This window comes from Anastrepha ludens, chromosome 3, assembly GCF_028408465.1.
Source record: "Anastrepha ludens isolate Willacy chromosome 3, idAnaLude1.1, whole genome shotgun sequence".
Lineage (NCBI taxonomy): Eukaryota > Metazoa > Arthropoda > Insecta > Diptera > Tephritidae > Anastrepha > Anastrepha ludens.
In genome coordinates this window covers 36,348,765-36,420,853 of record NC_071499.1, presented here as the reverse complement: position 1 = coordinate 36,420,853, position 72,089 = coordinate 36,348,765, and positions in this window count along the sequence as shown.

Here is a 72,089-nt window from a genome sequence, read left to right as displayed (position 1 = left end):
TTTCCGTCAACAAAGGCGTTAAAATTAAAATCAAACATTGCAAAGGGAGATGGTGATAAATGTTAACATGTGTAGGTGTGTTAACGTACACACACACATACATCACTATGCGAAAACACAAGTATAGATACACACACACATACATACATACATACATATGTCCAGGTACAACTACGTATTTGCGCTGAACGTGCACAATGAATGAGTGAAGAAATTCGCAAGTGTTGTAAGTGTTTTGTAATTTAAAAAAAAATGCAGCTAAAATTTAAGCAAACACATCAATGAACCAGCCAATTGTTTCGCTGAGGGTCAGTTGTCATTTGACAAAGAATTCTCTGGGAAAAAGAGGTTACTCAAAATGCATAAAAAGGTTAAGAATGACAGGAATTGAGCCACAACTGAAATTTTGTAATTTGGATAGACATTTTATGCGCGCAGACAAAAGTATTTTCGCTGTATTTTTGGACGATAACATCAACCCGAAACTACTAAAAGCTGACCCCAAGATAAGCGCTCGGATCCTTCTGCCATTATCGAAAAACATCTGGAGCTCTGAAATAATACCATCTGAGTTAAAAGAGGGGTTATGACCCTTCTCCCGAAGAAAGACAACCTGCATATCTGAGTGCAAAACTTGGCGAGGAATCACGTTGCTAAGCATGGTGAAGCACACGTGACTCACAAAAGTCTGTCCAGCTCATTGAACCAGGGACTACGCAAAGAACAAGCAGGCTTTCGTCCCCACTGCTCTTGCGTCGATCATGTGAGAGTTATCGTGGAGCAGTCGGTTGAGTGCCGCTCGCCTCTTTACCTCTGCTTCATCGACTTCGAGAGAGCGTTCGACACTCTCAACCATGAAGCAATCTGGAACGCTCTTGAACGCAAAGGAGTGCCTGAGAAAATTGTCACCATCATAAAAGAATTGTACTCACGTGCTTCATGCCGTATCAATAAATACGAAAATACTCTAAATGGTAGTAACGAAGTTCAAACCGGTGTTAGGCAAGGATGTGTATTATCTCCACTCTTGTTCAACCTAGTCCTAGACCCAGCAATGCGGCAAACGTGTGCGGTCAGCAGAGGCATTTCCTGGGATTTATGCGGCCATCTTGAAGACCTAAACTATGCGGACGACATTTGTTTACTATCGCAAAAATACTCAGATGCATCAGCTAAACTACAAGCGGCATGCCATGCAGTAGCACAAGCAGGTCTAAAAATTAATATAGCAAAGACTAAACTAATGCGGATTAACACCAACGAAACGCAAGCGCTTTAAATAGCCGACACGCCGCTTAAAGATGTAGATGAATTTTGCCACCTTGGGAGCATAATCTCAAAAAAAGGCGGATCAACCGAATATCTAAGGGACGCGTTGCATTTGGCATGCTAGAACATTGAACTTAACAACAAGCATATCACAATCGTTGCAATCCTTCCCAAACCGTGGACTACGAAAGATAATGCGAATATTCTGATCTGATTTTACAAGCAACGATGTTCTTTGGGCGGCTACCAAGCAAACACCAGTACACATAGAAATTATGCATCGCAAGTGGAAATGGATCGGGCACACATTGCGCAAACCACGGGATGACATCGCAAGGACAGCGCTGGAATCCCCAAGGAAGCCGTAGGTGCGGGAGACCCGCCAACACATGGAGGCGACAAGTAGCAGCAGAGGCGAACTGAGCAGCCTGTGTTTCATCTAGAAACTATGGGAAAATATATATGTATATACGAGTATATATATATTTGGACGTAGATTTGCAGTAGCAATTCCTCCAATTGATTCAGAAGCACCATCATCATCATCATCATAGCAATTACCCCACGGGGCGAGCCAGTCCTTCCTTCCTTCACTATCGCGCTCCATAGGACTCAGTTCATTGCCTCACTTCTCCTAGCATTTGCAAGGCTTATATATGCATCACCTCTATCGGTCCATCTACTCGACGGTGTTCCTCGCTTTTTACTGTCCATAATAAAAGAGTTGAAGGTATTTTTTGTAATTCTGCTGTAGTCCACCCTGAGTAGTTGTACAAACCATCTCAGCCGTTGAGCTTTATGATGTTTTGACCTGATATCAGCAGTTCAATCTCATCATGGTACCTTATTCTATAGGGTTCATTATTAGTGATAGCTCAGCGTGGAGAAACAATGAAATATTCCCAAAACAGGGCGCACAGGCGTGGTTTACTGATGGATCCAAAATGGAAAACGGTACTGCCGGGGCTAGAATTGTTGGACTATATTTCAAAAAAGCAATTGCAATGGGAAAAACCACTTCCATATTCCAGGCGGAGGTCCACGCCTTAGAGCTGTGTGCCAGAAAATGTCTACGGAGAGGCACACGTGGTGCCAATATTAACATTCTCTCTGACATTCAAGCAGCTCTAAAATCGCTGGATAGCTTCTCATTCCAATCAAGGTTGGTCGGGGAATTTTTAAAATCCTCAACACTCTAGCATCAAGAAACTTTGTTACCATGATGTGGGTTCCGGGACATGAGGGGGAATGAAGTTGCGGACACTTTAGCGAAAAAGGGTGCAAACACTCCCTTCATAGGTCCTGCGGAGTAAATAACAGATTCAAAAGTGCCTTTCTATGTGAGCAGGAACAACGAGGCCTAAGCGATTGCTGGAAAGCCCAATCGGGCATGCGGCAATCTAAAAGACTCATAGATCCAGAACGGATAAAGGCAGAAGCAATCCTCAACCTAAGCAGAAAGGGCATACAACTTTACAGTGAACTATCTACTAACAGGGCACTGTAAACTTAATTACCACATGAAAAAGATAGGAGCGATAGAAAACGATTGCTGTAGACTCTGCAAAGAGGCACAAGAAACAGTAAAACACTGCCAGCAGTGCTGCCTAGCAGTGGCACGACGCAGACTAAATTACCTGGGAAATAGGGCTATAAACCCAAACCTCCTGGTAGAAATTAAGCCTACAGCAGTTTTATGATTTATTAATAGCCTAAAACTGTTTGAGTAAGCTACATGGCTGCACAATATTCTATTCAGGTGACGGTGCACAAAACGCCAATCAATAATAAAAGGATTCATCAGCTTCCTTGACTGGTCCAAATATCCTTCTAAGGGTTTTACGCTCAAAGCGGCAAAGGTAGTTCTTTGTGTTAGATGTTAGTACCCAGGCTTCGCAGTCATATGTTACTATATACTTGTCTTATCACGTCCTGTAGATTTGTAGCTTACACGACCTCGATTTATTTTTAAGAAGTTTCAGGTGAGCAAAATCACTTGTATTAGCAGCTTGTAGTCAATCATTCACGGCGATTAGGGTGTACCCCTGGCACCGGATTCAGAAGCACAATTTCGCCAACTGTCAATTGATTTGACTTAATTTTATAGACAAGACCTTTTTAATGGAATGCTAAAAAAACTATCAACAAACTTCAATTCAAAGCTTCAATACTTAGTGTAGCATTTTTTATACCGAAGCTTTTACTACTTTTGTTCGATATTTCGTATTTAAGGGGACAGATACCTGTAAACGGCCATATTATCCCTGATTTTCATTAAAATTATTTAAAATGAAGAAGTCAATATATTTTTTTCAAAATTGGCATACAGTTTATTTATACATTAAAACAATACTTTTTTCTTTTAATCATTTAAAATGGCGGATGTACACTCAATTCTTCCAGGAAGGTCGCAGCGGGACTTCTCAATCGGCGGGCATTGTAGTATCGTACCTGAATACAAAAAACCAAAAATTTTTCTGTTTATTAATGTCATAATTTCTTTATGAATTAACAATAAATGGAAAAAAAATTCGCGGAATAAAATGCCTAAAATAAAACCAATTTTGGGGCGCATTTTCCTACTATTTCTGCTTCGAAAAAATTATTTTTTCGAAAAATTTTCGAAGACTTGTAAATTCTCATAGAAATTAATATCATGAAAAAGATTTCAGGTAGATTGGTCAATAACTTTTCGAGTTATCGTCTACGCCAATTCGAAAAATATAAAGGGTGATTTTTTAGCTATTATCTTTTTAAACAGTTGGTTTAAACAGCTGACTCACGTTTCGTGTTTTGTTTCACTGTCAAGCATCTTCAGTTTGGTCTATAATTTAACCATGAATCGTCTTACAGACGAACAACGCTTGCAAATCATTGAATTTTATTATAAAAATGCGTGTTATGTTAAGAAAGTTTAAAGTTGAAAAATTGTGTTCAGCGACGAAGCTCATTTTTGGATCAATGGGTACGTAAACAAGCAGAATTGCCGATTTTGGAGTGAAGATCAGCCAGAAGAATTGCAAGAGCTACCAATGTATCCAGAAAAGGTCACAGTTTGGTGCGGTTTATGGGCTGGAGGTATCATTGGACCGTACTTCTTCAAAGATGCTGCGAATCGTAACGTAACTGTGAATGGTGAGCGCTACCGTGAAATGATAAACAACTTTTTTTTGCCCAAAATGCAAGAGCTTAACTTGCATGACATGTGGTTTCAGCAAGACGGTGCCACATTCCACACAGCACGCGTAACAATGGACTTGTTAAGAGGCGAGTTCGGTGAACATTTTATTTCACGTTCGGGACCTGTCAATTGGCCACCCAGATCGTGCGATATAACGCCTTTAGAATATTTTTGGTGGGGCTATGTCAAAGCTCATGTCTATTCAGACAAACCTGCTTCAATTAACGCATTGGAAGACAACATTGAAGCATTTATATGTGAGATGTCGGCCGAAACATTGGAAAGAGTATGCGAAAATTTGCACTAAGCGGATGGACCATTTAAAGCGCAGTCGCGGTCAACATTTGCATGAAATAATCATCAAACATTAAATTATATGGACTGTCCTATCGATTTAAATAAAAATTTCATGAATTTTTCTGAATTTTACGTGTGATTTTTTGAAAAACTTTCCTATAGCTCTTAAAAAATCACCCTTTAGTTTTGAGAAAAACGCGTCTAAAGTTTGAATACAACGAAACTTTACCGCTCCCAGCGCTCGAACTCAAAGAATAAAGTCGTCACGGTGGACGATCTGTATTATAAGAAGTACTTAAATTTACATTCTAAAAATTCTTTGTCATATTCTTAAAGGATTATATTAACATTTTATCAAACAAAAAATTTTTTTTCTCGAAAATTTTACAGGTATCTGTCCCCATAAGTAGGTTAGTTTGAAGCAAAATATATTCCATTTTATTTTCTTTTAGAAAACTTTAAGGTTGGGAATTGTTTTGCTGTAACTGTGAATGGTGAGCGCTACCGTGAAATGATATCCAACTTTTTTTTGCCCAAAATGCATGAGCTTAACTTGCATGACATGTGGTTTCAGCAAGACGGTGCCACATGTCACACAGCACGCGTAACAATGGACTTGTTAAGAGGCGAGTTCGGTGAACATTTTATTTCACGTTCGGGACCTGTCAATTGGCCACCCAGATTGTGCGATATAACGCCTTTTGATTATTTTTTGTGTGGCTATGTTAAAGCGCATGTCTATTCAGACAAGCCTGCTTCAATTAATGCAGTGGAAGGCAACATTAAATCATTTATATGTGAGATGCCGGCCGAAACATTGGAAAGAGTATGCGAAAATTTGCACTAAGCGGATGGACCATTTAAAGCGCAGTCGCGGTCAACATTTGCATGAAATAATCTTCAAACATTAAATTATATGGACTATCCTATCGATTTAAATAAAAATTTCATGAATTTTTCTGAATTTTACGTGTGATTTTTTGAAAAACTTTCCTATAGCTCTTAAAAAATCACCCTTTAGTTTTGAGAAAAACGCGTCTAAAATTTGAATACAACGAAACTTTACCGCTCCCAGCGCTCGAACTCAAAGAATAAAGTCGTCACGGTGGACGATCTGTAATATAAGAAGTACTTAAATTTACATTCTAAAAATTCTTTGTCATATTCTTAAAGGATTATATTAACATTTTATCAAACAAAAAAATTTTTTTTTCGAAAATTTTACAGGTATCTGTCCCCATAAGTAGGTTAGTTTGAAGCAAAATATGTTCCCTTTTATTTTATTTTATATTTTTTTTTTTTTAGAAACTTTTAGTTTGGGAATTGTTTTGCACCAGGACAGTGAAAAATTCTGAAAATTGTATGTTATCGTACAAGTCGTAAACAAATGAAATACTAAATGGACAAATGCACAAAGGAAAGCACTACAGCATGAGTGAAGACTAAACGTTTCATATACATACATATGTATGGGAATATGTAGAGATATGGATATATTGTATAACATTCCGTTTACTCATCCAGAGCAAATAATATTACATTAAAAGAACTTTAAGCACCAAAACACAACTGTATGGAAAATAAATATATTTAGAAATTAAAACTTACAAATACGCTTTTTCTTTCATATTTTGTCAAAATTCATTTATTTGAAAGCGACTAAGTGCCCACATACACATACATACATATGCACTTATACATTGTCATATATTATGTGATTTTGTGATCAACAGAAATCATTTGTGTACACTTTTAATTTGCGACAAATGAACTGTACGGATGTGCGTAAAGATGTGTGATTGTTATTGAATGAGCCCTCTAGGGAAAACTAATGTAAACTAGTGAAACAAATTTCTAGCACACTTTGTGCCATCTTTCCTCAATCTTTGATGGGGGAACAAAAGTAGATAAATAACCCTGCTTCTCGCACATTAGGGTCATGACATTGAGTGTCTACGATGACCTCTGTTGCATTAAGACACACGTCCGACTGCAATATTTGAAGGAGATTTAACTTATGACTTGAGGAAATTCTCCAGCCTAGATCCCTTTTCTCTTCTGCACTACGTCACTGGATGGTTGTAGAAGGTTTTCTCTTCCCAAAATTTCACAGGTAGTGGTCCACATTGTGGTATCAAAACGGCACGTAAGTGCTACTTGAAGTGTGCCTGGGGTACTCCTGCCATCTTACCTACCAACGTACCTACCAAACACAAACACACATAAGTCGATGTATTGCGTAAAAATGTAACTAAACAAACGCAGTTGCTCTCTACGGGGAAGTTTTGCTCAATTTTGTGTTCTCTACGGGCTGCGGTAAGAGGCTATGATACGTCGGTCAGTGTGCCCACTATAAGTATCTTTTGACAAAAAAAAATATTTTCATGGCGTCAATATAGTCACCTTTCTCAACGGGTATTCATTTTTCTGCATTTGTTCAACTGTTTCCCATACTTTAAAACTAGTTTTTATATACGGTTCCGTGAAAAAAAGCGAATGCAGTGAAAGGCCATATGGTCTGGGCTCTCTATTGAATGGGGGTAACTGGGGCAGTAAGGGCTGGAAGCGATGCAGATATTCCATATATTCTGGCTTTAACTGCTGATTAATTGGGTGAGCTAATAGTCAATTTCGGTGTGTCTTCTATTCACCCACTTCCCTAGGTTCGAGATAAATATGTACGTCCAACAGCCTTTGGTAGACTTTTCCCATATTTGTTTACTCCTTGATCGTGGATCGTGCTGGTTTCGTAGCTTTTTCTGCTGCCGTTGATTGTACACCGTATAAGCGATTTAGCGCTGTCGCGTGGATATCTACTGGTATCCTATACCTCTTTCCGGCAATAACTTATATTGCGTCGTCCGGAACCGTTCTATATGTTATGTGCATGCAATTCGTAATGCGCTGCGCCTGTGTGTCTGAAATACCTCACGCATATGACTATTTTTAGTTTCGGCCAGTATCGGCGCTGCGAATTAGATTATTGAAGCAGCTACAGTTGACAATAATCGCCTTCTTTCGCATTGTGGATCACCTACGTTGAAAGAATTCTTGCCAGTGCTCCTTTGTCCAGCGCTGCTTTGCAATTGACTGTTGGCAGGTGTTGTTTGCAGTTTAGTCTTGTGTCAATCATTACTCCCAAATTGATTGGTTGGTTAAAGTGCGGATTTATCCGGAATCCAACTAGCGCTTTCCCACAAACTTACCAACTTATTTACCCGTTATTTCCTGCATGACTACATCCAGTCTGTGCGGTTTAAAAACCTTATTAGGTTGTCTAAGCCAGACAGTTGTTCGAGGCCCTCGATGAGCGGTTTGCCCAGGGTTAACATTCTGTCCTTCCATAGGGCAGGGTATTCGCAGAAAGAATGGAAGATTGTTTCCTTTTTCTCCGGTTGTTTACAACTGTGGCAGTATGTGTTGTGAGGGGTGCCGATTTGGGCTGTTTGTTCTTTGACAGGCCAAAAGCCAGTTATGGCTGCCGTTAGTCTCCAGACGTTTCATGTTTATCAATGTCGACGGGTGCTTGAGATTGTAGGTGGGTCGTAACGTTCTGCTAATTTTGCATTTCGTCTGGTCTCTCTATCTACAATCCGAAACTCGGAGGTATTTTAGGGAAATTATGTTTTGACTGCACCTAACAGCTTCTACATCTAAAATTTATCATTTGCCAGGTATGCGAACTAGTCATGACTCCAATTTCGTTAGTAGTGTACCAGTTCATTACTACTGCATTTCTCTACAGAGCACTCTTTTCTACTTTCGATCCCCCCTCACGACATGTAGTCTCCGGTCGACCACTAATTTGGTGCTAATTAAGATTTTTTCGACAGCTACTAACAGTTGAAGCGGTTTGGCTAATTCACACATTTGTTGAATGTTGCAATTATTTATTATTGTTTTCACGTTGATTAGATTTAAGTTGGTATTTTTTAAAATGAGGTTAATTTGAATGGCGCAAAATTTTCAATTTGTTCAGGTTACATATTTTTGGATTTTAATTAACATAATGGACCCTTTAATTATATCTGCTATTACTTCGAAGTTTTTTAATTTAACTGATAAAATTAACTAAACAAATAATATTTAATATACTCAGGTGTTTCTATTGGAAATAAAAAAGCGGATAAAGTGGATAAAGGCTCTGTTTCAAATAAAATAAATATGATAAAAATGATAAAAAATCGCCTCAAGATCTTGGTAATATAAGTTCTTGAGATCTTAGAGCCAGATGTTTCCACCTCATTTTCCAGACATGCCCCTGGCATGGATACCTAACGTGGGATGTCCGGCTAACATGCCCAGTAAATTGAAAGTTGTTAGTCTTAGCAGGTTTTTTGAACTTGCTAAGCCAATACGAAGCCAGTCTTTTGAGACCAGACCTCTCCATTCATGAGAAAATTACCACATAGCTCTCTAATCTGACTAGCTTTAATTAGATGCCCATATGAGAATGATATCATAGTTTTCGGGTGCGACCGGCTCGACATTTGCCTATTAGTTTCGAGCACCTCCTCAGCGGAATAACTCTCTACTCCATTGACAGTGACTACTCAAGCCAAAACAATAGCCAAGCAGCCGCTTCCTAGCAACCAACTACTTGCGCTTTAAAGTTACGTGAAGTAAAGTGGTTGTCTTACGACACACCTAGGCCAAATAGAGGCCCCTGTGATACCACCGGAACTATCCTATCCTTACTCCACTAGATCATCGTTAAACCACCCTGTGGGCTTTATAAAAATAGTTAATGTACCTAATTGTATATATGCAACATCTGCGACAACATTGTATATATGCAAAACCGATTCCGAGGAAATTCAACCTTCTTCTACACCGCATAGAAGGTATTGAACTGTCTCTTCTCTGTCTTCTGTATCCTGACAGCCTCTGCAAAAGGTGTCCCAATTCTACTCGCATGCTTTCCGTGCCAGATAGTGCTCCTAATATTTTTCTTAAGACTTTCCTATTAAATTTAAGTAGACTCTTACTGCGATCCATATTCCATTGTGGCCATGTCTGCCTACTAAGGCTACAGGTGTATCTAGCGTAGTGCCCAGTCTAGCTAACTCATCCGCCTTATAGTTACCCTCAATGTTACTGTGGCTAGGCGCCCAAAGTAGAGTAATAAGGAAAAATTGTGCGAGTACTCTTAATTGTTCATAACAACCTACCTACTTGAATGATGGAAACATGATTGAATCAATTTGGGAACTGCCTGACTATTGAAATATATATAAATATTTCTGACTGTAATTGCGTCTTTATTTAACACTAAAAGGTATTCTTTAATCGCCAAAATTAGAGCTTGGAATACACTGCAATGGTCTGGTAAGCGGAAAGGTATCTATAGTATCTGAATAGACACCACCTCCCTCTCCATCGTTTAATTTGGAACCATCGACTGACTATTGGCGGCCCCCGTAGCCGAATGGGTTGGTGCGTGATTACCATTCGGAATTTACAGAGAGAACGTTGGTTCGAGTCTCGGTGAAACGCCAAAATGAAGAAAAACATTTTTCTAATAGCGGTCGCCTCTCGACAGGCAATGGCAAACCTCCGAGTGTATTTCTGCCATGAAAAAGCTCCTCATAAAAATATCTGCCGTTCGGAGTCGGCTTGAAACTGTAGGTCCCTCCATTTGTGGAACAACATCAAGACGCACACCACAAATAGGAGGAGGAGCTCGGCCAAATACCCAAAAAGGGTGTACGCGCCAATTATATATACTCGTATGTATAGACTGACTATATACTAGAACTGGCGTATACTGACTCCATTTTCATAAAATACTAAACCATTTTCCCAGTCCTCTTTAGATGGAAATTTGATCGCCAAGATGCAAATACACCAAGCTTCCACCTTCGCTCTAAACACGTAATAGTGTTCCGGTTGCCCCAACTTGAGCTTGATAAAGTGCTCCATATAAAAGACTCTTTCATCAACCTTACCATCCAATCTGGAGCTAGTCATAAACAGGCTCGTCTGTTTGGAAATGATGTACCCCTGGAATGGAGAAAGTTTCGCTGAAATTATTATAGAAAAGAGAATACTTAAAAGTGTTTTCTCAAAAATAAATAATATTTTCTGGGAATAAAAAAGTTGATTTAAAAATGATTTACCCACTAAATTATAAATGTAGGTTAGGCTAGGTTGAAGCGATTGTCTTGTGAAACACATCAGGCGTAGTATCCATTGTGATGCCGCGTGGGGAACTTAGCCTTATCTCTCATAAAACTGGTGCGTGCTTTTCAAAAGTCTTAGAATATAACTGATTTCTGCAGAACTGCGATCTTCCGATCCACTAAAACATTGTCTACCTAAAAAAGTCAGCCTACAGTTAGAGCAGGTCTATGGCACGGAATGTGCGACGTCGCCTCTTCCTCTTCATCACCTAGACAGCTTCTGCAGAAGGCATATGTTTGCACACCCAGCCTTTGGGCGTGCCTTTCTATTAGCCAATGCTTTGTTATAACAGAAATCATTGTGCTAAGGCTGTGCTTATTTTGCCTTTGCAAAGATTCTTTGCGTTTAACATTGAGCGTTGGCCACAGATGACAGGCGATTTTGCAGGTGCTTTCATTATGCGACCCTTCATTCGCTGCTCTTACGATTTCCTCAAAGATACTTAACTTACATGTCTATAAAAGTATGCTTAAGTCATTGTCTGGGTACTCATCAGTCAAATTGGTGCCGAGTCTTGCTAGTTCATCAGCTCTGCAGTTACCTTCAATGTCGCAATGGCCAGGAACGCATGTTACTTTTATGCGAAACGACTCAGCCATCTCTTTAAGAGTTATGCGACATTTCATGACTATCTTGGAGGTTATCGAATTCTTTTTGTGTGGAATTTTACGGCAACCTGGTTACCAGTGAAAATGTAGGTAACACATCACACTGTACCAGTGTCACAGTTTTCATTATTGCCATCAGTTCAGTCTGAAAGGCACTACAGTAGTCAGGTAGCCGCAAACTGAATGAGATCTCCTTATGCCCGGAATATACACCTCTGCCCACTCTGTCCTCGATCTTTGAGCCATATATGTAAACATGGAAGGACTTATCCTGTCTTATATTGTCCCACTCTTAAGGGTAGGAGTGTCGTGAACGTTGTAATGGCAAGGAGTGGGAGAGAGTGTATAGTCCACCAGTCCGGGAAGCTCCGAAATGACAGCCAGAAAGAATTGTGGTCTGCTCAATAAAAGCTTTAGCTATTATGCTGTGCTGCAAAACTCTCTTTTAACCTACCTATGATAAAGAAGGCCGCGGCCGCCGTAGCCGAATGGGTTGGTGCGTGATTACCATTCGGAATTCACAGAGAGGTCGTTGGTTCGAATCTCGGTGAAAGCAAAATTAATAAAAACATTTTTCTAATAGCGGTCGCCCCTCGGCAGGCAATGGCAAACCTCCGAGTGTATTTCTGCCATGAAAAAGCTTCTCATAAAAATACCTGCCGTTCGGAGTCGGCTTGAAACTGTAGGTCCCTCCATTTGTGGAACAACATCAAGACGCACACCACAAATAGGAGGAGGAGCTCGGCCAAACACCTAACAGAAGTGTATGCGCCAATTATTTATTTTTTTTATGATAAAGAAGGTAAGGAGGCGTGAAAATACATTTTCATTTTAAACACAACTGCGGCAGAGGCTAACAATAATAGCAGCTCCTTTTGTTAAACTTAAATTAGTCGTCTCATAATGGTACAATATACCCATCTTCTGCAGGCTTCCTAATAATAGCTAAAAGTCAATTATTTTCATAAATTGAACAACAAGACTTAAAGGAAGCCTCTTAAAAATGCTTGACTTTTGCTGCAAAACCAATCAATTCGAAAACGAAGTGCTCATTTGTCATCAAATCATAATAAGGAGTTGATATTTAATCTTTTTTCACTTGACTTAGCAACAAGTGGCCATTCGTGGCAGTGCGTTATGGACGACCAGCCATTAGACGTATTAAATTCATGCACCAGCGGACTTCAGGCTGCTTCGTATTTCACGTATATGTATTTGTGTCAATATGTCGCTCGCCCACGAGGCAACTGAAGAACATAAACCCGACTGCGTTCAGTGTCATTGGAGGCAACAAATATGCGTACATAATTATACTTATATATCGGGTCTTTTTTAAGAACTTCAGAACTTAAAATGATAACCCAAAACAAAAATGTTATAAATACAGAATGATTTTTTTTAATTATAATTTGATTATAATCTGGCGGATAATTTCATGGCATTTAGTTTTTGAATATATTATTCGTCAGGCATATGTCAGCGGTTACGAGTTGAATGATCCATTCGATCACTCAAATTTTTGACTACTTTTTCCAATAAATCTGAATAATAAAGCTAAATGAGCCCAGCCAGCAACAGTGCGACGCCAACGATGGTTATTTTTCTTCAATTCTTGCTGTATTTTATAGGCTTGATCCTCACGTAAAACTTTCCAGGTAGTCATAGGAGAATGGCGAACACATTGAGAACGACGCTCGAATCGACATTTCGGCGTCTTCTTCTACACTTCGCTCTATAAACTTCGCTAACAGATTTATATATAATTTGTAAGTATTTACAGTTTTTTTTTTCAAACTAAATTTCCACAATTAGAAGCGTTGTTCTGACGTTAAACGATTCTGAGCCATACTGAAGAAATGCCAACACACCAACACCAAAGTTATGTATATCAATAATTCTCATACAGCTAATAAAAAAACACCCGATACAAGTATGTATGAAAATGATTGTCTATGTGAGTTCATTGATTTTCCATTCCATTGAATATTATATTAGTTGGGAGTAGAGAAATGACTCAATTATTCTGACTCCTTAGCAAAAAGAAAATGAGCATTAAATTTTATTGTGTCTATCCATGAGCAAATATTTCAATTACACCAAAGGCACAACATTGAGTTCTTCTGGGAAAAAGCTTATATCGGGGTTGAAGGCATCGAAGTAGCTGACCAATATGCTAAGGAAGCTGTGCTCTCTTCTGCCAATGCTGCGTATTCTGAGTCCCCTCCCCAATCTGTGCGATGCACCAAATTCACTTAGGGGCAGTTGTAACTTGAAAGCGGGAGTATGACGATGCAATGGCTGGGTCAACAACAAAAACTTTATTTCAATCTCCAGAAGAAGCAAGCGTATATTCGCAAAATTTTGGTATCTCATTTGAGATAACTGAAATTCTTTCTGGTCATTGCTTACATGTCTTATATGTAAATGTATAAAAAGTCTAAAAAATTTATGAATTAATATTCTCGCCTGTATCCAATTGCGGGCAGTATTATTTTATTCGACCTAAATTAATTTTATCTAACTACAATTTTTATAATCCTTTTTTTTTACATGCCACTCAAAACGCGATAAGCGTTTAGGAAAAACGAAGGAAAACAAACTTGAGATACTGCAGCCCTGAAAATTGGTTTATTTGTAGACTTAAAACATTTTGGGAAAGAGTTTCTTCAAAAAAAATACTTCGAAATAAGAACCGACATATTTAACATTTTCATACATTTTTTACATTTTTTAAGATCAAGGTTTATTTGTTAAATTTCTTTATTATATTATTAAAGAGTACTTATTATATTTAAACAAAAAAATGTATGTACCAAAAAAAAATTTTATCAAAAATAATATGTAACAAAACGAAATTTCTCAAAAATGTTAAGCAAAAAAAATTTGTTCCCCAAATAAATTTCACAAAAAAAGTTGACAATTTTATATTTTTTAGGGAAAACATTTTTTGACGTGATAACGTCTTATAATTCGATTTAACAGGCTGCACGCACGAAAAAATGTGTCGTTACCTTGCTCATTAGTGTTACCTTGCTCATATGTCGTTACCTTGCTCATTAGTGTTACCTTGCTCATTGCCGTTACCTTGAATGAACTGCAAGCGAAAGCGCGGAACGAACGACAAAGCAAACAAAGCAAACGAACGGCAACGTTCGACATCTTGTTCTCTCCTACTTAAGTGAGCGTATATATGTATGTATATGCGCAAATGTACATATATAAATTCACGTATTTGTATTTGCATATGCCTTCTTATTGATTATTATTAATTTGATTTACTTGAAGAATTTAAAATAAAACCAAGTTTGTTAATAATACCTGTTGTCTTGATGTTATTGTTATTAATTTTTTCATTATATACGAAGGAAAAAATGTATGGTAATATTTACCACATACCTTATAAGATATGTTGTATACTAATATATGTATATAAACTTGCATATACATACACAATTTCGCGCAATTTTCAAAAAGAACAAATCTATATGTAAAGATGCATACAAATCATATGGACATATCAAATATACGAATCTATTCCGTACGCAAGCAAATGTAAGCTAATGTGCTTGAACTGCAAGCGAGAGCGCGGAACGAACGACAAAGAGCACAATCGGTCCCCGCGTTCGGCAACGTTCGACATCTGGCTCTGTCCTACTTGAGTGAGCATATATATGTATGTATATGCGCATATGTAGGTATATAAATTCACATACTTGTATTTGCATATGCCTTCTTCCTATGTGCATGGTAATGAACCAATTCTCTGTTGAGAATAAACGATGATAGGAAAAATAGGAAATGAAAGGGAGTGTTTCAAGTGTAATGTGTCTTGAGAAAGTCAAATCGATGATGATGCCTCTAAGTGTTGTTGACTTATTAACGTCTGATGCACAATCGAAATTGAAGATATCTTTCATGAGTTTGATAAATGTTTCGTCATTTTTCACGTTTGAGTAAATGTAACTTGACCTATTCCATTGCAATTCCATTTACCTCCTCCTCTATATCCATACAAAATATCTATCAAACAAATAAAATTAAAATTTTGTTTTGAAAATTGCAACCATTCCATCAATATTTTCTTATGACGTTGTCACGTTAAACTATCGTCAGTAAACCGACTTTACAGACAACCTCTTTTTTGTGAAATTTAGATATTTGGGAAAAAATTTGTTTGCTCAAAATTTTTAAGAATTTTGTTTTCTTGTTACATAAAAAAAAATTTTTCCCAAATAAATTCGACAAAAAAAATGTTTTCCCAAAAAAATTAAATTCTGAGATTTTATTGGGAAATTAATTTGGGAAACAAAATTTTTTTGCAAACATTTTTGAGAATGTTTTTTTGTTACGTAAAAAAAATTTTTTCCTCAAAATTTTTGGGAAACATTTTTTTTGTTTTTGTTACATATTATTTTTGAGAATTTTTTTTTAGTACATACATTTTTTTTCACAACTTAATTTTTTTTTTTTGTTAAATTTATTAGGGAAAAAATTTGTTTGTTAAAAATTTTTGAGAAATTTTGTATTTTCGTTTCCCAAAAAAATTTCACAATTTTATTTTTTTTTGGGAAACAAATTTTTTTGTGAAATTTATTAGGAAAACAAATTTGTTTTCCTCAAAATTTTTGAGACTTTTGTTTATTACATATTATTTTGCCACACAAAAAACAAATACAAATTTTTCCAAAAAACATCACTTCTTAAATATAATATTTTACTAAAAATTACACAAATAAAAAGGAAAAGAAAATTAAAAAACATTGCTTTAAATTTAAAAAGAGCCGAAGATATTTCACATTTAAAAAACTGCATATTAAAATGTTCAACAATATATATACATATATATATATATATTTATATTTTCAATTTTTCCAATTTACTTGTTACCATACTTAAGGCTTCAAATAAAGAAATTTTTACAAAAATACTTGGCTTACTTGACATGCAATCGCGCTATAGGAATTTTCGGGCAGCGATATTGGCTACCAGTGGCCTTTCACTGCAAACGTTTCAGTGAAGAACGAGCAATGCTGGCGAAGGCATGCGAACACCCACCATTCCACACAAGATATGTCCAGAATATGCGCTCGATCATCACTAAATGGGACGCCACAAAAACGTTCGTGGCTACAGTCGTGACGAGGCTCAACCGGATTGACTGGGAGAGGAAAGCCCAGAAACGACAGCAGCAGTTGCAACTGCAGCAACAACAGACGCTTGATCCAAACACTTACAACAGTTCCAAACAGAAGAAAAGGCAATAGATTGTAAGTATCGGGCTATTGCACATTTTCCGATGTTTCACTTCCTTCCTGAATACTATCGTTGACGCAGGAACCTATTGTGTCAATTGGCATAAACGCGCCTTCTCCTTGAAGATATGCTAACGCGGTCCCAAGGTGGAAATCAGCCGACAAGGAGGAATGTTATAGTGTTAGTGGGAGCATGCCCCAAATACCATTGGTGTGACGGCATCTTTGATGATGTTTCTGACATTTTGATTTACACCTCCTGGTTTCCGCGTGATCTGCTCTACTTCCTTCTATTATTTTTTGTCCTGGTATCCAGTTTATAGTGACCTGCCCGCTTCGGCAGAGTTCATCCGTTTTGGATCTGCACTGTTGACCACATTCTGTGCGAGTTAGTTCAAGGAGCCATTATTGCTTTAAAAGCCGCCTGGCGATCAATGAAAAAAGGCAGCAGCTCACATTTTTTTCGCGGTTTTGGACGCATCTCTAAATAAATTGTATGAATTGTATGAGGATTCTAGACCTTTCTGCCATCCATTTTGCTCCATAATGGCGTTAGGCCTTTTGCCGCATTTCAATATTTCTAAAAACTTGGCGAAATGTTTACCTCCAAAAATTCTTTAATATTTCATTGCTCAATTCGTATTTCGAGAATTTTTGTAATATTCCTTTGGTTTTCGTAATAGGTTTGTGCTTTCTTTTTGGCTCTGATGATGTCAATATTCGTGCTTAAATGCAATGATTTAAATATTTTCCTTACTCATGCGGCTTAATGGGGCACATGTCACCCTCCGTAGTGAAGCACATAGTTGCAAGCTGGCACCGATGTGTGCACATATATTCTCACTTACACATATACACGTACATATATTCACATAGATTTATACATGGCCATGTAAAAAATTAGCAACGCTTGCACATAAACGAGTAAACGTGGTTGCTTACATAAATGCACGTGTTTACTGATACCTTGGGGACTTGCGAACAGGGCGAAAAAACCTGATAAAGACCAAGCGAAAAGAGCGTGAAATACGAAAAAGAGTAAACAAATTATTTATGTTAATTTGGACGAACTTTGTGGACATTTCGTCATCAAATACCCAAACATTTTCATTCGGACCATTTCATTAACTTTCATACACACAATTTTAGGCAGATGTAGGTATGTATGCCTATGAACTGTTCTACAGAAATATGCATGCTTTCCAAAAAATGTATCGCACTTCATATCATTTCCGACTATATCAATTTCCACATTCATACATACATATAAGCAGTTGTATTTAATTGCATTAATATCCAATGCTTTAGCTATAGTACGTGAGTGGTGATGCTGTTTATGCGTTTTAGTTGACTTCGGTCACTTCACAAATGTTGGCCTCACTTACTTGAAATAAGCATTTTATCTTATTTTTATTTAATCAGTTAAGTTGCCTGAACTAGACGAATGAGAGCAATTCATTTTTCCACAAAAAATATCTTCATTATATGCATTCCATACGTAACTTCATACTAATGTATTGACTGTGTGTATGTGTATATATTTGTAAGGTTAAATGCAGGGGACTTAAAATATGATTGATTGTTTTTGTGTTGGTGTTTTGTGTGTGGTGAAACCAATTTTTAAACTTTTGTACAGTCGAAGATTCTTTTAAAGAATATTAAATTGAATTTTATAAATAAATGAAGGTCAATCAAGAGTTTTTTTATTTATTTATTTGTCTTTGAATGGATACATTCTTACAGACTATGTTAAGCTAATGTACAATGGTTTAGTAGTTACTAAGAAAAAACGATTTAAGATGGTTGACTGAAATACCATACGGCCATGTAAAATCAGCACCAGAAGAATAAAAAACATATTTAAATCTGCACGTGCCCTAGGAATCGGAGCATTCACCCCATAGTTGGTTCTCGAGAAGCCAATTTTAAAGGTTTCATACTGTCGGAGCCTCATATTGGGAATATTAAATTGAATTTTACTTAAAAGGGAAGGGCAGTCAATGGATCCAGAAATTATTCGATAATAATAAATGAGCACGACAGAATAGATCGTCTGCTAGTAAGCGGTTTTAAGTCAATCAATTAACATCGAGAGCGGTACGATGGTACAGATTCAGAAAAGTTTAAAGATCGGAGCGCAAAACGAAGAAAAACTCTCTCAATCCGATTAGACAGACCTATTTGGTACGGTCTCCAAATAATAGCGGCATACACTAATTTTGATCTAACAAAAGCGCAATACAATATTTTGAGAGTGTGTGGGTTGGTAAATGCAGAACAATTTCGGCATACGAATGGTAGTATCGCATATGATCGTCTTATGACGTAGTTAACATGGCTAGTGAAATTCAGCTTAGAGTCGCAAATAACGCCTAAGTCTTTGATTTCTTCAACGGATTGCCAAGGTAAGCCAGCAATATTGCAAATTATTGTTTGATTTAGCATATTTTATGTGAAAGCATTTGCTTATGTTTAGTGGCAAACGGTTTAAATAGCACCTGTTCCGGACATTGTGCAAGTCGGTTTGCAACTTTTCAGAGTAACTAACACTGTTAATCACCGCAAATATTTTAACATCATCAGCATACAACAAGCGTTCAGCAAGAAAAAAGCATGCACCAATATCGTTAATAAAAAGAATAAAGAGAAGGGGTCCTAGAATACCTCCCTGGGGGACACCAGAGGACGCAATAAATGCACGCGATGTCGTATTATCAATGGCTACAACGCAGTGTCTGTAGGACAAATATTATTTGATCCACGACAAAAACGTGGAATGTATACCCATCGACGCAAGCTTCGTCAAGAGTATTCGGTGCGATACTTGGCAAAAACTTTAAAGAAGTCTGTATAAATTGTATCAACTTGAGATCTATTCTGGAAGACTGAAATGCAGTAATCATTGAAAACAGACAAACTAGTGACAGGGGAGCGACTTGCAACGAAACCATACTGGTTGGTAGATATTAGGCCAATGACAGCAAAATATAACTTTTCATTCACAGTTATCTCAAAAAGTTTTGAGACAGACGAAAGCTTCGAAATCGGTAAGTAATTGTTAACATCATTTTCATTTCCACTCTTAAATATAGGCGTAACGGAAGAAAATTTCCAGTCGTGAACAAAGATACCAGAGAACAACGATTTATTAAATATAGTTGTAAGAGGCTCAGCGAGATACAAGCAGTTCTTCAGCAAGATGGCCGAGAGGCCATTCGAGTCAATTTTCGATGTAGGCTTGAGCTTCATAACAAACTATTAGAGGGCAAACTAGAATCGAAGTCTAAGTCGGGTTCAAAATTAGAGCAAAAAAAGTCGGCAAATAAATTGGCAGATTCTATGGCAGAACTTGCATATTTACCATTATAAAAAACATTGTTTGGCACCATTGAGCAAGACTTTTTTAATTTGATGAATTGCCAAAAGGCCTTCGAATCCGAAATAATATTGTTTTCGAAATTCATGATGTAATTTCTATAAAAGAACTTATTCAAACAGTTAAATTCCTTTAAATGGCACTGAAATTTTGAAACATGCATTAGAACCAATGCAGACCTTTTGTACAGTTTTGAAAATTTGTTTTTTATATTATTTAGATGCCTAAGCCATTTGGTATGCCAAAGAGTCTTATATACTTTCTTATGATAAATAGAAATTTACTTCAAACACAGCTCAGAAAAATTAGTCTTAAAAAAATGAAAACAAGAGGTAACATCATTGTCATGGAAGTCATTATCCCAGACAACACTAAATAAAAATTTGATGTTAGGCTCATCAGATACCTCAGAAAATTCATAAGGGCTTTAAGGAATATACTTATAGTTTCCCTTATATTTCTGAATGCTAGCCTAGGAGATATTAGTTTGCGTCACAATACTTTGAATATAAGGAAGTAAAAATTATTAAATGTAAATTTTCTTGTATTTTTACTGAAATTATGCTAATATACATAAATAAACGTTCACTGTTTGGCTGTGCGATTTTTATTTTTGCGAATTAATTGCGCTCAAGCAACTAATTTACTGTCATTGAAAGTAATTTCCTGTTTTACCATGACATAAATATTATACCTACATACAAAAGCAAATCCAGACAAGCTCGTAATTCTAAAAAACCAATTAATGGCACAACATAAATTCCTTTTGCACGACCCGAAAATGCGGAATCGCAAGAAAGGAAAGCTATTTCCAGAAAAAAAATTAAATACACTTGCAGTTACACAATGAACGGTAAAAGTTGACAAGGCTACGCCAATAAAAATACAATCCACTTCAATTTCAATCAGCAAATTCCGCTTTCAGTACATGCGATGACAAACTCATAATTCTAGTCAATTTGCGAGATCTCTGGCAGAAACAGCATTATTCCTTTTAAAATTTTCGCAACACAAAATAATGATGAATTGCATTGTAATGTGAGTGCGTAATTGTTGGCGCGTCGCAAAAATGCCGGAGGGAAAACAAAAAAATGCTTTCTAATAACAGGCAACAACAGCGCAAGTAATGTCACGTGCATTAATATTGACATCCCACCTCATGCCAAATTTATGATATTATTTTTCGAGTGTCAATTGCGTTATTTTCAAGCCTTGAACTAATATTTTTGGTTTTATTCCCCACCATGACTTGCAATAATCGCTTATCACTACGCAGCCCCGTGAATTATGCTTCACTAAATGTGTTTTGCACATGTCTTAACAACGACTGCCTTATCAGCTCACGCTGTACTTACACGCGTATATGGATTAGTTATCCTGTTGTTATTTACTTTTTAGGCAGGTTCCCAATTATTAGTTATTGAATGAAAGGTAAGCAATTGAGTGGGAAAATGTACATACATATATATGATGTACATTTCCTGCGCATATTTTTTTATGTTTGCAGTTTGATGAATGAGGTAGCGGTAAGACTTAGCCTTTTAGAATACAACGCAAAGCATTAAATTACAAAATAATTACATTATATAAGTACATACATACAAAGGCTATGCTATGCCAGGTACGCTCGGCTTGTCGCAACTAATCAATGGCGCGACTTAGGTGTTGGACACTCAGCCACTACACTCAGTCTGATTCCAACCAATTCAATTGAATACTGTTTGGGTGAACCATACCTTAACCATTTAGTACTAGAATTCCAGCTAGACGTGAGTGGGTTGACACTATACCTGGTCGGAAAAATTGCTTATGGTTCTTTGCTGATAGCTCAAAGGACGATAAAGTTGGCTTTGGCGTCTACTATAAGAAGCAAAGGTAAGCGATTCGGGTCGTCTTCCTAATCACTGTAGCGTATTTCAGGCTGAAATTCTAGCCATTAATGGGGTAGCTGTATGGTTAGGCAAAAATGTGACTACGTTTAGATAAATTTATATTTATTCTAATATCCAAGCGGCAATTAAACCTCTTGGTGGGGTTTTCACTAATTCGATCATTGCTCGCAAATTTCGGGCATATTTTAACAAGATGGCTCATCCATTTGATATGCGTGCCAGGGTACTCACTTGGCGTGGAGATCGTAGGTATACACCTCTCAACCTAACCCATATGGGTTAATAGTCTGATAGTCCTTCCACTAACACGAGATGATTTGATAATCTGACATGTTACGCTACAAAAAGAATTTGCCTAAAAATGGACGTCAAGCGCTCAAAGACGCTTTTTAATCGTTCAAGGAAAAACGTTTCTATGTTGAGAGTGGCCTGCTAAAACGGCTGTAGAATCGAAAATACTGAGAATATTCTTCCAAAAATTTTACAGAACATCCTTAAAAGCCTGTACTTTCAAAATATCTTAAAAAAAATAAATCGATATTTGAAAATTCTATACCACCGGAGCCCCTTAATTTCGAAACTGTTTGGGTAGCTGTCAGTAAGCGAAAGAAGGTCAGCATTGGAGACTGTTTTTGGCCAAAAAATGCGGCATACAATCCAAAGGCATTTGTGATAAATATTTGAAGACATCTGCTTACGGACGCAGAGATAAGCCAGGTCTCAGATCCATATAAGGGAACGATTTTCAGCTGGTATTGGAAATTCTAAGTTTATAGGAAAAAATATAGGTATTAAAGTAATGATAAATATCTTCGCCTGAAAAATTAATGGCACTTTTAGATCTGATTAAGGGGTTACATGGGTGTCGTTGGGTAAAAAGGCTTATTTTCAATATTAATATATTTTTTCTATGTAAAAAACTAGTTATTTAATTTAAACCTTTTTCTGCCTTATAGATACATATTTAAAGAATAATTTCTGAAATTAAAAATTAAAACTCCTCCATTGTGACGTCATTTCCGGTGACCCCTGGAAAAAAAGGTGCGTCCGCGGTGTCAGCATAACTCCTAACAGGATCATCTAAAATGAAAAAACAAAAATAAGTGTTTTAGTTAAAACCATAAACTCGTGCTTGAACGAAGGAAAGAAAAAAAATTGGAATTTTGGCAGACATTTTTCCAAAAAAATGAAAATTTCGGTCAAATTTGCTTGACATTTCTTTTTTTTTTTTTAAATAGTTGCAATTGAAAAAAGTCCTTCGTCCAAGCACGAGTAAATTGCATCTCGAACACCAGTGTAAAATTTCATCAAGATCGGTTGAGTAGTTTTCGAGAACATTTGACAACCGACTTTGAAAACACGGTTCCGAGAAAAACGCGTTTAAAGTTTTGAGTAACAATAAAAGTGGCTTGGAGCGCACACATTCCAAAGGCTGTATATCCGAAACTATTATAAGGATTGACTTGAAAATTTAGGATAGTATTTTTGAGATATTTTAAAAATTAATAAGCCAAAAATAATTGATTTTTTGAACCCACGAAACCCATGTAACCCCTGAAAGAACTAGCGCTTGGTATTACACGGTTCACGGATAAAACTAATTAAACTGATTAGTCGATATCGTGTCAATTCTTTTGATTATCTGGAAATGTACTATTCGTTGAGACATGGGGCGTGTAAATGGTATGAAATGCTATGCGGCTCAATGTAATTGTTAGAAAAATATGCAAATTTACAACCTTTAGCAACTGTGTGTGGGTCAATGGGACCAATCTGGGGTGGAAGAGTGCGTTCAAAACCAAAATTGAATACTACTGTACGCGCCTATTCTAGTAGACCATCTTCGTGAATGTGAAATTTATGCGGCTACACTTGCCGATGTTTTGTTCCATATATATTACAACAAAAACTCAACTACTAAATACTTATATTCCCCTTTAAATCAAGTGCTGGAGACCACCAGCTGTTAAGTGTAAAGCCTTCTCTTTCAAATACAGTACTCTTTGCTTTTGTATACAAATCACTATAGCCAAAGCCTCATTTGAATTACAGTTGTTCTCTCATATCGTCGGGAAAATGTTAGAGTAACAATTTAGTAGCACATAAACGCACGAATTTGTTTTTATTTTTAGTAGGCTATTTAAAATGCAAAGATTTAAGTATAGCAACAACAACGAAACGTGGGTTTTACATGCAATCTAAATTTCCGTTAGTTTGGCAAACAAATATGAGTTAGAAGTTCTCAATGCATTGAGAAAAGAGAGAGAAGGTAAAATAACGCATTCTGTTTATATGAATACGCGGTACTGTAGAGATAACAATTCCGGAGGTAAAATATCAGAGAACATTTCATATAAATATGTAGTCATACTATTGCAATACTTTCCACATATTGGCCAAGCGATCCAAGAAAAGTTCCGGATCTCCTAGATTTTGTCGCATACTCTGGTATACCCAGCCGAAGGCTGAGCATACAGCATAGTAACGAGCTTAGTTCCGACCACTCGCCTCTAATTGTAACGCACAATAACAATGTCCACAATGTTTCTAAGAAGTATAAGATCCTTACGCCAAAAACTGACCTAAAATCTTTTCAATATTGGATAGATAAACATATCGATTTAAATATGTCAATAGAAACAGGAGTCGAACTCGATGCAGCAATAGAAGCATTCACTAATGTTATTCATGAGGCAGCGTATTTGTCCAGCCCCTTGAGAGAGAAAATCCCTTCTAATGACCATGTACAAGTCCCTCCTGAAATACTACTTCTAATTAATAAAAAAAGAAGATTACGAAAAATCTGGCAGGAAAACAGATACCCCGCTAATAAAAGAGCACTGAATAAAGCTACGAAAGAACTCAAAACAAAACTATCTGATCTCAGAAATCAATCGTTCAATTCTTTCGTCAAAACACTTGAACCTACAAAAAACGATGAACACAAAATCTGAAGGTCTACTAAATATATAAAGCGGCCGATCAAGCGTAATGTCAGCATTAGGGATTCTAATGGGGTATGGTGCAGAAGCGATGAAAGTAAAACAGAGGCTTTTGCCAAACATCTATATCAAATTTTTCAGCCAAATCGTCCAATTGCCGCCAATGACGATGCGGAGTTCACAAATTTTCTTGAATCCCCATGTCAAATGGATTTTCCTATCAGCCGGATATCAAATAGTGAAGTATCTGAAGAAATACTAAGACTAAATAACTGCAAGGCTCCTGGATATGACTGCATTGATAGTAAAGTAGTTAAAGCTCTACCTGAGAAAGCTATTGAATTCCTTACAATAATCTACAATGCCATTCTCAATGTAAATCACTACCCAACACAATGGAAATGTGCTGTTGTTGTTATGGTGCCAAAACCAAATAAACCCGAAAACTTTCTTAAGTCTTACTGCCCCATTAGTTTGCTTGTAACGTTCTCGAAAATATTCGAACGAATATTTTTGAAGAGAATGTTACCAGTAGTTGAGGACCACAACATCATTCCCGAACATCAGTTTGGGTTCAGGGCAAGACATGGCACACCAGAACAATGTCACAGGGTTGTAAATGTAATTAGGGATGCACTAGAGAGGAAGCAATACTGTTCTGCAGCTTTTTTAGATGTTCAACAGGCATTCGACAGAGTATGGCAAGTGGGACTTCTATACAAAATTAAAAAACTTCTGCCAGCACATTTCTATTTGATCCTTAAATCCTATCTGAGTGAAAGGTACTTTTATGTTAGACACCGAGATGCGTCTTCAGAAATATACAATATTAGCGCTGGTGTGCCCCAGGGTAGTGTGTTGGGCCCCGTCCTATTCACAATATTTACTTCCGACATGCCAATAACAGAAGAAGTGGAAGTGGCTACTTACGCTGACGATACAGCCTTCATAGCTTCTAGCGATTCACCTGCAACAGCATCCTCTTTGCTGCAAAACCAATTAAATATTTTAGAAATTTGGCTCGATAAATGGAGGATCAAAGTTAACTCCGACAAGTCTACCCATGTCACCTTTAAAGCCAAACAAGAGCAGCTTAAAAATAAAACCAAGCGAATGCACTGGCTGCTTGGTCGCAAATCTCAGCTTAGTTTTGAAAACAAAATAAGACTATATAAAGCTATTTTAGAGCCTGTATGAACCTACGGTATATCACAAATGAAGCAATACACAAGGACTTAGATATCCCATTTGTAAAGAGTGAAATTCCAAACTTTTCTAACAGATATCTTGCACGGCTGTCAAACCATGTAAATACGAATGCTATATGCTTATTAGACTCAAGTAATGAAACAATACGACCGAAGCGTAATTATATCTTAGACTTGCCATTTCTCTAATTTTGCTGAATTAAATTATTTATTCCACACTAAATAAAAAACAAAATACATAAGTTCCTATATGAAGATAAGCAACTCATTAGTACAAATGAAATTTAATACATTTAAGATATAAGATTTGAACAAATATCGTAATTTTATACGTAGTTTTGCATTTGTGAAAATACTACCGCTGCTATTAGATTATAAGACCTAATTTGCTGAATATCATTATATTAAGATAGATTGCAAATAAAATATTAACACAAAAAAAAAAAACATATCACCAAGCAGCAATGTGAAATTTCCATAAGCTTTGACAGGAAATTCAATGAAGAGTATAAAATGTCAAGTAGATATTGACTATTAACCATACACATTTGCAAGTGATGTAGGCAATTGTATATCAGCCTTTGTAAACATTGATAAAAACCAATAGCATACCAGCCATTGAGGCGACATGATATGAAATTGCACAAGTGTTGGTGGCAATAACTTTTCTGTATTAGACATTAGCAGCCGGTGTTGTTTGTTGCTATTCTCAAGTATGTGTGGTAGTGCTTGATGAATGAATACTATAATGAAATGGACTTCGGACTAGTAATTCAGTATTTCTTCTTATCTTCCCATAGTCGTGCAGGGGATAGACTTTTTTTGTTTTTAGTTAAGGAATGAATATTCCTTATCATTGTTTCGATAGCGTTGGGAAAGTTAAGGATTTTGTTGGAATCCAATTATTAGCGCTGAGTATTTCGTACTTCCAAAAACTACTATTCAAGCACCGAATTGTTCCTTACTTGAAATTACAGATGCAAGTGTAAGTGTATTTATACAAGAAGATAAATCTTTTCGGCTCCGCAGGAGGGCAAAAATAAATAAATAATGGTGAAGCCTGGCCATAGAACTTTTCACATCTATACAGACGGCTCTAAGACTTCAGATGGAGTGGGAGCGGAAATTTACTGCTCAAACTTAGGGATAAGGCAGCCCATCAAGCTGTCAGGTCACAGCAGTATTTTCCAAGCGGAAATTTTTGCTGTCGGGAAAGCCGTGGAGCTAGCCTACACTAGAACAAGAAAGAACTCGACAATTAAGAGGCAATAGAAAGGCTAGCCGCAAACAGAAGCCTGCATATCTACTGGGTACCTCGTCACAAAGGCATTATGGGGAACAAAATAGTAGATGAGATAGCAAAACGTGCTGTTAGACTACCATTTGAACAAGAGAATGACATACCAAAACCGCTAAATACAATATACAATGAAATGGACGACTACATAAAAAGGCGAGTGGAAGCTAGGTGAGCCAATCTAACCACATGCAAAACAGCAAAAGTCATGTGTAGAACTAAATACAAAAACTGACTCAATTCGTACTTACGCTCTCGCGAAAGGACTGCCGAACTATCATAGGTATGCTAACAGGTCATAATCTGTTGGCTGCACATACGTACAAGATAGAGATTGCTAACACGGACAAATGCAAGAAATGCAGAGAGGATGTTGAGGAAACTTCAGAACACCTTCTGTGCGTTTGTCCGGCATTATTAAAAACGCGTTTTAAATGCCTGGGGGCTCCATTGTTTGATGGTCTGGAGGACGTCTCAAAAGCGGATCTCCCAGCGCTGTTTAGATTCGTCAAAAGCGCTAACATCCTACATGATGTCTACTTTCGGTATTCATAGAGGTCGGTATCCATCTGGTATAGCTAGGGACCAAATGGCCTATGCGTGGCTTGTTCCCTACCAGGCTAACCTAACCTAACCTAGTCAATAGACGCAAGACCTCATACCGCAAGGCAAACATTAGGCAAGCTGAACGAGCTCGGATGGGAGCTAATGCCGCATCCACCATACTCTCCGTATATTGCACCTTGTGATTATTACCTTGTCCCTTTTCCCTGTGGACTTCAATCTCAAATGAGTAACAAGAAGTACTGCTCAAAAGGAGCTATAAAAAGGGATATCGAAGCATATTTTGGCTCCAAGGACAAAAAATTTTCTGAGCAGGGAATTAAAAATTTGCCTAATCCTTGGGAAGACATTGTAAATATTGAAGAAAAATATATTAGTGATTAATAAATACTTTAAACATATTTTTTATTAATTTTAAAACCACCTTTAAAAACCGCACGAACTTATGGACTGACTTGATACACAGTTAATCATATTGGGAAGAAGAATACTGGGCCCAGTACGAGAAGAAAATGGTCTCAATCGCTTCGTCGTCTAACGAACTAAAGGAATTCCTATAAGGTGAAATTGTCGTGCGATTTGTTAAATCGCAGTGCAATCCGATTGCAAGGATACATGTGCAGAACTCCAGATGAAAGAATGGCTCCCAAAGATTTTTGCTTTGTTTACATTGCTTTTTGATGAAAAGAGAAGAGGGATACCGCAGAAAAGATGGTTAGAGATAGTGGAGACCGATATAATAAACCTAGAAGCGACCAACCACCGTAGTATGGCTATGGACCGAGATGTATGAAGGAAAAATTGTAGAGGAAGCTGAGGCTCACACCCAGCTATAATGCTATGCATGATGATGACGATGATGGCTTGGGAGGTCTTTGGTTTCAGCAGGAGAGCGCACCAAGGTTAGGTTAAATGGCTGCCCTAGCTTAGGGCACACTTGGACAAATATTGAAAATCCGTCCGTTGTGATGCCATACATGGGAGAGGAGAAAGGAGAAGGGAAGGAAGCAGGAGCCTTGGGATTAGAGACGATGATGAACATGCATTTTACGACGACGACGACGGTGGCTGATTTGCGTTCGTAATTAGCCGCAACAAGCTACTGATGAGCTTCACCAAATGTATAATATTTAAACCCGCTATATTCGCAGACGTAGCGAAAAAATGAGAGCCCAGATGTCTAAATATTTGCCAGACGAGAACAGGGCAACTGGGAAGAAGGTGTTGAGATGAGTACACCTCGTCCTCAAGACAGCTTTTGCAGAATGGACCTGAGACAATCCCAAGTCTCACCACATGAACACCTAACGGACAATGTGCGGTAAAGAGACCCACCAAATTCGAGAGCTGGGGCTTTGTTAGCCTTAGGAGTCCCCTCGAGCGTCCCCGATCTACCCGTGGCCAGAAGGATCCCGCGACCATGCGCGGTTGCGCACTAGTCCAGCGCTCACTGAGTTGACTCGAGGCTCATCTTTCCAGTAGTAGACCACAGATTCTTAAGGGAACACAATTCTCTCATTTCGCGACGAAACCGTCTCCAAAGTTCCCTGTCTAGCCAGCTCATCGGCCCAGCAGTTTCCCTCTATGCCGCTATGACCGGAAATCCAAATGAGTCTGATGTCGAAGTATTCGGATGCAATCGAGAGAGAAGCCAGACATTCCCCGACCAATCTCGAACGCACAAACAACGAGCCCAAGGCCCTAATTGCCGCTTGGCTATCGGAGTAAATATTTACTTCCTTAACGGTAATTACCGAGATAAGCAACCAATCCACTGCTTCCTTAATTGCGGATACCTCCACTTGGAAAACACTAAAGTGGTCCGGAAGCCTGAATTTGAGTTTGATGAAAAGCTCCTTACAGAATATTCCCCCACCAACCCTTCCGTCCAACTTTGAGCCATCTGTGAACATGTTTGCCATGCCTTGCCGCCAAATGTTGCACCCCGCCCACTCATCCCTTGAGGGAATATGAGCAGAAAACGGTCCGCGCGGGCCTAGCGTGGGTGCACAGTGATTCAGCATGTTTAAGGATGCTAAAGTGTCCATAACTTAAGTCTAGCCTATGGCCAGAACAACTTAGTCTGATTGCGGCGCATGCAGGGGTAGTTTTTCCTACAATGTCTACGGGGGCCACATTCAGCATAGCGTTAGAGTGCACCAAGCCACGCAGCCCAAATGTGAGAGATGGAAATTAGGTTACTTAAGACAACACCATCGAAAAATGGTAGAAAGTACGGAATGTTAACAACTTATTTCCACGTATATGGAACGAGTCCTGCACGCAGGGAAAGTAGAAGAGGCAGTCTTTATCAGAACGCCTACTTCGATCTTTTTTGTCTTCGATGAAATGCTAAGGTAGTTTTGGAGCAGAAGAAACATACAGAAGAGGAAGAGGAGGGAATGTTTTAGTGACACACCAGCACGATGCAGCAGATGACGGTCGCTGTAAGTGCCAGGGCACTTTAAAACCTATTTCATCACCCAAAGCAAACGAAAAAAAAAATATTTACGAAATAGAGCCGGAAACCGTCTTGGCGAATTAGGATAACAAAATGTGCTACTGCGAAGCCGATCGAGGCAACTACATGAATAAAATCGTCTTCCATAAATAATGGGAATGTTTGATCTTCCTCGTATAAACTAATAGTACAATATTTGAAAAAAAAAATATTTTGTATTATATTAATTTTTTGAATTTTTAAAAATAAACCCTTTAATAACCACCCTTTATGTACGCATGACGCATTCGAGTTTTCTAATTGCTAATGAGGTAACGATTACTGTCGTTAAGCAGAATAGTTTATCAACTATCTCCACACGAATTGCCCCATACTTAGTGGGCAAATAAATTATGCTTTCATTTCAGTTATCTTTTTGATATGAAAACTACTGTAAATACCCGCATACATTAATATCGAAATAAAATATTCTTTCCCACGCGCGAGTGATTACAAATGTTTATGTGCTTATATACATAAGTTTACTAATTTCATATCGCTTATAAAATATACTGCGCTCATCACATTGAGCTGTTTGCTTATGCAGATCGATAAATAGTTTGCTTGCTAAGCAAACGAATATGCGAATTAGGAAATTGTGATTAGTGGGAGATAGTTTGTGCAAACACATCAATATATGTATTACAAATATGTCTTTTTTTTGTGGAGGAGGAGAAGCATCAAAAGTCTATGGCCGAAGCCGTGGTGTGGGACTTTAAACCAACTAAACCCCCCTCATGTCCTACGCAATGTCCTCCTGGAACTTCACCGTTAAGGAGTACGTCAAGGGCAGCTTGGCTGTCTGATAGAATGCAGATATCTGTTGATGATATTCTGTTTATCTCTCACCATTTTAAGGCCTCATGAATCTCGTTTATTTCCGCTTAAAAAACACTACAGTGATCTGGTAGTTTAAAGGATTCACTAATAGAAAGCTCTTCGCAAAATAACCCTGATCCTACACCGGTGTCCATTCTAGATTCGTCCGTTTGGATCTTAACGGGTGTGTTGGTGTTGGATCTTCTTCAAGCCATTCCAGTCTAGAAGGGATTTTCTTTAGGAAACTCCTTTTGAAGCAGACCCAGAATAACATACTTATGCGAATATATTCCTGCGAAAATTCAGCTTTCATAGCATTTATGTGGTGCTGAAAAATATATTTTTGACGAAAAGCAAGGTAACTGATTTAATTTTTTTTTCATTTTATTTAACTTCTTCAGAAATTTGATTCTTATTTGCGTTTCTTAAAGTTTCCTGCTAAAATGCCGCCACAATAGGCATTCGCACATCGCCCAAAGTCCTCATTTTAAATTATAATTCTCCTGCTGCTCAGTAAAACAGACTCAAATATTATTAAAAAATCGAATGTCGTCTCATGGCCATAAATTTTCAACACTCAACGCAGTGCAATGCTTCTTGTAAAATAATTTTCGCCCACATGCAACTACCCCAGCCACTAATCATGAATTGCCACGCCTAGGCAATAAATTAACAAACACTTATCGGCCGGCTTACGCTTGGCTGCACTTTCTCAAGAAACATAAATGTGTTCATGACAGGCGGAATTTTCCAACAACACATTTGGCGGGCTCCACATGGCTGCAAGTGGTGCGTTGTTAATAACTTGAAAATTGGTGATAATTAGTTTGTGGAATAGAGTTTTAAAAGCTTAAAATTTTCCATAGTTTGCGGATGAAAAGAGTGATACTTAAAAATTTTTTTATGTTTACCTAAAATTTCGGGCGATCAGCTGATGCCGCCTTAGCCCAGCTACGCAAAAAAATCGGCACACCCAGGCGTTGTTTTGACTAAGTGGCAAAATGCGTGTCAGTACGTTATTGAAATCAATTCGCACATTTTTTCTTTTTGTTTTTGTTTTTGTTTTGTTTTTGGTTTTGTGGCCAACACGCAAAATGTAAGCACATCTATAGCGATATGTCGCCAATTAAAAGTCAGCAGATTGGCGTAAACAATTAAAATGTAGACGAAAACTCGCATGAATGCAGACAGGCAGAAGGGTGTTAAAGTAAAGGGGAAGGAGCAGTAAAGAAAAATACAAAAGATGAGAGCAAACAAATTTGACCTTGCGCTTGAGCGATATTTGCTGTATGTCGATTGAAATTAATAAGAGGTGAAATATTGGATCGTAAAGAACAAGAAAGTTCCTTTTGTTGAAAAATTTATATTTCGGTACCTCAAGGCATACGAATTGGCAGATACAAAGAAAATATCTAAGTGATCACCTATTCATACCGAGGTTGAACGAAAAATGATATGCTTTAACAACAACAGCTCACTTAAGGTTCGGAAATCTTTTTCATGGAAGAAAATGCTTAACATCCTTGTGAAAAAAATTGTCAAAAATCAACCCGATATTGTAGTGACTTGTCACAATGAAACTGTATATCCAAAAGTTTTCTAAGGAACCTGATTTAAAAGTTGAAAATTTTGATGAACATTTTTTGAAATTTGTTAAATTTTTGTGAGTTTAAGACAACTATTAGGTGCGCAAGTTCCCGCTGTTTGTCAATAAATGCCGCCAGCAGTGTGTGCTAATCGATTCTAACTTAACCTAAACGTCATAAACCAAGCTTAGACATATGGCAAACAAACTGATTCGACACATTAGGGACTTTGTGTTGGTATCCTATACTTCTGGTTCCGTGAAAATGTCTGATTTTGTGCCGAATAATCGTCATTTGCGGGAAGTGTTGATTTTCCTCTTTCATTCGAAAAAACGGTGACTGAAGCACATCGAGAGCCACAAAAAGTTTATGGAGATGCTGCTTTAAGTGAAACAACGTGCCGAGATTGGTTCCGTCGCTTCAAAGACGGCGGTTTTAATGTTGACGACCGTCCGCGTGAAGGAAAGTCAAAAACCTTCAGAGACGCTGAATTGGAGGCATTGCTCGATGAGGGTCCATGTCAATCGCAAGAAGAGCTTTTTTCAGTATTAGAGTTACCTGCCAATCCATTTCCAAGCGATTTCATGCTTTGGGAATGATTCAGAAACAGGTGACTTGGGTTCCTTATGAGTTAAAACCAAGGGATGTTGAACGTCGTTTTCTCGCCTGTGAACAACTGCTCCAGTCTCAAAAAAGGAAGGGGTTTCTTGAATGCATCGTGACTGGTGCTGAAAAATGGATTCATTACAGCAATCAAGGAAAATAAAGTCATGGGGACTGCCCGGTTATGCTTCTGCGTTGTCGCCTCGGTCGAATATTAACGCTGCAAAGGTTATGCTGTGTATTTGGTGGGTCTAAGTTGGTGTTATTTATTATGAACTGTTAAAACCAAGCGAAACCATCAATGGGGACCGGTATCGACTTAAATTGATGCGATTGAGCTAATTATATAAGATGTAGATGTGAATTTTTATTAGTTACTATTGCGCCACCGGTTTCAGTAACAAATTTTAATTAGGGGCAATAGGTGTTTAGCCTAAAGTCCCTATCCGCGCGATGGAACTGCCATCTTAGATTTAGCTGGTGGAAGCAGCATTTCGTTTTTCAGCCGCTTGCTAACAAACAGACGCTGCTTTGTGCTAACTGCTTATTGAAAGGCGTCTCTTCCTCGCCGTGTTGGGGGCGAAGTTGATCTTTTAGTTTTTGTAATAATAATTTTTTTCATCAGCCGCTAATCGGAAAACTTAGGGAAAACTTTTTCGCAGCTAACCTCCATATCTGAAGGCAATTGACTATCCCCAACTTGTGACCTGTCCGATAGCTTGAAGCTCGGTGTACAGCTCCTTTTTGAAGCAGCATTGGCTTCGGTAGACGTTAGAAGAAATCCTGATTGTTTCTTTAGCCATATTTCTTAACTACTAGAAAAATAATTAAGTTGTGATAAAGAAAATGTACCACCAATTTATTTACACTTTATTTATACTTTTAACAGCTAATTTTCCTAAAGGGAGATATATTTTAAGGCACCTTTCTGGTCTAGGGACTTCAAAATTGAAGGCGTTGAAAATTTAAGAAAAACAATGGGTATCAATTGAAAATAGTTTTTATTCATTAGATCAATTCGTTATTTACAAAAAAAAAATTTTTTTTTCAATGACAATAATAAAAAAAAATTGCTTCCCCTGACGTAACACATGCCACTGGCGTCCCTGATTGGGCTGCTCAGGTATGTCTGAAAAAACAAAATTCGGTCGATTATTCATCAGGAGATATGTCGCTATAGTGGGTAGCATATTTACAAAAAAAGAAAATTGTTTTCTAGATATTTTACCTGTTTATTGCAAGAACAAAGAAAAGGATTTTTTTCACGTTCTCCCTCCTAAAAAAAAATAAAAAAATTACTTGTAAAATTATAATTCTGCCACCCGCGAGAGCCACAAGTCTACTCAATAACATATTATATTAAAAATTCAAATCAGTCGGTTCAGTACTTTTTGAGAAATTACCAACGCCAACCCGGAAAAAATAGTTTCGAGAAAAACACGGTTAAAACTTCACGTGCCTGGACGTCGTATTCCAAAGCGGTCTCATTTTAAAGGACTGTAAAGTCTAAGCTACAACGAATTTCTATATAAAAATTAGCAAGTATATTTTTGAAAGTATAAACTGTCATAACATGAAAACAAAAGCAAACATCGATTTTTTCGAAATTCCAGACCAGAAAGGTGCCTTAATATTTCTTTTTTTTTTTGGGATGAAGAGGTTTAAAATATCTAATGCATCATCAAATGTCCCCCTCGTATGGAACCTTGGCCCACCCTGGAGCCGTTTCGCATTACTTCAGAGTGGAGTTGCATCTTCCTCATTACAAAGTCTATGCTTGTGTGCCGTCCAGGTCTCGGTTTTACATCTCGAGAATTTTTTCCGCGAAACCACGATTTGTGGTGATTTCCCACTGTTTCCTCTTGTTCCCAACGCTGTGTTCAGCGTCATCTTCGGCTGCGTCACCGTATATGTGAAGGTTTCCCATTTCCCTATTTTAAACAGGTATTAAACAAGTGGAAATACACGTGCCCCGAAAGTATTTGGGTTGTATAAAAATTTAAATAAAAATTAAATAAAAGTTCCTGCTGTACCATATCGTAACGTCTTTTGTTAATCTTGCAGTCCTTCTGCCACGCGTTTCATTTATCTAGCGGTTTTGTCATAGCGTTATCGTTTCGTCCTTTATTTGCACGCTGGAAGTTTGCTTACTCCTTCTTCCATCCTCTCGTTCTTAAATACTCACAACTTGCTGGCCCCAAATGCTAGTAAATCTGTTGGTATTAAACCGCTTATCACTTGAACAGCTGGTCCTGATACTGTGCGGTAAGCAGATACAGCTCTCAGAGCTACCGTTCGTTGTACCGATGCTAGGAGCCTACACCGGTGATTTGCCTTTAGCGCATTAGCCCACAATTCAGCTCCGTATAAGAGAATGGAGAACGTGATAGCCATCATTATTTTCAATTTCCTTTTGGTTGGTCCCCCTATGTTTTTTATGAGTTTACTGAATAGGGAAGCCTTCTTAGTGACATCAGTTATATTGCTTGGGCTAAACAAATATATGGAGAAGATATTTGTGTTTGATTAAAATACTAAAAATATAAACGCAGACGTTTCACTGGGAAGCATTTTGGGTTCTCTGCTATATCTACTGCATATCCTCAACCTACCGTCAGCAAATCAGCAAGTAACTGAAACACTAGAGATGACACTGCCATACTTGCAGTCGATAACAGTATCGAAAATGCAACGAATAGGCTACAAGAAGCTGCTCAGCCCATCGCTACATGGGCTAAGAAATGATGAATAAAGCTAACCCAAAGCAAGTTAGCACATAGAGTGCTAACCCTAAAAAATTCTACTTACAATTCAATCTTTATCGATGCATCGATAACCCCAAACGTCGTCAAGACCAAATTTCTGGCCATAACATTTGATGCCAAGCTGCGCTGGAAAGCTGGAATAAAACAAAATTTGCTATATTATCTCATTTTTAGGCGCTCAAGATTGTCAATCCAAAACAAATTACTTATTTGCAAACAAACACTAAGGCCGGTTTGGACTTACACCGTGATCTTGCCATACCGTCTGCAACTGAAGTCTCAAAGCGATTTGCCGTAGCTCACAAACGAATAAAAAACCATGTCAACGATGCAGCATTCAGCATACTTCGGGTACAGCATACAACGCTTATAAAAAATAAGTCAGAATCGTTGAGAAAAAACTATATTAAAATTCTGATGTTACAATCGTTTTCCATTTAAACTGGAAATGACACGAGCTGGAAATTAGAAAACTTTTAGGAACGCTCACTTATTAATGGCTGATTCTATTTATAGCTTTTTTTTTCAATTATATAAATTATATATTTCTTCGCATTTTTTTTACACTTTACCTTCTGGTTCACTCCATTACGTCTTTTAAGCACGAGTGTACGCGCGCAACAGCTACTGCCAAGTATGAGTAGGCACTTAGCACCTTCTACCTAAGCAGGGAAGCAGAGAAAGGCATAAAAGCTCTTAAATAATTAACACAATTGCGGAAACTAATACACAAAATACAACAATAAAAAGACTTAACACAAAAAATTCTAAGAAGTTTCAGCCATAGCGGAGGCTGTCTCAAATTAAAGCTCAATGTTTCTTAACTGCAAGCAAACAAAAATCTATGTGTGTAAATATGTATATGTGATATATAGCAAATGCTCCCATTGTGTTAAAAAATCAATATATTTCCAGAAGATTGATTTGAAAATTATGAAAATTGCGCTAAAATGATGCTATGATGGCTGAGGGAACAGATTTACGTGCCGTAATATAGGTATGTTTATAAACATTTGCGATCTACCCTTCATTCGAAGACATATTTCTGGTTAAAAAGAATTCGTCGTGATTTTTCACACTGCTTTCTATGTTTTTCGTTACAAGCTTTTAACGATATTTATTTATTTTTCTCACTGTTTTCTCCCTCTTCATGCCTTCCTTTCCCATAGTCGCAGTACTCCCGCATTTCCACTTCTCAATTCGTCTCGAACTCATTTCATAATCCGATTTCGTACAGCGACCCATTTGAAAATCCATTAAATAGCAAATTACTTTGACATTTGGCACACTGCTTAGCCAATTTCTTGGCTTTTTTATTTGGCTGCCTTGAAATCAATCAAATTGCAGTTGACAAATTGTCAAAGAATCAATAAACACCGTTGGCGTTCATCTGTTTTGCTGCCACCTCTTTTGGTGTATTGGGATTGTTGGCATTTTTTGACAGATTCTCGGCCTTGAGTCAAGCCACGGCCGATTTGCCACATGCTGAGCTGACAGTTTCTTGATGTATGCGCATAGATTGGTTTTTATGTGGTTTGGCGTGTGTCAATCCATATAAGAGTGCTGCCGAACTGTCATCAACGTCTGTGAACGGTCTGGGCGTATGAGTAATATTTATTTACACATTTTTGAAATATCTAAGCAGAATTATGTAATATTATATTTTAATTTAAATATACTCCATCAGAACAGCTAAGATATTTACAAATTAAAAGAAGATATATTCTTTTTTATTCTTTGAAAATGGTTGTAGGCAGTTCTCACTTTTATATACATTTTTTTATAAGTACAAACAAATGTTCACCTGTTAGTATTTATTTATTTAGATAGGATAAACTGCCATGGCCTGTTGTGATATAGGTGTAGAGTATAGACTGGCTTCAATATTTACTGCAGATATTAAAAACCAAAAATTACGGTCAGCCCTAGACAAGGAATACAAGCCTGCATAGGAAATTCGAGAAATTATGAAATTATAAATGGATATTGGAATTCCCACTTCCCTTTTTTCCCAGCGCTTCGAAATTCATTTGGGAGGGCCTTAAAGTTTTGGAATTTCTCCACTGCATATTTTGTTCCTTGTTCACTGCCCTCGGGAGCATATTGCCTCCACAAGACTTGTATTGCGTTGGTTTCGTTAATATATTTGATTTCTGACAGGATAGGTGATTAGCCTGCCACTATCAGTCCTAAGTAGTGGGAATGCCCACCTGCCGTTGGATAGGTACAACGCCTTCTTAATGTTTGGCGCGCCATCTGTGTATCACATTTTTCTACCAGAAGGATCGCAAAGATGGTTCAGGACTTCGCTAAAGTGGTGTGTCTGCGCTATTACCGCGGCTGCCCGATTCCTCTTGCTGGCGCCACTTGATGGAATGTGTAACTGTGTGCTTTTCTTTTGCTTTTCTGCTTGTTTTAGTAGCCAAATAATGCACTGACTATTGTGCGGGAGTAATGATGGAATGGATAAGGTATTTGGTATGAGGAATGCGATTTTTTTTTTGTTTTTTTAGAAACAGGGGAAGTAGGTAAATTCTGAAAAAGGACCATGCTTTACGTGGAATTCGAACCCACAACTTCTGGGAAGGCAGGCTAGTGCACTTACCGGAGGCCACTAATATACCAAACGAAATAGAATAATTCATGCAAGCGAGGCAATTTTTTATATTATTTTATATTAATTTATTTTTTTAAGTAAAATGATTTATGCTTGAGTACTCCTGAAAAAATACAGATTTTGAATTTAAAAAGCTCCCACGAATAAATTATTTCGGCACAAAACCATAAGTACAGCTTTGGCCAAAAGTATCGGGCACCCTTTTAATTAATAAGTTTTTGTTTTTAATAAATGAAACAATGATCCTTTCTTAATAAATCAGTAGAAATAAAAGTAATTAGTGATAAAAACATTAATATTTAGTATGCCCACCCTTTACTTTGATAGCAGCAGCAATCCTCTGAGGCATGCTGTGGGCAAGCTTCGCACATTCGGCAGCAATTTTGGCGCTCCACTCGTGCATTAAAGCATTTTTCAGAGCTGTTTGCAATGTTCTGCTGCGCTTCTTTAACGTACGTTTCAAAATAAGCCACATGTGCTCTATGGGGCTTAGATCTGAAGACGGTGCTGGCCAATCTAACCAAACAAAAAATCTGATTGTCTCTAACCCAACGCATAGTAGTCACTGATTTGTGACAAGGTGTATTGTCTTGTTGAAATTGACCTGTATCTAAATTAGTGTCGCCGAAAATGCGCATTAGCGAAAGCAAAAGTACTGCTTCTAATACATTTAAGTACTTTTGACTGTCGATGCGCCACACGCAAATGAACATTTCGCCGACAGCATCAGCAGCCAAACAGCCGCAGATTATAGTGCTGAGTCCCTGATGATTAACAATGCTTACCACGCAATCTGAATGGTACTCCTGAGCAAACCGTCGGCTCACGAACGTCACAGCAGGTGTTCCAAATTTCTATAGGAAAGGAAAAACGCTGCTAGGATTTGTGTAATTTCCTGGAAACTGAACTAAGGTGTACAGCTATGTTTGTTGAGGTTTATAAATAATTTAAACTAAGCCTCCCTCGAAGTTCGATTCATCAGACCTTAGAACATTCGACCAATCCTCCTCTGTGAAGTGTTGCTATCATAGAGCCCATTCTCAACGCTTTATCCGATATTTTTTCTGAAAGCCGCGGCTTCTTTCAGGCTTTGCATACAACCTGCTTCTAGACGCCTTTTTCGGGCTGTTCGAGCACTAAGGGATTTTTCATTTTCTTCCAGCAAGGCAACTGCAAAGGCAGAAGAGGATTTTCTACGGCCGTTGAGAGACTGGCGTATAAATTTTCATTCTTCCAGTACACCAGTGAGGCATTTTCTTCCACTTTTTGGTTTATTATGGTGGGATTTTGTCTCCGCAAATCGCTTAAGAGCACAATCGACTGCGCCACGCGAACATCCTACCAAATTGGCAATCTCTAACTGAGACTTCTCTTCCTCACTTAAAGCGTGGATTCTCACTCTTTTGTCGTAACAAAGTTCACTTTTTAGGCATTTCGACAAAAAGAAAATATTTATATCCGCTTGGTAATTTTAATTTCGAATTAACTTTTAAATTTAGTTTTAATTTTAAAAATTGTAATGCCAAAATATTTTAATTTTACCCTTAGAACTGCCTCTTTTTAGACTTTACGCACTAATGGATTTTCCCATAATACAATTTATTGTTGTAATCAAAGGTTAAACGAGCTGGTGACACATTTGCAAAAGCAACGCTTACTTTGGTAGCCACATTTGAAATTAGTTTTATTTTGGTGGGGTGTCTAATACTTTTGACCAAAACTGTAGCTAATCTCACTACTTATGGCGAAAAATGGTGAATAAAGATTGCTTCCCTCAAGAGGTATACATTTTCTATAAAGTTTAATATGTAAATATCCTTAGTGGAACTGTCCGGCCAATAATTTTCTAGAACGTTTTAACCCTCTAGCGACCTCCCATATGCCATTTTATTTAGACTCTAAAAAAAATGTGAAATTGCCGCACAAACCAGCTCGTTTCTTGACATGACTGAAGGACAGCCTAATACGAAAATTTCTAAAAACATATTGGAGAGTAAAATGTGTCTAAAAGATATTTTAGCGAGAGAGCTAATGGGTTAAAACGTTTTACAAAATTATTCCCAGTGAAATTTCACTATATGTTCTCGAACTTCATAATTTGTTCTGATATGAATTTTAAACCTTTTTTCACTTACCTAAAACACACACAAAGTCGAAATCATTCTGCTCCAGATAATGCTCCGGAAATTCCAGTAAAAACCATCTCATTTCTTTCAAGCTGCATGACTTAATACGAAAATTTCTAAAAACTTATTATAGAGTAAAATGGGTCTCAAAGACACTTTAGTGAGAGACCTAATGGGTTAAAATTTCTACAAAATTATTCCCAGTGAAATTTCACTATATGTTCCCGAACTTCATATTTTGTTCTGATATGAATTTAAACCCTTTTTTCACTTAGCCTAAGAACACTTCGGAAAAATACTGCTAATTCAATCTGGCTTTAAAAAAAATGACCTGAGAATGCTAACAGGTTTAGAGATTTACTACATGGATCTAGGGCTTTTGCTCTGAATTGGAATCATTTCGAAATTGTTGCACAGTCGACTTTGACATTGCACTATGACCAGGACGTTTCTTTCAATGTGCATGACTGAAGGGTAGCTTAATTGCTAAAAACAGTAAGTAAGTAAGTAAAAAGTAAATTACTTTTCATTTAAAATATTAAATACAGAAAATACAAAGACTTTATTAAAGTGAAAAGCTGCCGTTTGCGCTCTACCATCTCTCAGTATAAATAACAGATAATTTCCGCTCATTGAAACATCTGCAAGTATCATCACAGCGTAACATAGTCGTTCGCATTACACGGCAAAAAGGACAAATGTGTTAAATGTAAACCGAAAACTTTGAAAATAAAAATACAAAAACTTAACTGAACGCTGCAGGCTGATACTCTTAATAAATCTGTTGCTGAAACCATATGTTAAAGTGGCAAAAAGTCAACTGACAGTATAAAAAAGCTAAGTGCTTACAAGCGGCAACATCACTTCGCCATCAGCGCCTTCATTTATATGCAATTCGCATTTCACGTAAATTGCTTGGTATCCTAAAGTAGTTATTACTGAGTTAAGAAGAAGCGCCGCAAAGCTTCCAAGCCGCACGAGCAACAAGCAGAGTGTTTAGTGTCAGGGAAATTGAATAAAGTTCGCACTGTCGACGGAAATTATCATGAATAAAGTAAAGGAAAGTTTAGGCGAACCACTACCCCTGTTGAAATTCTATGCCGGAAAATGCGCAAGATAATTCAACAAAGCGCAAGAGAGTTGTGAGAAATTCAATACTAAGAAGCAGAAACTAAAGGTACAATTTTAATGGGCAATTAGTTGCGTTTAATTAGCAAAAGCTGCAGTAAACAAAAGGTATTTTTTGGCTTAATTTTAAGTAACGAATTCGTAATACAAATATCTGTTGCATCCATATGCCTGGTCACTTAGTCCTTTTACTTGTAATATAACACATTTTATAAAGACTAGGCTATGCATGAATAGGTTTATTAGTCATGTTTGTGATTTGCTTGTACATAACCGTTAAGTATGCATATTTTCATGTCACTTAACCAATGAGCAAATTTAAGAAGTTAAGTACCAGGCTACCAGGTACTTTGTCTACCGCAAACAGTAAACAACAAACCTCCATATCTGCCGTTTGGATGGTAGTTCACCCTAGAAAGTTTGTATTGCAATGCCACTTATTTGAAAAAGATATATATTGGGTTGTTCCGAAAGAAATTGCCGATTTTCTAAAAGAAAGTAAATACATTTTTATTAAAACTTAGAATGGACTTTAAACAATTATATATTTCCCATTTTGTTCAATAACCCTTTGCCATCCTGCCGGCAAACTCATTATTCCGCGCTCATAGAACTTCTGGCCTTAATTTGCAAAAACCTGAACCAAGTGCGATTTTATACCCTCGTCATTCGAAAGTTTTACCATTTAAGGAGTTCTGCAAAGACCGAAACAAATGGTAGTCTGACGGTGTAAGGTCAGGGCTATATGGTGGATGCGTCAAAAGTTTCCAGCCAAGCTCTCTCAGTTTTTGGCGATTGACCACAGATGTATGCGGTCTAGCGTTGTCCTGATGAAATATGACACCTCTACGATTGATCAATTCTGGTCGCTGCTCGGTGATGGCTGTATTCAATTTATTCAATTGTTGGCAGTAAACATCCGAATTAATAGTTTGGTTCCTCTGAAGCAGCTCAAAATATACCACACCCTTCCAGTCCCAAAAAACTTACAGCATAATCTTCTTTGGTGAAAATCAGTTTTTGAAGTGGTTGTGGCGCTTCATCATGCTTGGACTATGGTCCTTTTCGATTGACGTTATTGTAAACAATCCATTTTTCATCGCCAGTGATAATCCGCTGCAAAAATGGATCGACTTTATTGCGTTGATTCGGTTTGTTAAATAAATTTCTTTCAATTCATGTCGTACCCAAATATCAAGCTTTTTTACCAGTCCAAGACTCTTTATATGCTTATGAACGGTTGGTTTTGGTATATTTAACTTTTTTCCAATCTCACGCAAAGATACATAACGATCCAATTCGATTAAAGTCAAGCTTATTTCGAGCGAAGGTGGGGCAGACGCACATAAAATGGTCCGCCGTCTTATGCTCCTCTTCACAAGCTGGGCAGAGTACACTGTCTGAGATGGCCACCTTTTTTATGTGGTTTGCCCATAGAAAGTGACCAGTACAACCAGCTGACTACAGTCCCCTCCTCTTAGTGGCAGGAGGAACTGCTACAGTCAGTCGGACATGAAAGGCAGCATCAGTTTTGTCCATATGCAGCCTCTCCCTGCCTGCCAAGCTCGCTTGTGGGTTGTACTAACCCATTTGCTAATCGTGACTTTGAAGGCTGCAGAAGGGTGTGGCAGAATGGGCTCCGGGCCAAGAAAGTTGGCCTCAAAGCCCCAAGAAAGTTGGCCTCAAAGCCCATTCTGACTAAAGAGTCAGAGATCTCGTTAACCGCGATACCCACGTGCCCCGGGATCCATCTTAGCATCAGGCTATTATGTCTACCGACATAGTTCAGCCTGGATTTACAGGAATCGACTACCCTTGAAGTGATTAGAAGGGATGTCTAAGGCCATGAGCGCAGCTTTGCTGTCCCTGCAGTCACATACAGATCTGCCTCTCTATCTATTTTCCACAACAAAGTTCATCGCTTTTTGAACAGCGTACACCTCCGCTTGAAACACATATGCATGCATTCCAAGAGCAAAGTGAAGCTTAGACCAGCTGGATTCCACGTAGACTCCAGAGCCAGAGCCGTGCTCGGTTTTGGAGCCATCTGTGAAAATGCGAAAACAATGTTTTCTGGGCCCATTTTCTGAGTTTGACCACAGTTGAGCCTTGTGGCAGCACCACACTGTATCTCTTGTCAAGCACGACTCTGGATGGCATGGAGTCAAGGGGTATGGCGATTATCGTTGGATCATACCGGACAGGGGCCGTACCAATTCCCATTGTGTTTCAGCCTGTAGATGGTCTTCAAGACCTATCCTTAGATGAACACATCCAGTGGTGGTAGACTAATCAGAGCATCTAATGCCGGAGCTGAAGTAATCGGAAAAGCGCCGACGCAACAGATGGCCATAGTGCATTGTACTCTTAATAAGGTCCTCCAGACTCCCACGAGATGGAGTCTACTCATTCAGACCACTGATGCATGGGTTATAATATATCTTATCATAGCCATGTACATGGATCCATAGGACCTGGCTAGGAGAAAGACCTCACGTTTTTCCAAAACACCCTTGCCAGAAAGCTGTCAGTGCTTTGGATGTCTTTGTTTCAACGTGTGATTTCCAAAGAAGTTTACTATCGAGGTTTACTCCAAGATATTTAATTTCCTTGGATAGCTGGATTGCGACCCCTTTTAGCTTAGGCAGAACGAGTCCATCAAGCTTCCTCCTTGTGGTGAAGAGGACAATACCAGTCTTGGTGGGATAGCCCATTTGCTATCAGCTCTCTCTGTCCAATCCACAAGAAAGAACTACGCCAACCATAAATTGAAACTATTCAAATGCAAAACGTTAAATATCTCCTTTTGCAATAAAATAAAATACACTTACACCACTTTCAAAGAAAACAGCTCATACAATGATTACTAACTGACTTACATATACTATTACAGTCTATCGGCGTAGGAAGGACATGTGTCACATTGCCTACATTTTCCTTTTTCGGCTATTGCTGATGCTTTAAAAGCTTAGCTGGGCCGCCTTTCAGAACTTTGCAAGCCACAAAGTCATTAAATTTGTTTAAAATTATATTATTGACCGCAAAAAAGAACAACAAATTCACAAAGGCCACAAAGCCTAGGCGAGTGCGGCAATATTTATAACTGTCTGGCGCTATGATTAGGAATTTGTTTGTTGACCCAATGTCGGATGAAGCAGATCCGCAGATTTGCATATTTGGTTCATCGAACACTCGTACATGCAGACATAAATATGTGGCATTGAGTAATCCCACTTGTTGCGCATTTTCTGCCACTCATTTTTTATGTAGTGGTCTGATAAAGCGAAAATTATGCAAATAATGTATTTAAGAGTTTTACTACAATTAATAGTAACGATATCCTATTAAGACCCCCCAATTTGGAGTTCACTGTTATTTTTATGATGTTCGTCGTAAGGCGTAGTTTGCTGGCAGCTGTTAGAAGATGGAGAATTAATAATATACAAAACACAGTTTTTTATTTTATTAAAATTTTTTTGTGTTTTATTATCGACGAGACATGGCCATCCCCCGCCATGGGGGAAAAAATCATCATTTATAAACGACTTAAGTTACATGCAAAAATCTAATACGACATGGGCAGAGTAGTGCGCACATTTTTTAGAAATTTCATCTCGCTTTAAAAGCACTAGTTGGTAGCTAGTTGGCTTCACCGATGGTTCCAAAGCGAATTACACTTCCTTTTCTGTCGTCAAAGAAAATGGAGAGCCTATATCGTATGGACTACTACTTCCGTTTTGCTCAATTTTCACCGCTGAAGCAACAGCAGTTCTTTACGCCATGCAATATTCGTCAAAAACCAAGGGAAAATACCTCATATGCACCGACCGCATGTCCTGTTTTCAGGCCATAAAGAACTTTAATAACTCCAATCACATTATTGGAACCATAAGAAATATCCTGATTTCTCACCCTCATAAAATCAGAATTACGTGGATCCAGGGCATTCATGCATCAACGGCAATACAATCGCTGATAAAACTGCCAAGGATATGAGCATTACTCCTACTATCACATCAAATCTTATATGTAAAAATGATGTTTAACGACTTATAAAGCAGCATAGGCAAACGAAACTAGTAGCTGACTGGTTTCACTTCAGTCAGTATCCCGCACTTGTTAGTCTTTTGCCCTGGACTAGATAGACAAAGACAGCAGAATTGTGACGGTCATGATGCATTATCGCTACTAATTAACCCTTTTAATTTTTTGATTCCCTTTTTTGTTTATTTAGCAATTATATTGTTATTTAAGCTTTAAAAAAAAACAAAAATAAATATAAGCTCGATACGCCTTAGCAGTTGCCTCTCTCTGAATTTGCACGGATTTTTCAAATGACCCTCGAATGATAATTACGTCCTCCAAAAGCAAAGTAAAACTGTGAAGCTTTGTATTTGTTGGATCAATTGCAGCAGCAACACCACAAATCAAAAGGGAACCTCGACTTAAAGCCTACAAAGGATGTATGCTTCGCACTTTTTTTTTTAATTTTCTGTCCCTAGGGATGGTGAACTAGCAGTATTGCAGTGAGTATTACAAATTATGTGCATATAAAATGTGGCAAAATCGGCTGCTGAATTTATGCAAAAAATAAAATAAAATAAAATAAAATAAAATGAGCAAACACTTTTATGAATTCGCAAAAAAATTTGGCAGAATATTTGTAACTTAATTGCTACAAAACTGACCTACGGAATTTTCAAACCTTAGGTAAAGTAATATAATTCTTTAAACTAATTCACCTACAACTTTACTTACTTCATCCTTAGATTTCAGATTCACAAGTGAAAAAGCGCCCTTTAAGGTTTGCTGTTGAAGAAACCGCATTTTTTTAATTGCAATACAAAATGTAAAGCAAACTAACAGCCTAAGCAAAACGCAATAGCAACACCAAAAATATCTTATTGTTCATTCAAGAGCAGATAGACTTGCCGAGTAATGTAGAGGGATGCAAAACTTATATGTACATTTTACAAATAAAAGCCATGCTATTTTATAGCAATACAAAATAGCCACATAAAAGAGTCGCATTACATAAAATGCATTAGAAAGCGCCACATGCAACATATACACAAAGCACCTACACTCAAAGAAGAGCATTGAAATATAGCCACGCCATATTCCTCTCCTATTCAAGTACACTGGAATTGCTTCTATAGTCTCGCTGGGATTCCCTCATACCTCGACGTTATTTCACTTTTCCCGCTAATAAAATGGCACGCGCCGTCAATGCTACTTCGGCTCTATTGAAACATAAAAATTATAGTGGCATAAATTTACAAGCTATCACACACTTAAGTAAAAATTTGTATATAGCAAATACCTTTGTTGTAGGTGTCCTCATACTATTGTGCGTATATTTGTAGAACAAAGATTTGTTTAATAAAAGTTGTCCTACTTTTGATTTTTGTGACCAAGTAGTAAACTAATTTTGAAGTGCGGCATTATAGAGCTAACTGTAGTGGAATAAGAGCGAGAAAGTGAGAAAAATGTGAGTACTAAAATATAGTAAATGTTTCATAAATAGTACATTTATGTAATAAAAAGATAAGCGTAGGTATATTTATGTTCAGGAAAACATAACTGCAAAAAAAATTTTAAAATTTTGGAGAATAAATTATCAAAAAAATGTATTTTAAATATTTTTAAATTTTTTTATTTTTTAATTAGAATTGACATTTGAAATTTGAATTGGTCGAGCCAGGGAGCACCAAGAGATTTGGTGGCTCCTAAAACACTCAGGCTAAAAAGCCCATTGTATTTAAAGCTCTGGAAAGAGGGTAGATAGTCAAGGGGCGAAGGAGAAAAGTATAGTGTCATAGCCGTGCTCTAGCAAAGGCAGGACACTCACAAAGAAAGTTTTCAGTGATATCCGCCCCCTCCAAGCAAGACAGGCACATTGGGTCCTAAATGATTCCAATGGTGGTCATATACTGGGTTGTGTCCTGTAATAACACCGACCAACAACCGAACGTCTTTCCTTCCATGTTTTAGTAGCAAGTTTGACAGTTTTCTGTTCGGACTAGTCACAAAACACTTTGTAGTTCTGCAGCGTTCTAGACCGGACCATCGCTCTTTATGTAGATTGCCTACATAATCGTTGATTCAATTCATGATTCCTGCGGAACTGATTCCGATTATTGGCTCTAGCCCCTGTGGGGGCAACGCTGAACCACGGTTGGCCAATTTGTTGGCGATTTCATTTCCTTGAACACCGGAGTGTCCCGGTATCCATATAAGTACAAGCCTGTTCTGTCTTGCGACAGAATTGAGCTTCTTCTTACATTCTTGAACAGCCCCTGAGGTGTAATTCGCGTTCGCTAGGGCCTTCAGCGCAGTCTGATTGTCACTGAAAACTCCAATCTGTTTCCCGCTCCATCTCCGCTCGATTATCCATTCGGCTATTTTTAGGATGCCAAAAATTTCCGTTTGGAAAACCGTTGCCATTTCCCCCATAGCATAGTGATACTTATTACTATCGTTTAATTACCATCCAGCTCCAGACCCTATTTCATTCTTGGACCCATCGGTAAAAAATATCCATTAAACCTCCCTGAATGCAGAATTTTATTCAGCGCAGCCACCCGATGACGTATGAGCGATTTTTTACACCCAGTAATAACAGTAAGTGCCCATGACGCTTCTTATTCAAATATTAATACAAAGTATCAAAAAAACAAATTTTTTTAGTTGACACTACTGGTGTATCAACGTTCAGATTAAAGAGAAATATTGCAACTGTAGTAACTGGTTGGCGTGCTGCGCAACAGAAGCTCCCTTTGAATGTTAACCTTTTGCACTCGAAGCTTATCTTCATTCATATTACCAGCAACTTCAAGCAACTCAATAGAAAATTACTTAAACTTATAGAAGTAAATAGTATGCGCATTAAAAAAAGGCAGTGTTGTATGTTATTCTTTTTGTAATTGTTAGTATGTATATATAAATTTTAAAATATATCACTAAAATTTTCACAAATTTTTTTCCATTTTTTATTTCCATTTTTTTTATTCTCTTATCGGGGTTATAAATTTGAATTAACAATATAAAGCGAACAGATAAATTTGAATGTAATTTGCTCTACTAATGAACAACAGAAGTGGCTTGAATTTGCTTCAGTTTTCTGCTAAAATTCACAAAAAGAGAATAGAAACTCTCCAAAAATTTGAGCAAAAAATATATATTTTTTTTTTTAATTTTTTTGTAAAACTTATTATTTTTAATATAAAAATGCCAGAAATGGCAAAAAAAACATCTCCAAAAATTTTAACAAATATAATTTATTTTCCAAAAATTTTGTTTTAGTTATATTTAACTTAAAAAAAATCTAAATATAAAAATGACAAAAATAGAAAAGAAATTCCCTAAAAATTTGAGCATAAAAATTTTTTTTTGTAAAAAAAGTTCAGAAAAGGATATTTTTATTTGTAAAAAAAATAATTGTTTTAAGTTTGTTATATTGTAAAAATTAAAAAAAAAAATTACAAAAAAATTCCCTTATTTTTCAGCAACAAAATTTTTAGGCATATTTTATTATAAAAAAAAATGTTACCGTATTATAAGTTAAAAAATTACAAAAACAATTCCCTAATTTTTCAGCAACGAGTATATTTCCCCAAAAAGTATTTAGGCCTAATTTATTGTAAAAAAGTAAGAAGAGTAATGTCTAAAAGTGCTAAAAATGGCAAAAATGCTAAAAAGAGAAAAGAAATTCTTCAAAAATTTGAGCAAAAATACACTTTTTGACCAAAATTGTTTTATATATGTTTTATTGTAAGAAAGTAAAAAATGTATGTATAAAAAATTACAGGAAAAGAAAAAAAATTACAAAAAAAGGACGAAATGTTGTAGCAGGAAAATTTTTTTTTCAAAGTTTTATTTTTAATATAAAAATATTAAACATGACCAAAAAAAATCTCCAAAAATTTGAACAATATTTTTGTTCCTCAAACATAGTTTTTAGATATGCTATAAAGCGTAAAATTACAGCTTCATTTACCGTTACATAAACACAAATGTTTTACATCAAAATCTGTATTTTTAATTCGTAAACACAATAAACGATTTGTTTTTGCCTTTCTGTTATGAACTATAAATTATTTGCATTATCTCCGTCCAGTACAAGGGGCTAACAAATGAGCACTGCGGAGAAAACTTTTTATTTAGACTTGGCATGTCGCGCACAAAAATACATATCGCCGAGATCAACCGACTCACGCGATAGCTTTGGATGTTTCCTTAACATTGAAAAAAGAAATTCATCCGAGTCATCTACTAAAGCATGAAAAGCACTGTATGTAATGTGGAACATAAGAAGTTGGGCCAATGCGTTTTTATAAATTTGTATTTAGTATTTAGGAAAACAGGCGCGCGGGCACCTCAAATTAATGTAGAGTTTCTCTAGTGAAATACAGTTGCATATATAAATACTAGCACAAACATATTTAGGGAAGTAAAAAGTACTTAGTGTTTTTTTGTTTCTTCATTTCAATGTTGAAATTAAAATAACTATATTTGTCCTTTTGCACTGGTTACACGGTTTTCTGACTAACCTTGAGTTCTTAGGCGATGGCAAATGGAGGCTGTCTCATCACGATGTTCAAGTACCAGAACGGAATAGTTGGAACCAAAGCTTCGATACTGAGCGATTTCAATGCAAGCAATCCGAGTAATTTTTGTCTTGTCGTATATTTTTTGAAAATTGGTTTATTGGTAGACTTGACTACAGGAAGGAAGTAAACTGAAATAATTTTGAAAAAAGAAATGATTAATACTCGTATTCAGATTTATTCAATACTGAAGATTCTGTTACAGAGTTTTTTAAGGTGAAGTATCTTCAGCTTTTTTTAGCTTTTTATTCTCATTTTTTTTAGTAGTTTTTCATATATATTTTTTTTTTGTGTTCAAAACTTGTAAGAAATACTTTTTTGTGTAATTTAAAAAAAATCCTCCTAAGTTGTTTTTGCTATTTTTGGTATTAATGTAAAATATCTTGGACGCTTTTTAGCATTTTTATAATTTTAAATTTTTAAAACTTTTATTTTTATGTTTTAGTGTTTTTTAATACTTTGTTTTTGTGTTCAAAACCTTTGGAAGATAATTTTATTTTTAATTTTTGTAAATTTCTAAAACTTCCGCCTCAGATTTTTATCTTATTTTTGTCATTAATGTGAAATATCTGCGGCTTTGTTAAAATTTTATAATTTTTTAATATTTTTAAATATTTTTAGTTTTATGTTTTTTTTTGTTTATTTTTAAATATTTTTAATTTTTTTGTGTCAAAGAGTTTTGCGGAATACAATACAGTTTTTGTTTTGTAGTAATTTAAGTAAAACTCCTTCTCAGATTGTTTACAATTTTTGCCATTATTGTGTAAGATCCGAAGAGCCAACATTTTTCGCATTTTTATAATTTTTTAGTATTTTTTACTATGTTTTTGTTTTTTGTATTCAAATAAAATTTTTTGTTCTGTAATTTTCAAAAAATCACGCCTCAGATTTTTATCTTATTTTTGTCATTAATGTGAAATATCTTAAGCTCTTTCTAGCATTTTTATAATTTTTTAATATTTTTAAATATTTTTTATTTTATTTTTTTTTTTGTTTTTGTTTTTGTGTTCAGAAGTTTTGGGGAATACAGTAAAATTTTTGTTTGGTATTCATTTTTGTAAAACTCTCTCTCAGATTTTTTACAGTTTTTGCCATTAATGTGTAAGATTTTCGACTCATTTTAGCATTTTTATTTTTGTAATAGAGTATTTTTTAATATTTGTTTTGTCTAAAACTTTTAAGAAATATAATGTGTTTTTTTTTGTTTTTCTTTTATACTATTGGGCAATTCTACCTCAAATTTGTTTCATTATTTTTGTCATTTATGGCTCTTTTTAGAATTTTTAATGTTTTTAAAATTTCGTATTTTTATTTTTACAGTACTTTTTAGTATATTTTTGTGTTTAGTTTTTGTAATTCTTAAATAATCTTCTCTTAGATTTTTTTCTTATTTTTGTTATTAATATAAAATATCTTCGACTCATAGCATTTTTATAATTTCTTTTATTTGTATAATTTTTTAGTATTTTTAAATTTTTTTTTTTTTGTGCTCAAAACTTTTGGGAAATACATTTTTTCTCGTTTTGTGTAATTTTCGAAAAATCAAGCCCTAGATTTTTATCTTATTTTTGTCATTAATGTAAAAAATATCTCTTTTTAGCATTTTCATAATTTTTTATTTTTATTTTTGTAGTATTTTTTAATCCTTTTTTTTGTTTGTTCAAAACTTTTGTGACATATGTACAATTTTTCTTTTTGTGATTTTTGAAAAATCCCCCTCAGATTTTTTCCTTATTTTTGTCCTTAATTGCTGAGCCCATGCTCAGTAATGCTTGACAGTTTCATAGTGGGAGTTACATAGGTACAAATACCTACAGCTCACTAAAGACATCCAGCGGAAAACATTCAGAATATTTTACTTCATCTAAGGTGAAATATTTAAAAATTTCAAATAACTCAACATTCTTTAATTTGATTCAAATCCTATAAATTCCTTGTTTGCTTTATTTTGAATATTTGAAGGCTTATCTGGGCAGTAAAATTCCACGCGTAAAATGTAAAATTGCGTTACTTTTCATGCGTAGGCCGAAATATTTGTACGCGGCGATTATATGCGCACATACCTAAAACATTTGTACTTCTATGACAGCTTCCAATTTTAAAAGAATGAAATATATTGCTTACATGTACGCACCCAATCGTCCCAATGCGCGCAATGTAGTACCCACTGAAGTATCAAAGGACAGCAAGCAAAGGGTTTTAGAGCAAATGCGTAAATGTGGCTGTGTTGGTGTACTTGGGATTTTTTTTTTATTTATCTGCTGTTGGTGTGGCTGCGGTTTTTATGCAATTGGGAATGACACGAAATTATTTACTTGTGTGGGTGGAAGAGCGTTTTAAAATGAACAGGAGAAAAGGCCGTGAAGTTCAGTGACCAAACCCCTTTACGGTTATTTGGGGCTGTAGATGATATAAACAAATGGCCCCTTATTGTGGCTTATTTATATTATTGAGCATCATAAAATAATAAATTAAAAATTAAATCATAAAGATGTGCTGCCTACACTAAACAAAGCCTTTTCAATTTTCATAACGGCGTAGAAATATTTACAAGCACAGTGACGTTTATAAAAATGTCGAAAAGGGAAATGAATGCAGTTTATTATTTTCTGTTGTGTATTTTTACAATAACTTTTTGAGTTATGTTATGTTGACGTCATTTGGCTTGATGATATCGGAATTAGATAATTTATATCGTTTGGGTTTATCTTATGACGTCAGTGAATCAAAAATATGTTGAAATGAAGACAAACTATTCAAATACTGCAATTTGTTCATAGACTGGGTATGATAAATCTTTAGCTCTGCGCTTTTGGCAAAAACAAACTGAATCTTTCATGTGCCCACCAGTTAGCAGAAGACCCAGGAGGACCTAAATCAGCGAATACAATAATCTATTATCTATACCTCTTTACGATTAGTTAAAAGCCACACCAGAAATTACAAAGGAGCTGGTTGAAATTCATGAGTTTCATATCATTTGTGCCACAGTGAAACGTGTAAAAGAAAATAACCAAAATGCTCGAAGCAGCAAAAAACTTCTGAATATGCAATTGCGAAGCAATAACTAATCCTTAAATTGATGCGAAGAGATAAGAATGGAGGTTAGCACAGCTTTGTTCAGAGATTAAATATCACCGAATTGAAACCGATTTTGGAATCATGAGTATTCACTCTCCTTAATGATTGGCGAGCGATCAGTGCTTATTGTGTTGCAAAAAAAAAAAAAAAAAACTTTTCTGAAGACGATGAAGTTAACAGTTTTAAAAGATGTTTGCCATCTGTCTATGGGCAGAGATAAACTTAGACAGAAATATTCAGTATGCGCGAATTGCCATTCTAAGCAACAGTCAGGCAGCCCACAAGGCTCTGTCATCCTGTGAAACTAAATCCTCACTGGTTCTTGAGTGTATCGAATCTACCAGAAGCGCACAATCAGATCCGGCTAATTGAGGTCCCAGAACACATAAGTATAACTCGGAGCGAAGTAGCTGACACATTGTCGAGTGAAGCTGCGGCCGCGCTATTAATAGGACCCGACCCCTTCCTTGCTAGGGACAACACACCATCAAGGCGAAGCTTGGGAATGAAGAGATAAGGCTAAGGGAGAATAGCTGGAACCAAACGAGGCTAAGTGAAATCCTTACTGGGAATTTTACAACCAAAAGAGACTGCATAGTCATCTGAACAAGATCATTATATGGTCCACAAATTCTTGTCATTTCTGCGTCCAACCCCAGCAGACTCGAATGCACTTTCTCCTTGGATGTGTCGCTTTAGCGGGGAGAAGGTTGAGACATCTTAGCCATTTGAAACCAGAAGAGAGGCACATAGGTCAATCCAACCCAGCTTAAATCCAACCCAGAGTTTAATAGAGAAACTGGGTCTGGATGAAGTACTGTGATGAATAGCGGGCACAAATGACCATGAGGTGGAAGTGCATACGCCGAAGTAATCTAATTTAGTCTAACAGCTCTGAGAACGTAAACATGGAACTTTTCTTTGAGTATCAACCAAGAGTAAATTTTCGAAGATATTTCTGATTCTTACCATGGGTAAATATAGTGAAGGGAGCGTGTCATTATTCTGTATTACAAAATTCTGGGTGACAAAATTCTTGCAAAAAAATTAATTAAAATTCTGCTTTTTAAAATTTAGCTTTCTAAAATTCTGCTTTTTCAAAATTCTGCATGTTTAATGCGAAAAATTCTAAAATTCTGCTTTATTCAAGTTTTGTGATTTTCGTCATACAAGAAGTAACAAAATAAACATTTATTACATAAATATACATATATTATATGTTTAAGCGATAACAATATTTTAGTTTAGCCAATTACAATATTTTTTGCAATTCTTTTTAAATATGTAGTGTGACTTAATTCATTTATTTTCTTAATAATTCTTCGCAGCTGTTTGTTTTTTTTTTTTAATTATTTTCCTTTTCTTCTAACTCTTTCTCCATTTTCTTTTCTTGATATTTGAGTTTTCGCTAAAATAAGTTCCTTTTGCAAACTTAGCACAAGATGGTAAAATTGCGAGTTTCTTCTTCCAACAATAACTTTCAGCCGGCGATGCCACGCTTCAATATTGTTTTGTGTTCTAGGAAACGTTTCTGTTTGCGATGCATTATGGTCATGCACTGACCAAAATTCGCGAGAATATTTAGAATTATTATTATTTATATCAGTATAATTTTTATCAAACCAAAAAATTTTTACACTTTCATCATCGCAGTTATTAACTAATGTGTGAAAGTAATTCGGTATTTCGCTTGGCGGTACGAAAGCTAAGCTTTTAATCACTCGGACTTGCAGTGCGAGTTCCACCGAAGTCCCATATTTTTGAGCCAATCTATACATAAAAAGAATATATTATTACTTAGTATACATACACAACCATAAAATAGGCTTTAATTACCTCTCCTTCTGAACCTTTCGCCATATTAGTTGTCCAAAATGGAACAAACAGCCGCGTAAATCAGTATTTGGGAAACATTGCTTAATTGCCGATACGATACCCATTTCGAAATCGCAAATTATACGCTGAGGGCATAAATTTAGTTCATGGTTACCTGCAATCGTCAGCAACTCGTTAAAAACAGCGACATATGACTTCAACGTTTTTTTGCTCATCAAGTAAAAAACGAGAGGCACGATTTCGCCATGTACTCTGCCATGTATGGAAAAAAGTTGCCTCATAACGCGAGGAGCAACATGGAAAGTTCCATCAACAGCCCAGCAGTCACTGCTACTCAGCATTTCCAATGAAGATTTTGCCCCCAATATTGTAAAAAATTCATCATCGACCCACTTTTCTGCTAAGACAAAAAGCTCGCCTTCAAGGACACATAAATTAAGTGGCATATCAATATTATAGGGTTTTTAGGGTTAAAAAAATCGATTTTGGTTTATTTGAGAAAATTAATGTACATAATCTCAAGAATGTTGTGTCCAAATTTTAAGTCAATCGGTGCAAAACTCATAAAGTTAGAGCATTATAACCGTTGGCCGCTCCGACTCGGCTACCTCCTATAGAAAACTTTAAATCGATTTTCTGGAAAACGACGTTTTTCAGGTCGGTGGACACTTTTTCTCTGAATCTACTCGACCGATCTTCCTGAAATTTTGTACACACTTTCTCTACATAATTACCGAGGTAACCCTGGGAGGTTTTTTTTCAATTTTTATTTATTTTACAATAAACAATATTATGCGATTTATCGTCTAAAAATCGCACTTCTACTTCAAATGTTAAAAAAAAATGAAAAAAAATGTGTTCTTAATGAAACCTCGACAGGGTTACCTCGTACAATTGATTACCTAATGAAAACCCTTTGAATGCTGAGAAAAACTGTCCACGGCGAATTGCCTTTTTTTCGAGACGTCTGCGTAGATCTGCTGTCAACGGCTCAATTTTGTATATTTTCTTGTGAAAATTTTTGAAAATATTTTTAAAATATTAGTTTACAGTATACTAATTGGATAAATAAATTTGCATGAATCATCTTTCCAAAAAAAATGCGTAAATAAGTGCATATTTTTAGTGGAATTAACCTTCCTTCAGCGCTTCTTTTCTGAGCGAAACTGTACTTCAAGGAAACCACTTTTATTACTACATTAAATCCTTATGCTTGCATTTGCACGGGTTTTATGTGTCTACGTAAGCAGTGTCATGATTCCTGATTTTACTCTTATATATCCACCAAATTTCTCACACCAACATTGTTGCTCTACGCTGCGCTACACATAAAACCTTGTCATGGATTTGGTAGCTTTAGGTGTCTTTCGCAGTGACGTAAGTTGGCAACGCTTCACACTCAACTGCGTGTACATTTGAATGGTAAATACTCTAAAGCCACACTTCAGCTGTCAGCTGTGGCGATTGCAGGTGTTTGCCGGCAAAATGTTTATGTAGAAATGTCAACATTTCCATCCTTTTCAAGGCTAAGACGTTTGATGGTAATTAAAATGCAGAAATTGTAAAGCTACGCAGTCAAGTGAACTGTCGTGAGATAAATATACAGGAAATAAGATGTTTGCATGTATTTCAATATATGTGAATATGTATATAATATATCCATATATTTGTATACCAGCTAATGCCTGACTTGTTTTGCGGCGCCTGATAAATAAAGATGGAAGATGAAGATTACATTTTTACACTAAATAGCCAATACTGTTAAAGTAAAATGTCATAGACTCCACCAAGTTTAGCAGAAAAATGTAGATTTTCCTCACGTTTATTAGAGCCTAAATCGAAAAATTCTACTAAGATCGTAATAAAAATTTTACTTCTGGGTCAGCAAGTTTGCAAGCGATATCCATGTACCGCATTTTTAATCAAGCTCGATTGATTTGAGAGTTAAGTTTGCACACTTTCACTATCTCAGATATGAAAGAAGTGAAATTTAATTGCCAGGAATATTTTAGTATACTGCAAAACAATTTCTACAATCGGTCACCAAGATCCACTCCAATCAGACGTTGCGTTCAGTCTTGGTGAAAAGCACTTTAATTTTCTTCACCTACTGGCAGCAAAAACACAAACGTAGTGATACTGTTTGCTCAACGACAGTCACGGCAATGAAGTTGGAGGCGAATTGGCAAGCAGAAAATAGGAAGCTCTTCTTCACGCTGTAATTATTCTTTACAGTGTGGGTAAACACAGACTGGTGTAAGAACTAGGCATCGATAGACGGCAGTAGGCAAGCTTAGCTTTCCGTTCGGATCGCGGCCGCTGTAGCCGAATGTATTCATTCATTACTAACATTCGGTTGCGCCTGGATTCGCAACATTGTAGGCATGAAACAACACGACTTTTCTAATAGCGGTCGCCCTTCGGTAGGCAATGGCAAACAGCCGAGTGCATTTCCGCCATGAAAAAACTCCTCATACAAAATTATCTGTCATTCGGTAGCAACATGAAACTGCAAGTCTCTGCTCTCCATTCATGGGAAAAATGTATTTCGCGCCAATTGTCTGTACTCTCTCCTATTGGGCACGTGTCTTAAGCGGATACTTCCCATAAGCGGATATTTTTTCAGTCCCTTAGATGTCCGCTTAAGGGAGAGTAGTAATGACATTACATTGTTTGGTTAGGCTGACCTTAGATCTTTCACTACATATCAGTCACTGGCGTTTTGGTTTTGGTTTGTCTATTGAGTCGGATTACTACTTATCATCTCAAGAACCAAAGAGCTTTTAGAATTTTTTAAGCAGGCAGCCAAGCGTTGCCTATTTAACATGACTAAGGAAGATTTTGGCAAAGAAAAGTGATCCACCCAAAAAACATGGAAACTTCGAGCCAGCAGCTCCCACGGCTGATATCACAAATGTTATAGTTTTTGAGAAAAGTTTCAGAACTTAACTGGGCATTTTAGCAAATTGGAGTACCCCTATATTGAAGAGGCTTCCATGCTCCCAGTTAAGGAGCACAGCAACCATCAAGGCACATCAGGAGGCATTTCTTAACTACATTGAAGAGATTCAGTACATAACACAAATGCAAATACTGGGCCGGCCTGTATACAGAAGGGCATAAAATGAAACTCATCGGGAGACTCTTACGACCTTCTTAAACTCCTGAACCCCAAATACCATTATCGGAGTACAACCACCACTTTTTGAGATGAAGAGTTTCAGCTGCCTCGCGAGACCCGCGTAACTTTGACCCATTTGTATTCTGGATATTGTAGTAGGCTAGGCAGTATATGAACTCAACCCATTACAATCACCTAACATCGCTCTCTCCTTGAAGCAAAGCAGCACGTTGCTCATCTAGCAGGAGTCTTTCTTTTTTTTTTTGTTTATTAGGGGGAAAGCGTCGAAAGCCTAAAAGGCCATTGCGGCCATCAGTGTGGGACCTTCACCCGAACTAAAACCTCTTCTTGTCCGTATGGTTGCGCCTCCCGGAACCTTGCTGTTAAGTAATACGTCGGGAGGCCGTTATTGAATATGTTAACTCAAATGAGTCAGTCTCTGTCAATACGATAATCTTCCTGGTATTCGTCTTGTAATGACTCTACAGCATTTCCTTCAGCATTGAGATCAAGCTGTTGATGGCGTGGGTTCATCTTTTGGACTCATTCTTCATCACGCAGCGTTTTCATTTTGCAGATTTATTGCAAATTTGCATTGTAAGGTGTGCCTCTGTGAGATCCTGGCCAAAAACCCTTCAAAGGTCTTCTCTTTCGGGGTTGAAACGCGGCCGTCGGAATATCACATGCCTTCCACTGGCAAACCAGACAGGGCAGACCGGGTAAAAGGGGTAGTTTTCCAAATTAAAGCACAGAGCAGCGAATAAAGATCCAGCGGATACTTTGGCTGGGTCACGTCGTCCGAATGGATACAAACGCTCCGGGTCTGAAAGTATTCGATGCGGTACTAGCTGGTGGTAGCAAAGGAAGAGGAAGGCCTCCTATGCGTTGGAAAGATCAGGTGGAGAAGGACTTGGCTTCACTTGGTGTGTCTAATTGGCGCCGGTTAGCACGAGAAAGAAAGGACTGGCGCGCTTTGTTAAACTCGGCCAAAATCGCGTAAGCGGTTATCGCGCCAATTAAGAAGAATAAGAGATACTCTTTAAAGCTTTTGTTACCGTTCAGCAGTTGCGTTCCATAAAATTCAACTTACCCGTTCTTCGTTCGATACCATTTCACTATGTCTGGTACTAGTTTGTGCGTCCAACGATCATTTTTAGAAGCTTCCAACGTTGCTGTCACTCTCCGATGGTTCGCTGCCTTTCTTCTTCTTTAATAACACAGGGCGGTATTTATCGTACTAGATTATACAGCCTCTGCAGCTCTTTGACCGAGAGATCTATAGGCATGCTTCTCGATATTACTGCTATGGCATCGCTTGAAAGGTCTAAGCGCGCTTAGTCTACATTTGATTCTTACTTCTGTCATATCTGCATTTGCCCATTTGCCATTAGAGGAGTTAGGCGAAGATGACCGATGACCATACCGCTCTGGTAAACTGCTACAATAACAATAACCATCTGGCTATGGCTATGTGCCGAGATCAGTTGAGAAAGAAAACTCCGAAATGTGTGAGTGAATCATTTGGTATGTGGAGAAAAACAAAATTTGTCAAAAATCAATCCGATTTTTGAGCCACTTCAAGATTTAATTTTATTTGTTTAAAATGCAGTAAACTATAAGCACTAACTAAATTATATTTAGCACCGAAGGCTCAAGCAGCTAGTGTGCTCTTTTGTTTTTGTTTTTAAGTTAGTGTAATATTTTATATTGATTATTCTAATAAATAATAATAATAATATTTAAAAATTCGGATTACAAAGTGTGATAGTTTGAGGAAACTTGGCAGCTTTGTTTCTTTTTTTTTTGTTTTTTTGAACTTGCAAAATATATTTAATTTTGGATTTATATGGTAGTGGTTGGATTTATATGTAGTGAATGAGTTATATTATCATAAAAAATAATTAAATTTAAATGGCAAACAAGTAAATTGTCAAAACTTGTCAACAAGTCCTTGCGCTATGGTTATTTAACGCAGTAAATTTGTTTATAAATGAAATTAATTCGATTTATATTCTTTACTGCACTCAACCACTGACTAAATATTTCTTGTACTCTAATAAAGTGGATCGCAATTCACTAAAAGTAATTGACTCTTAAAAACCACTTACCCAAATATCCATACATAAGTTTACTCACGCATACACATAGAAAATCAATGGAGAGAATTGATGCGCTGCCACTTTGGCGCACAATTGAAGTAAGTACCAACCGTTATTTTTCACACCCACAAGCGAAGGTCAATGCAATGATGAGGGTAAGCTTTTTGCAGCGCCACTGACCACAGCCATTTTTTACAAAACACGCACATAGGAGAAGATTATTTAGCATGCTGCTGCATATTTGCAGGCGTTGCAGCCCGGTCAGTATTGCATGTTGCGTGTTTTGTAAAAAATGCGATTTATATTGCGTGTGAATTTTTTTCCACATATTTTTACACGTATTTACATTCCTACAGCTTTGTGAGGGTGGGTTGGAAACAAATTTTATAGTCTCAGGGTTACGCGTGGCCCTATTCGTTACTGGGTAGTCGTTGAATAACAAATAGGCGCAATTAAAAACATTTTTTTTTTCAATTTTTTTATTTTTTATTATGAAAAGCATTCATACTTTCAGGCATGCTAAGAATTAATTATTCTGTTGATTTGCACGATATCTACGAAGGTTAAATGTTAACTGCAGTAAGACCCACTTATCAGGGTATAGAAATGCATAAATGTGTAGCAAAAATGTATTTTATTTGGTGTTGTAGCGATTAACGCCAATGCACGAAGCCAGATTTTGAGCGCCTGCCGTGCGGCAATTATTTCAAACGCAAAGTTTATTAACTCGTTTATTTTCCTACTTTTCGATGATGTGTGGCCAATCTGCATAGCTGGTAGTAAATTTAATTTAGAAATTTATGTCATATTAATGGCAGCAAGGCTATGTGTCGGAGAAGAAAATGTAGGAAAGAAAATGTTTGCAAATCATTGCGATGATGCATAGCGCCGAAGGAAATTTATGAAATGGAGGTTCGGATTAACTCATTGCCTATTTAGACATGGCAAAGAATTACGTAAGAAGGCAAGAAATAATGAATGTACAAAATAATGAAATTATGTGCGTAAGTATAACGTTTTTTTTTTTTTTGTTTTTTTTTTTTTTGTTTTTTGGGCAAAATTATGTAAACGTTTCAGTGCTCAAAAAGTTGACCAGAAACTTTGCTACTTACACAAAAACAAAGTTAGCTTTGCAAAGACAAAACGTCACGAAAAGTTGTGAGTAACCCAGAAAAAGAGCAAATTCGGCAGTGAGTAAGTGAGTAAGTGATGTGCAAGAACGATAATTGAAGAGCATAAAAGAAAATAATGTACAAAAAAGTGATTAAAAGTTTTCTTAGTTAGAGCCATAACTTTAGTAATGACGCGAATGTCTTAAAGGCTTAAGGGCTTAAATGCGGCAACCCACTGTAATTCATGCTAAACCACTGTAATCATAACTGTGAAGCAACGAATGATTCGATTTTTTTCTTTTTACATACATACTTATTTAATTTGCAACAAAAAATTTAAATTTACTTGAAACCATCTTCGAGTTTTGAAACGTAATTTCTACTAATATTTTCCAGCCCTCGATATGTAACCCACTGAAATCGGATTAATCTATGTTAGATAAATAAATTGAGAAAAGTGGAAGTTTATTAACAAAAACTGGTTACAAATTTAATGTTCAAAATAAAAGCCAAGGCTAGCCACACATTTTTCCCATCTCTCAGGCAATTTGTGGACGCCGCGCCAAAAAATTTTGCCGTCTTTGGCCGCAAACCAATCATCGAGCCATTTTTTGGCTTCTTCGTGAGAATTGAAGCGCTGCTCGGAAAGTGCGTGGCACATTGATGCAAACAAATGAGTCTGGTGAGTACCGCCTTCACCAGCGGTTCCCAGTCGTACGTCTCCACCAATTTCCGGGTCGCTCTTGTTCGATGTGGCGGTGCATTGTCATCAAGAAAAATTACTTTGGGACGCCGATCGGCATATTCTGGGCATTTTCGGTGTATAGCGCTGTTCCTTGGTAGCGTGTACCGTCAACTGTTTTACCTGGTTTTAATAGCTCGTACCAAATCATACCACCCTGGTCCCAGAAAACACACAGCATTGCCTTGCGGCAGAGGCGATTTGGTTTGGCCGTTGTTTTTGGCTCGTGGCCGGGCGGACCATACGATCGTTTACGCTTGGGAGTGGAGAAATACACCCATTTTTCATCATCCGTAATGATTCGATGTAAAAAGGACTTCCTTTTGAACCGAGAGAGCAGCATTTCACAAGTGGTTTTTCGGTTCTCTTGCTGCCATTCAGTCAGTTCATGCGGCACCCATCTTCCGACCTTTAAAATCATGCCCATGTCTTTCAAAAGTTTGGAACTAGTTTTTTGGGTCACTCCCAACTGCTCTGCCAACATTTCTTGCGTTCGACCATCATCTTCATCCAACAATGCTTGCGTTCTCAAACCTTTTCGGTGGCCGTTCTCCACGCTAAAATCCCCACTTCGGAATTTTTCAAACAACCTGAAGCACTTTGCTCTACTTAGAGCATGTCCACCATAAGCTTCTTCATATAAGCATTTGATGAGCTTGAGAAGCGTTTTTCTTCAATTGATAACAGAAAACCAACGATGTCCGCAAATCGTAGTTTGGAGGCACGAAATTCGACATTTTTAAGGGCAACAAAAATGCATTGTTGTATGAAACGTAACAAACAATGAATTGAATATTGTTGGCAGATGACAGGCGAAAAAAACAAGACATTTGGGAAGGTTTAAAAATACTCCTAGCAACATCTATGGACGAATAGCTGAAAGTCTCATTTCATAGGTAACTTCCGTACTTGGGAACCAACCAGCATCAGCAACGCTAATAATGCCACCTTGGAAATCTAACGAAAAATAATTTTTGCCGACAAGTGCTACTTTGAACTAAACTGGCAAGTGATTGACAAAAGTCCTCTTTCGGCGAACAAAATTAAAACTTTATAAGTCTCTCTTCATGCCTGTCCTATTGTATGGTGCAGAAGCTTGGACGATAACAACATCTGAAACGATGCCCTTAGAGTTTTAATAAACAATGCAAGCTTTTGTCAGCAATATCCTTCAGAAATGAAAGGTATGCCTATCCCAGGCAGTTGTAATGAGTGCTGCTTAGAGCAGTGGCCAAGGAGGTGTTCTAACGTACCCCTTTCTTCTTCGCATAAATTGTACGCGTCGTTCTGGACCAATCACATTTTTGCTAAGACATGGAGTGGAACAATGTCCTGTCATTACTCCAATTAATATGGGCATAGTCCGGCGAATTAAGTTTCAGCGGCTCCGCTGACAAGGTCATGTCGTAAGAATGGGCACAAATGCAGCGTCACTGGAAGTATTGGATACGAAGCACGACGGTGCTAGAAGAGAAAGAAGAAAGCCTCCTGTGTGTAAGATAAATCAAGTAGAGAAAGAATTAGCTTCACTTGGCATTTCTAATTGAATTCGCTGAGAATGTGTAAGGAAAGACTGACGCCCGTTTTTGAACTCCGCCAAAATCGCTTTGGCGATTACTGCGCCATAGAGAGGAAGAAGATTAGTGTAATTAAATTTTTTGTATTTTCAACTTCAGAAATCGGAAAAGAAACGTATTACTGGATATTGAACTGAAAACATGAAAAAGTGGGAATTTATTTGTAAGATTTCATTAGTGTACGAGTATTCCGACGCAGATATGCAGCACTCTGGCACTCTTAAGTGGCCCACTGGGGCAATCCTGTCCGGAGCTCATTTTTACCATAGAACCGGGTGACTTGGCAAATTGTATATTATTTTCAATGTGAAAATGGAGTTTTTAACAAAAGAATCAAAGTGCAACTCTGAGTACCTGAAAAAGTGCTAGTTTTAAGTGTCAAACTTTAAATCCCCTGGACTTGACGGATATCTCCAGCAACTTCCTGACTGGTTGAGGCCCTGAAAAGGATCTTCACAGCCTGTCTTGCATGGTATATAAATACAATCCCAATGGCGACGCGTAAGAGTAGTATTTATACCGAAATCAGGAAAAGACGACTATTCCTTAGGAAAAAGTTTTAGACCAATCAGTTTGACATCGTTCGTGTTGTAAAGTCTAGAACGAGTGGTGGAGAAACATATTCGAGTGGGGGTATTGCCGAGAAGTCCACTTGGTAGAAATCAACAAACTTACCAGAGTGGAAAATCATTTGAATCAGCCTTACGCAATCTTGTCAGCAAGACTGAAGCCGGGCTGGAAACTGACGAGTACACAATGGGCGTGTTCATGGGCATTGAGGGGGCTTTTGATAATTTGGCTTTCGGCTCAATATGTTCTTCTGCCGAACGACATGGAGTTAATCAAACCATTGTAAAGTGGATATATTCCATGCTCTACTAGCGGAGATGCAGGAGCTCAGTTTTCATGTCCAAGCATATGCGGACGATATCTATGCGCTAACATCGGATAAATCCCTAAGGAGGTTTTGCACGAAAGTGCAGAAGCTTCTGGACAAAATCGATGACTCCTGCATGAGACAAGGTCTTTCCGTCAATCCGAACAAAACCACCATTGTCTTGTTTACGAGAAAACGGAAATGGGATGGACTCAGTCTTCCAACACTGAAAGGTGTGACACTTTTTCTTTCCGATGAAGTTGAATATCAAGGAGTAATCTTGGATAAGAAGCTGACTTGGGAGACACACGATTCACTGAAGGTGAATCGCGCATTAAGAATTTTTCAGCAATGACGCAGAGCCTTTGGTAAAACCTGGGATCTGAAACCTGCTGTGGTCCTATGGATATACACAACACTTATCAGATCAATCATCACTTACGCCTCTATGGTCTTTTGGCGACGGATCGTGGTTAAGTCCACAATCCGGGAGCTATACAGGCTACAAAGAAGCGTATGTTTATGCATTACGGGTGCCATGAGTACAACCTGTTGATATGCTCCCCTTGGATCTTAAGATACAACAGGAAGCAATAAAAGCAAAGCAATGTGCAGACTCCATAAATATGGTTTCTGGCATGAAGACGGAGCTTCGGGACACAGAGAAATCTTTAAGTTGCTATCTGAGCAGCATCCACTGTTTTTGGCACCTAAAGACGACCTGATACCCACAGTTTCATTTGGAAGGAAATTTGATGTCACGCAATGGAGCAACCCAGAATGCATTCAGCGAGGTTTGCGGGATATTTTCTTTACCGATGGGTCCAAGAATGAAATAGGATCAGAATGAAACGATAGTGATAAGTATCACTATGCTATGGGGGAAATGGCAACTGTTTTCCAAATATTCGTAATATTTGTTCTCTAAAACTGGAGGATATTTACAGATTCGCCAAAGAATCTGGAAGATTCTCACAGGACTAACTATCTCTATCTCTGTCTCTATTCTTGCCTATCTTTTCCTCTGTTACTTTTCTCCTTCCCTCCTTAACTATCCACCCTCTTTTCAGAGCTCTAAATGCAATGGGCTTTTTAGCCTGAGTGTTTTAGGAGCCACCAAACCTCCTGGTGCTCCTAGGTTCGACCTATTCAAATTTTAATTTCAATTTCAAGTGTCAATCAAAATTGCGTTGATTTTTAATTTTTGATTTGCTGGCAGCTTTTACGATTTTTTTATTTAACAAGTGAAAAACTGGATTTAATTTTTTTCTTGTTTGCTTAATTAATTTTTAATTATTTTTTCATAAAATAATACAATTTGCAGAAACCGGAGTTATTTTTTTTTTTTTTATTTAATTTCTTTTTTTGTGTTTTGCGATTTATTTTTCTTTTCATATAAAAAAATTACAATTTATGTAATATAAACAGGAGCTAAGTTTTTTCTTTTTTTTTTTTGTGTGTTGCTGATTGCTTCTGCGTTCTTTTTTTCATACAGCAATTACACTTTATAGAAACTGGAGTTAAGTTTTCTTTAATTAATTTTTGTTTGGCTGACTGTTTTTGCGATTTTTCTTACATAAAAAGTACAGTTTTTAGGAACAGGAGGTAATATATTTTTTATTTTGTTTATTTAATTTTTATTTTTAGTTGAATGCTTTTGCTTTTCTTTCATATAAAAAATACAATTTATGTAAACTGGAGATTAGTTTTCAATTTTTTTTTTTCATACAACAATTATACAATATTTCATAGAAACTTGAGTTAATTTTTGAAGTGAAAACTTCTTTAGAATCGTTGGGAGTGATTTGAGAAAAAGTGAAACGAAAAAAGCGACACTCTTGGCTACGAATATTACATATACACGTAGCGACGAACTAAATAACTTTTAGGCCAGCGCCGACAGCATGGAGAGATAGCCGAGCGGCTAGCAATATGAGCTTCCGATCCAAAATCCTTGGTTCGAATCACAAGAAAAATTTTTTTTTTATACAGTTATTTTATTTTTTTATTTTATGATATGTTTATGAGGAGCTTCTTTTCATGGCAGAAATACACTCGGTGTTTTGCCATTGCCTGCTGAGGGGTGAGCGCTATTAGAAAAATAGTTTTCCTTAATTTTGGTGTTTTCACCGAGATTCGAACTGACGTTCTCTCTGTGAATTCTGAATAGTAGTCACGCACCAACCCATTCGGCTACGGCGTTTGTTTAATTTTACTGATGCAAAAATGAGGAAAAATATATGAATAAAGTTTGCTTACTGTTTACACATTTTCCAAAGGTGACGGAGAACCAAAAAAAAAAGTCGATTTTCAAACAAATACGAGTGCATATGTGTAATTGTGTTAGAGTTTCGGTCACGCCCCAGCAAAACCTGCGTGCATATGTGTTTGTAACATTCAAAAAAATGTAATTGTGTTAGAGTTTCGGTCACGCAGGTTTTGCTGGGGACGCTCATAATAGCAACCGCGTGTGTATTTTTATATTCGTAAATATTTTCATTTTTAAATATTTACCGCAATTATGCCGAAAAATAATGCAGAAAAGTGTCGTGAATATCGACAGAAAAAAAATCAATAAATAGCATCACGGAATTCATTCACGAAAATTTAATAAAGTATACACCAGAAGTATCGCGGATACTTAGAAAAGATTACAATAAAGTTCCAATGATTTTAAGTGGCGATTTTAACGTAAATTTTGCATTGGACACAGCGGTTCCTTTAATTGACGTTCTCAATACAACATTCAATTTAAAAATGTGTAACAATCGCACTGAATCGACAACACGACACATGTTGACAACATCGAAACCAAAGCATTTGTATCATATTTTAGCTATCATAAGCCACTCGTATCATTTGTTGAAATTGAGAACATTGAGGATGAATAATAATAAAATGAAGAAAATAAAATATGAACTTTATAGCAATATTATAATGAACCTATAATTATCCCGCCCCTAATGCTGCTTTCGTCTCATTCTCTCTCAGTTTGTTTTACGGAAGGTTTCACTTCTATCGCGTCTAACCGTTAGACTGGTGTTTTTTTTTTGTTGCTGACTGCGTTTTCGCTTTTTTTCTTATAAAAATGCAAATTATAGATATTGCAGTTATTTTTTTTTTTTAATTTTTTTCATATAAAAAGTGAAATTTATAGAAACTGGAGTTAATTTTTTTTATTTCATTTTTTTCTTCTTTTTTTCGTGACTGCTTTTTTTTTCATATAAAAGTACAATTTTCATTTCATTTTAATTCATTTACTGGAGTGCATTTTTTTATTTATATTTTTCCGACTGATTTTTCGATTTCTTTCATATAAAAAGCGCAATTTTTAGAAATTTCAGTTATTTTTTTTGTGATTTTTTGTACTGACTGTTTGTGCGCTGTCTTTTTCATATAAAAAGTGAAATTTATGGAAACTGTAGTTAATTTTTTGTAATTTTTTTTTTACTTCTTCAACGATGATAGCTCGTTTAGGCAAAAAAGTGGTACTGGAGGGCTCCTACGATGTGGTTGGAGGTTGACTCTCTTTTTTCGTCATCGCAGTATTTTATTTATTTGTTTGTTCGGTAATATCTAACAAAAATTTAGAACATACGGAAGAAATAAAATTTATTTAATTTACTAGAATAATAAATTTTTCATAGTTTTGATTAAAATTTTTATCAGATAAAGGTGTGGCTCATATTTTAACAGATCTAAATTTTTAATGAAGCATTGAGTTTTAGTGAAAGTGACGCTGATTAGTGATCGTTAATTTGATTTTAACGCTCAACTATTTAGCGATCTTACTTTACCATAGGATTTAATATTTGTTTTTTTATTTTTTTTTTTTTTTTGTGAAACTATGCATTAAGCTTCACAGAATTTTATCACAGACTCAAAATGGAAAAATTACACAAAACTACTAAAATGTGAATTACGTCAATTAATTTAGAATTTTTGTTAATTCTTCAACCACACATACAAACATATTAATTATATTTATTTTATACTATTTTCACATTTCCATCGCCCATTCACACTAGCATTTGTTCTCCTTGTTTGTTTTGGTTTCCGCGCTTAATCTCTAATTGGATTCTCTATAAGAATTTCAATTGAAATCACACCACAATTTGTTTGTTTTTGTTTTTGCTTTTTCATAAATATGCTCAGTAGCGCTGTTGTGCGGTTTGTTGTAGCCTGTCAATGGAATTGATTGGAAATGATGTTTAACAAGCGTGTGGTAATGCAAATTTTTATAAGTACGTAATTACAAATTAGCTAGAAAGTGGGCATTTATCTATCCTCATAATTCTCTGAATTGTGGGCGCATGAGTGCTAAGCGATTTTTTTGAGAAAGGTTGGTATTTTAGGCTCTTCGTGTGTAGACCGTAGTGACGTAGACATTACTGGTTAGGTATTTGGCCAAACTTCTTCACCAAATTGTGAGTGGCTTCAAAGGCCAAAGTGTAATTAGAAGTTTGCCACGAACACAGGGCCAACGGAAGCGCAGTCACGCGCAATCATACTCAGCTAAGGTAACTCAACATTTAGTTTACTTAGTTGTTATTATTATTACCTTTGCTGGGGTTTTGATATCAGTGATTTGTGGGTGAATGTAACTTTTATACAAATGAATGTAAATCTGAATGAAAGTTTTGTTTATTATTTCACCTACATTGGCCTTATCGGTACTCAATTATTTTAATTATATTTCGTTTGATTTTTTTGTGGGATAATTTTTGCAGTTATCACAATTTTCAGATTAAATAAAAGAGATAGGTTAGCATAAATGGCTGCCCGAGGGAGAGCCCACTTAGACAAAAACTCAAATTCGTCCATTGGGATGCCATACATGGGAAAAACAGAGGCAGAAAGCAGAAACCGCACAAGGGGAAAAGGAGCTTTGTTTATTATTTGGAGGATGACGGTCAGACGGTGACTAATTACATTACTTTAACCGCTTCAACCTGCTGATGCGTGATTCATCAAGCGTATAATGTTTAAACCTGCTTCTTTCGCAGGTGTAGCAAAAAAGTGTGAGCTGACATTTTTGAATCCTAGCCCGACGAGAGCAGAGCAATAAGGAGAGGATGCTTCGATGATTCCACCACAATCCTAAGTCCCAACGCTTGAATACCAAACGGACAATGCTGGGGAATGGGCACTTACTAAATCCGAGAGCTGCGTCTTTCTTAGCCTCAGTAGTTCCTTCGAGCGCCCCCGATTTACTCATGGCCAGAAGGATCTCGAGACTTTGCACGTTTGCGCACTAACCCAGCGCTCGCTGATTTTACACGAGTCCCATCGTTTCGTGAACAGACCAAAGTTTCTCAAAAGAACCCAATTTCATTTCACGGTGAAATCTTCTGAAGGTCCTTGTCTAGCCAGCTCATCAGTCCAGCAGTTTCCCGCTTTGCCACTATGACCGGGGACCCAAATGAGCTTCATTTCGATATGATGTTCACTAGATAGGGCAAGTTTACTGGGGCGGCAGCCCTTGGTCGGGAAAGCCCCGAGTCATTCCGGTAACGTAGAATCGGCTGCCATGGGAATTCAGACCCCTGCTTGAGCCTGAACCGCCTCCCAGGCACGTCAGGAGACACCTTTTAAACTACGCCGACGAAATCCAGGACAAAACTGACAGAAATTTACTGGGCCAGACAGTGTTTAGACAGTCAATAAACGACATTCACCGGGAGACCGTCACCACCTTCTTAAGCTCCCGTCCTGTGAATGCCGTAAGCGGAGTCCAACCACCACCTATAGCAGATGAAGAGCTCCAGCTTCCCCGTGAGGCACGTGTAACACTGGCACAATTACGTTCTGGATACTGTAGCAGGTTAAACTCCAACTTATCCAGAATCAACCCCGACTGAAGGCATCCCGCACGACACTAACCACTAAAACCGACTCATTTAACACCCCTCTTCCTCTAGACCCAACCCGTCGAAACAGCATGTTTTCTGGGCCTACCTTTAGATGAGCCAGACGAAGACGACCCGATGATATGCGCTGCACTGGCGGGGCTTCTATTACTGTTAAACAAACAAACAAAGCTTCATTTCGAAGAATTTGGATTCAATAGAGAGAGAAATCAGGCATTCGTCGACAAATATTGTACGCACATGAGTCCAGGGTCCTAATTGCCACCTGGCTTCCAGAGTAGATATTTGCCTCCCTTACAGTAATTGCAGAGAAGAAATAAGCAACGTATCCTCTTCTTCTTTTTGATTGGCGCGATAACAGCTTACACGATTTTGGCGGAGTTCAACAAAGCACCCCAGTCGCTTCTTTATCGTGCCAAGTCCTTCTCCACCTGATCTTTCTAACGCAGAAGACGCTTTCCTGGAATACTTTAAGAACCAGAGCATTTGTATTTATTCGGAAGACATAACCCAGTCAACGAAGCCGCTGGATCTTTATATGCTGCACTATGTCAATGTCGCCGTAAAGCTCACACAACTCATTGTTCCATCACCAACAGCTCATTGTTCCATCCATACTCGCCGCCCTCAACCTGCAAAGGTCTAAAAATCTTTCGCAAATCTTTCCCTCAAATACTTCAAGAGACGCCTCATCGAATATTGTCATCGTCTAATGAACCAATCCACTGCTTCTTTAATTTTGGTTACCTCCACTTTCAAAACATTACAGTGTTCCGGTAGCCTAAATTCAAGCTTGTTCCGCGGTTCTCGTACGATGGTCATTTGGCTTCGATTCATTCACGAACTGTATTTTAAGGGTATGTAAGGCAATATATATATATATAATTGGCGCGTACACCCCTTTTTCGGTGTCTGGCCGAGCTCCTCCTCCTATTTGTGGCGGGAGTCTTGA